Source organism: Apis mellifera, linkage group LG10 (genome assembly GCF_003254395.2).
Source record: "Apis mellifera strain DH4 linkage group LG10, Amel_HAv3.1, whole genome shotgun sequence".
NCBI classification, from domain to species: Eukaryota; Metazoa; Arthropoda; class Insecta; order Hymenoptera; family Apidae; genus Apis; species Apis mellifera.
Genome location: NC_037647.1, coordinates 11229060 through 11289540, shown reverse-complemented (window position 1 = coordinate 11289540; position 60481 = coordinate 11229060). Strand labels below are relative to the sequence as shown.

Here is a 60481-nt window from a genome sequence, read left to right as displayed (position 1 = left end):
TTTATTTTATATTTAATAATTTATAAACTTAGTTTTGATTGAATTTTATTTAAATTATTTTATTTTTATATTTGTTTCATTATAAAAATTTTAAGAAAATAGTACATAGTAAAAATTAATCAACTTTTATACTTTTTATACAACTTTTATTAAAACATTAATTTTTTATTATTTGTTTTCAATTTGTATTTTATGATATATTTCATAAATTTTATAATTATTGATATAATTAGAATATTATTTGCGAGAAGAAATAGTATAATAAATAATAATATTTAATTATCATTAATAAAAATCAGTTAAAATAATATATATATATATTTATAGTATATACTTATATTTTATAGTGCTTTATTTTTTTACAGTATTTATTAAACTCTAAATAATTCTAATTTTTAAAAAGTAATAATATAAAAAAAAATATATAAATTTTTAAAAAAATTATCGAATTTCATAATTATTATTAAATTTATTTATTATTAAATTATTTTACTTATTTTGAATAAATTGAAATTTAATATTTTTATAATAAAATTTTTTATTTTTATAATAAAATTTTTATAATAAATATTAATGCTATAAAAAATTTTGAAAAATAAAAAGAATAAAATAATGCTAAATTCATGTTGGAAATAAAACATACTAGCTTTGGATTAATTGATTTTTATTGATTAATCAGATCATTCATATACATTTGAACACATTTGCATTTAAACAAAAGTTTGTTATCGAAACAAAAGAAACATTATTCCATTCTGATAAACAAAATATTAACAACTTTTCTTTTTTATATTAATTATAATATAATATAATTCAATGTAAATATATATATATTCTCTTTGCATATAATATAAATATTAAACTAAATAACATTAATATGTAAAATATTTTTTTATTTTGTTTTCAAAAATTTTTACTTTGGAATAAAAAATAAAACATCTTGGATCAATTTATATATTATAATTAAAGGAATGATTTCCTCATAGTTAGTTAACTTTTTCAGAAATTTCAAATTCACAAAAATTTTTTAGATAATTTACATAATTACATACATTTTATATGATATACTTTTCTACTGAATATTATAAGTGCTATTATAAGAAAATATTTTTTATTTTGCGAAAAAGATTGAAAAATTAAAATAAATGAATACTTAAAAAATAAAAAGACTCCTATTTTTCATAGCAACAAAAATATTTTAGGTAGTAAATATAAAAGAATTATTTTATATTTGAAATTAAAATCACAGTTATTAGAAACGATCCTATTAACTTCAACTTTTATAGACTCTTATCATATATATATATATATATATCATTGTACTTTGTTACAAAATATAGAACAATTTTCATATGGCTGTTTTACAATATTTATAGTACATATATATTGCGATTTGATAATGAATATTATTTTTAACACTTACAATTAGTGTAATAAATTTTGTACCTGAATAAATTACTTGTATCTATTTACCATGAAGAAAAAAATAATCAAATAGAACAATTTTTAATCCTGAAAGTGTAGTATATTTTTTGTTTTATGTAGTTTCTTTTTTTTTTTAATATTTTATTTTTTAGCAATTTTTAGATATTTTAAACAATACCTGTAAACATAATGTACATAGATTTATTTTGAATCTTCGTAATGGAATTTTTTAATAAATCAATTATAATATTTTCAATTATATCTTCAATTATAATCTAAACAAAATTATCAATATATAAGTTATATGTAACAACATACTTCTTCGCAAAGTTAACATATTAAGCAGTCTAATATTCTCTTTTTATCTACATAAAACGCAAATGCGTTTTAAATATTTATTTTTTTAATATTTTTATTTCTTCTAGAATTTTCAATTGAAATATAGATTTTTGATTCATTTCTATCACATTTGATGCTTCTAATTAAAAATCTAAATATTAAAATTATACATTATACGAAATAACTTGTATATTCATGTGGCATTACACCTCTTCTTGGATAAAAAGTATGACTTGTTGAATATTCTAACAGATTCGTAATTGAACTCATATAAATATCGGCAAATCTGAAAAGTCTTCTTGAAAAATATGTAGGATTATGATATGTTCTGAACACAGATCCAAATTGTTTATTAAATACTCGTTTTATCTCGTTTCTTAATTCATCTCTTTCCTGGATCCATTCGTTGAGTATCGTTTGTACATCTGGCCCTTCATAATCTTGATGTTCTTCAATTAATCCAGTTAGCATTTGTAACCAATTTGCGTTTTCTTTAAATTTTGGATTATTTAACGTTGCAATTTCATGCTGTAATATATAAAAATATACTGTATATCTATATATAATATATATAAATAATATCCAATAATAATCAATTTTTAAAAATAACAATTTTTAGAAACGATAACAAATTTAAATAAAAATTCCATACAAATAATTGTTTTGATTTATACATATACATGTAATAAATTATAAATGCATTACAAATTTACCGTTAATTCTTTAATTATGGCTCCAGTTCGCCAACCATGTTCCAAAGTTACATCCGCAAGATCGCTATAAGGATGATCTCCAAAATATAATACTTGATGTCCTTGCCATCCGGTCATATCTTGTAATTGTTTAACCGTACCCTGATTTTAAACCCTAATATCAATCCTAGATATTATAAAAAAAAATGTAAAACGTTTTATACGTACTTCAAGATAGATAACCCCTTTTTCAAGTTTAGTAACTCGATCCCATAGCTGTGTTTTATTGATTTCATCATATATTCTGAGAGGTCGAGATTCTTCTGTAAAGAATTTTGGCTTCCTTGCTTGTACTATTACTACATCAAAATAATCTTTCCAATTATCACCAACTAAGAATTTCATTCCAGTATCACTAAAAAATAACATTAATTGTATGTAGCATTTTGTGGATTGTTATTATTATTATTATCATTATCATTCATCACAATACTTACACAAAATGGAAAGGACTGTTAGTTACCAGAAACATTTTTTTACTAGCCCTTTTAAGTCGATCAAAGAATCTTTTCAAATCTCTATTTTGTTCCAAATATTCAGAAACATTTTTTACTACCAATCCATGCATTATAGGATGACAACTTTGTACAGAGTTCTAAACAAGAAATATCTATCTTTATCAAAAACAATTGTAATTAATTTTTTAACTTTTGTATAGATAATTTTCTTTTCTTTTTTTTTACCTTTACATCTCTAAAAAGTATTTCAGGATGATAATCGATATGATTTCTAAGGAAATATTCCGTGACGTTACATAGAAGGCCCATCTCTGGCACCGAAAATAAGTCGGCCAATTGAACCATTTTTGTCCGGTGCAACGTTTCCTGAAAGAAATTTAATTCTCATTATACATATAAAATCTGTATAGAAATATATGTAGAAGTATAACTTATAATACTTACTTTCTATATTTTATGTTGAAAAAATCCGTCATGAAAAACATACAGTTGATGCGTGCAACAAAAACAAACAAATAGTTACATCAATTATTGTAAGTAAATAAATTCTTATATTCTCAATTTTTGTTCAGAATAAAATTGAAAAAAAAAAAATATACATATACAGATAATAAAAATTTTAAAAGAAAATTAAAATACATTCATGCATCTTTTCATATTGTTGAACATTATTGGATTTTTTATGTTATCCTTTTAAAATATTTTACATATTTATTGTTTCAGATACAGTCACAAATGCAAAATAAAAAGACTGAAAAATATCAAATTTCTGTATGGACAAACAAAGATAGGATAAAATTATAAATTTCAGGAAAATAACAATAACAAATAATAAAAAGAACGTATCAAGAAATTGCAATGGTAAACAATAACTTCTTTCATAAAAAAAGGGTAATTATAAATTAATTAATTATCAAGTTTCATTCAAGTATGCTTACATGAGAATGTTTGTGCGGTGCCTCTACATAAGCGATTGGTATTATCCGGTTTTTATAGAGTCTAAGGACCTCGTCGTCGGGTACTGGATGTAAACCGCGATAAACGGTGCCAAATTGAATTTGCAAGAAGCTGTCGAGTTTTAGCAGCAGACCCTTTTCGATGTCATAATGGAGGCCACGAACAGCGAAATCCTTCTTGTACTCGAGGTTGCAGATTCCCTCGGGGTACTGTACAGCCGATTAAACGAGTTTGCGTCAAGTTTCAATTGAAATTCTCGTCCGGCCGTAATTGTCGTTTGATTTTCGAGAAAATACTCCTGATGAACTAAATTTCGCGGGCAGAAATGAGTTAGAAACTTTCGTTCCCTAGTTTGAATTAGTAATCTTGCCGAGTTTCAAACTTTGTCGCGAAACGTTTTCAACGATTGATATTATTTATATATCAGAGAATTTTTTCCGTTCAATCAAAAAAAAAAAATAATTAGAAAATAAATGTATATGTGTATACCTTGTATTTTTGAATAAGCATATCACGTCCAAGATTGTACAATAAATAATCCATGGATGGCTTGTAACAAGCCAAGGTATAATCATAATCAAATCCATACACTTGGACTTCTTTCAAGTCAAGCTCATTGCAAGAAAATACTCCTTTCGGATTCACGTCTTGGGGAAGTTTCTTGGCTGAAAAAAGTTTATCGATATTTTAATTAAATGGAATAAATATTTTGAGATTGAATAAATTTTATTTGGAAAATATTATCCGATATGAAAAATAAGTCTTAATTTTATATGTCAATAATAAAATCAGTTATAACAGTAAATAATTATTGTGATATTTAATGTTACATCTTTTATCATTTCTTATAATTTGAAATCGGAATAATTATTTTTTTCTGTTTAATGTTTCCAGATATGATCAAATAAGTAATTCAAGATGAATACGAAAACAGAATATGATGTATGATGTTAGAGATATGTGCGTGATTTTACTTATGGCCTTGTGTACGAAATGTTTTTAACTAAATGGCAAGGTAACAAACGAGATTATTATTCTATTTCAATTTATGATAAGTCTGCAAATGCTCGAAACGAAATATTTCTTACGATCGTAGATTTTTCTATTTAATTTATTTTGCATTTTTTTTTACCAATTCTAAATATAAATTCTGATATACAAATTTTTTTTTCTAATAATTTTACTAAATTCACATAAATAAGCGATGATATTTAATTAATGCAATTTCCGTAATTTAATTCAATATTGTACAAATATGTTTTACAACAGTTATCTTAAAGTCTATAAATCATGGTTATTAGTACTCGTAATAATGAGAACTCTTAATGGATTCAATGCATCGTATTGAAGATTTTGGAAATTTGCCAAAAGCAATTGATAATAATGTTCTTTCATGCAACAGATATGTGAATATATGCACATTTTCAAGGAACAATCGATACAAGTATTTAATTTCAATAATTTCATTAAAAGTATAATCGAACACTTCCTGAAAAGGGGGATTTATTAATGTTAATCAATTATAATTTCCGCGTGTATAAATGACTATCAAGGTCTCGCGCCATTATCATCGATTTAAAATATCAAAGTATTTATAAATGCGCATGCTCGGACTCAAATGGCGCGGCAGAACACGTACAAGAGTGATCGAGACAGAATATTAGCGGGACTAGCGAAGCTGAGAAGGACATCGAAGTAAAATGGCTGCAGCAAGTGCCAACATATACTTACACTTGTACTTTTCACGTATCTTCTGGTAATTTTCGAGCATGATCTCGCGTGATATTTGACCACGATTAAGGGCACGGTCACCAATGGAACGCATGGACACAACATGGCTGCTAGACGCGCGAAGCAACCAAGACGGTAAGATATTTTCAACGAGAACAGGCGATGCTGCAGCTATGGCGAGGGTCCTCGTGTGCAGCATCACGAACGATTGGCGGGTATGCACCTATGATCACGGTGCTCAACGATTGGCGCTCTGCACGGCGGGAATTTCGAATTAGTAGAAGCGTGTTCGAGGCTTCAACGTTACTGATCGACTGAGGCCGCGTGTTGTTTTTGACGTTATTACTTAATTATAATTGAGCATACCGACTTGCACGCACTCTAACAATAAAATTGCAGCCCTCTCTTTTATCTCTCTGTTCTTCTCATGTAATATACATCTCTTTACTCGCTATTTATATTCTCGCCTCGTGTGTACTAATAAATGTCGAATTGTGCAGACTTCGCTTCGATACTGAAGCACGATAAGTGCTACGCACGCCACGTATGACCGACTGTCACTGTCTGCTGTGCTCGCTCGAGGGGATGAAGGGACTGTGTATGGTTCTGGTTCAATCATGTTTCACGCAATGTCGCCGATACATACGATCAACTGTCAAGTGGGGAAAGCGGTAATACCTAAAAGACGGAAATAGATATAAATGTAAGAATATAATACGTAATATGTTGCCAAGTGTATTTTCTTAAGTTTTGAAATTCTATTGATTTGTAGTGTGTTAATGCATTGACAATCTATAATCATTAGCGAATTTTCAATTTGCATGAATAAATATTGATTATCTTAATATCATGAAAAGAAAGGTGAATGTATTATTGAATAAATTTCGAAATGATGAATACATAATTATTTTAATTGAAAAATCTTATATTTCAGAGAAACATGATTTTGTATCTTCGTTTTATCGTCGAAACGAAATTATAATTACATATAATTACATAATATAATATAATAACTTAAATCAATGATTTTAATAAAAACAGATTAATTAATATTTGAATTCAACGAAGCAAACAAGAACTTGTTTGAGTCGGATGTATTTCATTTACAAAGGATCGATTAGAATGTTAGATAAAATATTCTAATTATTTGTCTGACATACGCTATGTTTTTTGATGCGTAATACGTCATCTTGTAAATCGCAGAAAAACATTGTGTGCGCACGCATCTACAACTGGCATGTGTCGCTTCGATCTCCTACCTGCTGATATTTGAGCTTTCTGTAATTGTTATTATCTTCCTAGCACTGTGTCAATATTATGATTAATGATCGGTCGCGTTCTTCCAACGGCCATTCTCGCATTTCCACTTCCGTATGTTATTCGCAATTATTCCTGACACAATTTTCACGATTAATTATAAGCAATGTGCGTATTATAATACCAGTAGTTGCGAGAACTTTTTGCCTCTGCATATTTTAACATAAATATCCTTTCATTTTTATTAGAAATTATGTAGGCAATTTGTAGGCGTTGAGAATTGAATATATATTCATTTTTTTTTTTTTCGATAAAATTCTTCTGTTTAATTTTTTTATTTTTTAATATAAATTCTTATCTTTAAGAATTTTTAAAAATCTTTACTATATTTTTAAAATTAGAATTCGCAATGATTGTTAGAGTAAATAAGATAATAGGATAATAATGAGTTGTCATTATAAATAAAATAATGGATTTATATTAATAGATTATTTTTTTGTCTATACATGGATGAAGGAAATGATTTAATCTGATAAATCCATATCTAATCTGATATATCTAATATATAAATATCTGATTTTTTAATTTATTTTCAATAATCTATAAGTTTCTTACATAATATTCTAAATTATAATATTTCATAAAGAATATTAGAAAGTCAATTGAAATCATATTTTTCTTATATTTATCTATGGATTAACAATTATTGTAAATCTATGTAAATATATACATGAAATAATTATTTTTATAATTGTCTATCAATAAAATTAGAATTATCATTGATAAAGATGAAATAAATGATGCAGAAAATTTCTGAAAATTTCTAGATAAATAAATTATAAGATGTTTGCAATATTTGATTTTTTATGATATAATATATGTAAGTAAGTAAATAACTTTAATTAAATAATTTGATAATATTCATGGTGACGTGATTTTTCAGAGTAACGAAAAAAGTAAAAAAAAAAAAGAAAAAAAATTGAATAATCATCATATTCCCCTGGAATGGCTCATACGTAACGCTACTACTGGCACGTGACCTCGTTGTCTTAATCTAGCCCAGCCGTCGGTCGTCGTACTCTTCGTAATCTTTCTGATCGGTTGTACGCAGAAGCGCCTCTAGCGAAAAAAGTCTGATCAGAAATCGTTCCAGTATTTCACAAAGTAATTCGTTTCACGTTCGCGCATTCCATCTGTCGGTTGAAGAAAAAAAGAAAGAAAGAAAGAGAGAGAGAGAGAAAGAAAAAAAAATAATAAAAAAGAAAAGAAGAATAACGAAAAGGATTATGCACCGACTTTCCATTCTTTATGGAATGCAATTTCATGATACAGACTTTCTATGCTCTTCTGCACCTCTCACTCGACTCCACCCATCCGGCTGATTATCATTTTCGATAAATTCTTCTTTCTTTATGGTCTATTTATATATATATATATATATATATATATATATATATATATATATCCAGGGGAATTCTCGAGTGATTGATTTCTTTCAATTTTTCCACGAATCACGAATCTACCGCTTAATTTATTATTTATTTTGTTTACCTTATTTCCTTCGTTACACCACTTTTACGGTAGCAGTTCCCAGGATCGCGTGTGCCTTTCTTACAAACGAATATATATATATATATATAGTAAGTTTAATTGTAAAGCGATAAAACACGTTCCTGCGTGAAATTGGTCATCTTTCTATGGAAAAATTACTACCTTTCCTTAATCCAATAAAACAGTAGGATTCACGAAATTTATAGCTTTTATTAAAAGTATAACGTTGAAATAACAATAGAATTTAAATAACACAGGAGTTTCCATAGAAGTTTTACGTTTTTAAAAGTTATTAATCGTGGTATTATATTATATATAGTGAGATTATATTATCTCTCTAAGGGAATAAATTTTGAATGAAAATATTTATCACATACAGTACATACGGATATTAGATACCTCAATATATATCTAGAATATTTCATATTTCAGTGTCCATCTGCCGGGACGTTTTGAAAAGAAAGAAATGATCCGCACGGGAGCGAGGCGAAGCCTTATCTCGAACCGAAGTGTCACGTTACAAAACAGAAACATTGGGGATTCGACGATGTTTACCATGGAACGGCAACACACCACGAATCGGCGTGGAATCGAATGAGATAAAAGTCGAATGGGTGTTTCGTCCGGACGACATGGACGCCTCGTCTTCGACTCGTTTCTTGTTGTCACACACGGTCCCGAGCCGTGTACGCTCACGGATACACACACACACGCACACACGGTCCCGAGCCGTGTACGCTCACGGATACACACACACACACGCACACACGGTCCCGAGCCGTGTACGCTCACGGATACACACACACGGTTGGGCCGGTATACGTGGCAGGCAACACACGTATAGGAAGGCGAGGAACGCAGATTGCTAGAGGCGCTGTTCCGCTGACCTACTCTACGATTATCACTCACTATAGGCCGATCGCCGGTGCAGGTGCGTGTGCGTTAACTAGCGTTGCCAACTATACCTCCTCGAGGAAAGGAGGACGCGGTGCGGGGACGTAATCAAATAAACATTTTCGGTCCTTTTACCGATTTCTTCTCCTCCAACCCGATCTCTTTTCATCCAAATGTAATTTCACATCCCAACGAATATTTATCTCACGCTTTTTTACTCCTCAGAATTGCGATTATTGGACGATAATATTAATCTTTCTCTTGACGAGTTATATTGAAAGATTTTTCTTTGAAAAATTCATTATCTCGTGAAATTTCTACCGTGATACGCGTGTAATACGTCCATATTTCATCCCGTCAATATTTTCGATCGTTACATCGATCGATTGCAACGAGTTTATCCATTTATCAGCGTAAATGGACGTACCTCGATGCTTCGAACAACGTCTAATTTTCATCTTTCGATTGGACGGACGCAACGAGGACAGTGTAGCCATTGATTGAATCTAATCAATGATCGTTAGTAGTCTCAATGGTCTTACATTATTTACAGGCGGTATATAAAGTGTATTCACGAATAACTATTCTCGATATTATTCATAGATTTTCTTGGGCAATAATTTGTAACTAATAATAATCTAAATATCGATATAATATATATCGATTTTATCTCTTTTAAATTTTTTAAATTTCAAAGTAATTAAATTATTTCGTAAAACAATCAGGAATATTTATTTTGAATAATATGAATCTTTTTAAATTATAAAAAAAAATAAATGCATACATATATATATATATGTTTCAGTATTCCTTGGAAAGATTAACCCAAATTGCCAGAAGAGAAATGATTAATCGAGCGAAATTTTATATATATACGGAAGAGAACGAATACGGGAAAGAATATAGAAAAATAACGAATCAATAAGGAATCGATTATATTTTACTTTATGCACGTATCCGAGCGTTCTAAAATTCTATTCCAACTCGAAGCGCATAGAGGAGAAGCGAGGAGAGCAGAGACATCTATCTCAACATCCGTATTCTTTCTATCCGCGCTCATTTTTATCGTCGATCTCCTTCACGGCTCATCATCGGATTAACAGTTAATAATAAGAGTGTGCGCGAAGGTCGATGATTTCTGGCAAGTATCCGCGGCGAAAGTATGGCAGATCAATTTCGCGATGCGTGACCGACTCGAAAGCGAGCATGTTTTCTTCCCCCGATCTTTGCGCTTCTTTAATCTGGTCTATCCTCCTTTTTTCCCCCCACTTTTTCTCTCTTCCTTTTTTTGCCCATGCGCGCCAACGTCTACCAATGTTTTTCTCCAGCCTCGCCTCTGGACATACTATTCCGGCTTACTATACTACTCCGTTTCCATCTCTGAACAGAGCTGACAGAGGCGGTTCTGAAAACTTTCTAGCTGGCAAAAAGCGTTCGTCCCATTCGAATGCTCGTTGAAAATTCGGCAGTGAGTTTTTTTGCACCAAGTTGCGGTGTAACGAACAGCTCGGTTGCACGCGGTAGACGGTGTAAAAGGTTTGCTTCTCTTTTTTTTTTTTTTTTGGAGAAGAGAATTTATCGAATCAAGGTGACCTCCTTTTCGTTATGACACACCGTTCTGTTGTCGTCTATTTTCAGCGTTCTTTCGTTTCATTTAGATACGTAAGAGAGTTTTTAAATTTATTACGAACAACTAGGAGTATAAATATTCGTGTTATTTCTAAAAACGTTATCGAAAACGTTAGCTATTCCTAAGCTCGAGCAAACTCTAATTATAGTTCATAGTTCATGATACATTTAGCTTGTTATTAACGTTATAATTCCGCAATCGTGTTTATAAATAAGGGAGGGGGGAGGGGGAAAAAAGAAAAAGAAGAAGCGTAAACTTCTGAAAGATAAAACTCTTCCAATATTATTTTATGACGTCTCCGCGAACGAAACGGAGAACGATAAAATTTAATACACACAAGTTATACAAGTTCTACATTACGTTAGATAATAGATATTGTTATACATGTAGATAAAATTACGCCATTAAGGAAACCTGGTTGTGCGACGTGAACGTGTTACACACGTAGAGTAGTGTATTTTCAAACGTGCGCCTATATAAACGTGTTTTCGAGCATATTTTCAAACATATGTTTCATAATGCATCACGACTTTTTTATGTCGCGTCATCATATTTTCTCCCAACCCAGTGTTCTCTACTGCTAGAATTACCTCTCTGCAATATCTCACCGCGTGTAAAATAAAATATTACGATGACCAACATTGTGTGTGCGGCCAACGCAATATCGAATACTTGCCGTCTAAATCGTTTTCGCGAAAAAATACGAGAGAGAGAGAGAAGTGGACAATGATTCGATAAATAATTCCAAGTAACTTCATCGGTTTGGAAAGAGCGCGCGTTGTTATTTAATCCGCTGGCGTTGGTCGCGCAGAAAATAGACCGTGTCGACGAGCGCGCTATTAATAGACCGTTTTTTTGGACAAGCGTCGTAAAGATAACGCCGAGCCGTTGCCAAATTACAAGCAGCGCGGTTTCTCGCGAAACAAAATTGTTCGATTCCAGGGCACGAAGGCCGGCTAAAATGCTTGGCACGCGGATCCTCACCGCGGGTATGAATGATAAAATATTAAAATAGAAACGTGTCGAGCGGGGAACGCTAGTTGCTGTGACGGTGTTTTCCAGATTGAAAAGCAACCTTGACCCACTACTGGGAGGAGGCCACGTGGAGTTGTGCTATCGGGAAACCCGTACTTCGCGGTGTATACCTTTTCGGAATTATCGATTTCCTTTTTTTATTATTCGATTTGAGCGAGCGACAATAAGGGACCGGCATTCTTGCGCTCTGCATAACGACCAACGGAATGATGTAATCCGATCCTCTTATTATGAATTCCGCTCATCGCTACGCTTTTTTCTTTCCCCCCGTAAAGCGATGTTTATAAAATATCGACCCAAAATTTTCTTATTCGAATTTTGCAAAATAATCGACGTCTCATTTTATCCTCTTTTTTTGCATATCTAAAAAACCTCGTTGAATAAATCATAGAATAATCCTGGCTCGCTAATGGAATTGGACGGAGAGTTTGGAGTGGAAAGGAAGGAGAAAGAAGAGGCGTGAATTCCAACGTGTGTCCAAGAACGACGGTGACCCCGGTATAATAGGGGAAAGGGAAAGAGATACCTGTATATATAGAAATAGCAGGATCATCAATAGGTCACGTAAGTTCCGTACGTTTATCTCGATACTTTTTTCAGAATTGAAATTTTCTTTCCTCGTTTTCACAGTTGTTCTCGAGTCATCGGACGATCGATCGCCGTTTGGCAAGATCGCCGGCTGTTACCTAGATTTTTCGCCCGTGATTCCAAGAAACGATTCCCTCCCCCCCCCCCTCCTCGCCCGTTGTGCCGGTAAACGGATCACTAAGGCGACAGCCGTCGTTTTATCTCCCGTCCCGGGAGGAGGTAGCCAGTGTCAATCGAAACGGAGTCGAATCGGGCGATATACCTCTGGCTGAAGGATGGAGAGGCGCGCAACCGGCGCGCAGCAGCGTGGCTCGGGAGTATGGACCTTGCGAGCGGTCAAAGTCGTGGCCTACTTCACTTCCTGCCTTCGAAACTTTCTCCTCGTGGCGTCGTTCGTGCGTTCACGTTCGAGTGCCAAGGCCTAGCGATGGGATCAAGTTCAGCGCTCGGTGTATAAATATAATTCCCTATCGATCCCTATCTCTTCCCAAATTAAGCAACGGAACGGAATCCGTCTCTCTCCATAAATTTTACTCGATACTTTTTACTCGATATTTTTGGAGAATCGGATTTTCGGAAAAGCGGCAAATTCGAAATGCACTCGCTCGATCCCATCGCTATTGCCAACCTTCCATCTCCTTCCATCTCTTCCTTCCTCGCAATATGGATGATTGCGCCAATTATGAGAGAGACCCGTCGGATCTCGAGAAATCATTTGGATGTCCGGTTCCAGTCGATCGATTTATTTTGTTTCGAAGAGTATTCGGAAAAATTCATTGGAACGATTTTAATATATTTTTTTCCCAAAGGATATAAATAATTCAAAATTTTTTTTTATTATTATAATTTTTATCGTTACGTTTAAAGTAAATTTTTTTTTAGAGATTCGAGAGAGATCGTTTGATTTTGAAAGCGATAAATTTCATTTACCGATAAACGTTGCTCGAAGCAAAATCGAACGATTCTTCTCAATTCTTCTTCGTATGCGCGTAGGATGCGCGGCTAAAAAGTATTATTTGGGACGTTCCATTGGCCGAGTATCCGTCGCATCCGAGTATGGGCCACGATCCATAAACCGTGTATACGAACCGTGCACTGAACGCGTTATATTTACGTTTCGTTTAAAAAAATTCTGAACCGCGTCTAAAACTCGCCCCCTCTTTGTCAATCCCACTATCTATCTCCACAATTAAGCGTACGTTCATCGAGGTAAGGAAAAAAGGAGAAGAGAAGTAATCGAAATGAAATTCGGCCTAAAAATATTTTAAAAAAATATATTTTCCAATTGACAATTTGGTTTTTGAATGGTTTCGTTATCGAAAAACCGAGAGAGGAGAAAATAATAGATTAATAATAAAAGGTAATAATAATATTTCCTTCATCTCGAGTCTACTTTCGTTTATACGCTCCTTTTACATTTGCTCGACTTTCTCTCGCTCGATAAACGGTGGTATTCATTTCCAAAATTATTCCTTTTCCAGAGAAGAAAGAAGATTTTCCGTATTCCCTTCTCGCCTGTTTTGCTCGCCCAGCTATCTATATCGAAATTCATTTTCGTATCCCGCTCGCCGCGATCGCCATGTTCTGATTACTCGAGGAATCAGAGCGTCCTCTATAGACGGCCGCAGTAGATTAAATTTTAGCAAGTCACCAGTACACGATTCATCGCCGTGTTTCTCGTAATTAGCCACCGGTGAATGGATCCACGGTATCCGGAATATTTTTCCTCGAACAGAAGAAGAAGAAGAATAAGCGCAAGCGGTGGTTCGAATAACGTGTATTAAAAAAAAATTCATTTTCAAACAGGTGTGTAACAGGTATACGTTAAAATTTCAAATCCTCTTTTTTGAACGTTTACGGATTAAACGTTAAATATATGGGCAGCCGAGTGGATCGATAATTGGTCGGTAACGTTTCCAATGGTAATGTCGAGAAATGTAAATTTCTGTAAATTTTTTTAAAAAGCGTTTTAATTCCAATTTTATACAACATTTATCTTAATTTAAATCGTTATGAATTCGATCGATAAGTTTCTTTTTGTTTTAAATTAAAAAAAAAAAAATTAAGTAATTAATAATAATAGGAAATTCGCGCGAATTTTCAACACGTCCCACATGCGTTCCACGCGATAAGAGTCGAAGAGTATGAAAAGTGGAAACTTTCTACTCTTTTTTTTTTTTTCTTTTTCCTTTTTTAAACTTTTATATTAATTTTAACGTTCACGCGCGTGATATATACTCGCCAATCATTGATATTTATGGATTAATTTTAACCTATCTTTAATTTTAATCTATTGTTAATAATAATAAGTCTTAACTTTAGTTGCCAATTTATTTATTCCTTTCAATGTTTGAACGGTCGGTTATGCAGTATATCTTCTCACATTTTACAATTTCCAATTTGTTTAAGCTTGTATCCAAGCCTACAACGTATCTATCGGATAATTTATAGGTTAGAATCGTCGAGGACATCCCGCGTAGCGAATAGCCATAAATACTTTTTTTTCTTTTCTTTTAACAAGTTTTTTTTCCTTTTTCCCTTAACATCTGTCTCTGTCATAATTTTGCCCAGTTTTAGCTTCTATTATTCGAAGCCAGTGTCCAGTAAAATTATTATTCCACTCTCTCGAATAATACGATATTGCAACTAATAAATAATATATATTTAATAACGTGTAAAAATCTAATCTCCACGGTGTAATCTCTCGAACGATTCCGTAAAGAAGTTAATCGCAGCCTTGGTTAATGCACCTGCTAGGAAACGTGTACGAGGCCTCTCGTTAATCGTGCATAAATTCTCGCCGTAAAATTACACACGTACATGGCCGGAGAGCCATACAGTTCTTCTGCCTGTAAACGGGTCTAATGGCCGGTGAGTCAGTGATCGTATCCTGTTTCTACGTGTCTTCCAGCACAATCGATTCCGGATGCGGCCTCGCGAAAGCGAGCCTTCGAAAGAAGCCGATACTATTCTCCTCCCGTGTAACACGTAACTCGAATTCCACGCGGAGAAAAGCTGCGCCACTCCGTCTATTGTGGCCAATGTTGCCAACATTACAATCCGTCTGCCTCTCGGGTGAAATCACTCCGCTGTTTTCCCCCTAGCGCGAGTACAAAACTGGACTAATAACCGATTAAGAGGATCTTAACGTGGTCGTAAAAATCGAGGGAGACAGACGGTGTCTGACGATGCTTCGCAACCGTGCGAAAGGGAGCAGCACCGTATAACAATAACTATTCTTTCGTTCTAAAAAGAAGTTTGTACGTTTGTATATATATATATATCTTTTTGTACATATCTCTTCTTGTCTCGACTCTAATTCTGACGTGTTACGGCCAATGCGATAATTCGAGTTTCTTTTTTCTTTTTTAACATTATTTATTGTTATTACAAATCGCTTCGGTTCGTTCGACAACGATTGTCTCGCGTTTCGCTGTAATAACACGTCGGTAATTTTTTTTCGAAATCAATTTTCAATAACGATCCCGTCAAGATTTATATTTATATCGATCGCAACGGAAAATTATCAATTATTAAACGGGAAAAAAATATATGCGGGCTCGTCGATTAACGATATAATTAATAGGATATAAAGACAGGTATTATAAGAGCTTAAAATTGAAATATATACGCGTAAAGTCGGATGAAAGCATTTAACAGCGAGTATCTCGTACGGATCTCATACGCTTTCTCTTTTTCATTTGTTACTTCTTAATATTAATTCTTCCGACAACAACGCGCGCGGTACAGTAAGGTAGTACTACCTACTGTTTTGCCTACAAACACCAAACGCCAGCGAAACTATAATTAACATTCTTCCAAGCCCATTTTTTAACCATTACTTTCTCGACAATCTTTCTTAAATACCGTGTAACTATTATTTGTACTAATAATAGAAGAACATAAAGTAAAGAGTAATAAATTTCACTTGCTTTCTATCGTAAATTTATATTTCAATAACTAAAACACATTTTAGTCCGGATGACTTTCTTGCCGTTATTTTATTCCATTCCGATATCGATACCGAAATTATTATTATTACGTTACACGGATTATATACCCGTGATAATGGATAATTTTGGATTATCGAGTTTTAGAAAATAGGATAAAAAGAAAACTGCACGGTGGAAACAGTTAAGTCTTCACCCATACCGGAGAAATGTTTCGAACGGGCGTGAATAATTACCAACAGTATGTCCGGTCTACCTCCTTAAGAGCGTCCAGTGAATAAATAATTAAACTTTAACGCAAAACTCGGCGACCGTGGCATTCTTATATCCGTTATTTAAAAGCGGATGTCGGGACAAGAAACCGGATAACGCGTGCTCTCTAAACAATTCGACGATCATTGTATTATCGAGATTGTTATAATTGCGTAATTCGACGCGCTTCAGTGTCTACTTCGAAATAATAAAGAAAGATTATACGTTGAGAAATTAAGAATTCGTGTTCTCGATATATTTATTCTTCACAGCTGTATTTTGTATTTGCCACTTCCTCTCCATTTATACTTTTCCGATATAGTAATCGAAATTTCTTACGAAACAATATAATCGTAAAAGTACGTGGCACGATAAATGTGTATATTTTGTACGATGTATAAAAATTGAAAAAAATATAAATGCAATGCGATAAAATAATAAAAAGATTTATTAGAAAAAAGAATATATACACGAAAATAAAGAATATATAATAGAATATTTACACGTACAAAAATTTAAAAGTGTATATAAAGGTATATGGGAAAAGTAAGTACATTTTGTTTAATTGCGCAAAGAAATTCAAATCGATAATATTAATAAAATTTGGATATTAGCGCCATCTCGCGTTTGGATCGCGGAAGCTTCGATTTGTTATTAGCGTAGCAGAATGTGCAAGGAGGTATGCGAAGTCGTAGACAGAGAAATCAATATTGTGCGAGAAGGATAGAAAATATTTTCCGCCATTTTTCAAGGAAAATTCATTAATTATCAGTTTTTTACGCAAAATTTCGATACTTTTAAGCTCGAATCTTAAAGCTGGAAGTTTAAGCATGTTTCTTGAATCAATTTTAATGTGAAATTCTATTCAATTAATTATTTATTAACGATTATCGACGAAGAGTTAGTGAACTCGTACTCCGAAATCGAATAATCGATTTATTTTTCCGAAGAACGAAGAAATTACGAATAAAAATTCTACTAGAAAATATAGGAGAAAATAATAATTTCAGATATATATTCCTATTTATAAATAAAACTATATTAATAATAAATTAATGAAAAACATATTATTTATCGATAATCCATATGACGCACGAATTAACAAATAATTAATTGAAAAGAATCTGTGGTTGAAATTAAAACGAGAATATTGCCAAAGGCGTTAGCTTTAACATGCTAGCTTAAAAGTGCATAGATTTTCATTAAAAAACCATTAATTAATTAATTTTCAACGTGGTCGAAATGGTGGAAGGTATCAGGAGCTACATAACCAAAACTAGTGGCACGTCTTCTCTTCGTGACGTCACGAATACCTCCTTGCGCATTCTGCTACGCTAGTAACAAATTGGAGCTTCGCGGATTCAAACGCGAGATGGCGTTAATTGTCCTAAATTCGTCGATTTCGAGTTTGTTTTATCTACGAACAGAATGAATATACGATTAAAGAAAGCAACAATTTTATAACGTAGTAACAATTTTATAACGTTCTTTACGATATAAATATATATATATATACATTCATTTCTGTTCGACTTTATACTTACTTAAATACTTACTTAGATATCTGAATAAATACAGAAATAAAATTATCAGATAAATATAAATATAAATCACGTTTTTCGAGGTCATTGAATTCGTATTCACCATGAATTTTTTATCTTCGATTTACATAGACGGAACATTTTTATTCATTTTCTTCAAGTATCGTAGAAATTATAATATCGTAGGCACGGATCAGCATACCTCGTATGAAAGTCGACTGTCTCGTACTGTGTCCGTTATTCTATTTACGCTCGGAGGAAACCCGAGGATTCCGGATGCACGGGGTGCAGCCCGGGTGAAAGTGAGTTCAGAGGCGTATTCGTGCGTCAAGAGGTTAAAGGATAGATGGCGCGAGGACATCGTTTTCGATTACAATTTTTCTAATTTCAAGTGGAAAAGAAGAGAAAGAAAAATTAAAACGATAAATAATACAATTTCACTTTCTCGGAACGGAAAAGACAACTTTTCAAACGTAACAATACAATTCGCGTATCTGAAAGACGAGATCGAGAAAGAGAACGAAATTGAGATCTGAAACGAATATCAATTTCAGATTAAGGAAGGAAGGAAGGAAACGTGGCTGGAGGACTAAAATAGACACTGTGGGTGTGATGCAAAAGGAGGAAAGCGAGCGTGGTGAGAGTGACTTGTCCCATTCGATCGATATTAATCTCCTCCCCCCTCCCTTCCCGTATTAGGAGTAACCGGAACTAACCGGCATCGGTATGCGAGGAGGTGTATAGCGTAGTGCGGTTAATAAAAGTGAAAAACGAGAGTGGGGGGAGGGGGGATTCCCTATCCGTGTCGTCGGAGAGAACAATTTGAAAATTACACGGGCGCGAGAAAGCGAGTGACCCGCCATCCTGCGATGACTCATTGTCACGCGATTCGTTCGGGAAGCGGGCGGTGAAAATTTACGCGTAGGTGGTGAAAGTGAGCGAGCCTCGGCCCGCACGATGACTTAAACGAGACCGGTGCAATAGACGTCAAATGTCGCGGATTCGTATTCTCGCGACAGGAGAAGTGTTCATCGAGCTTTATCGGAAATTTAATCGAAATTTTCCATTCGAAAAGAAATTTTTTTTCCCAAAATTTTCAAAACACCGTTCCATCGAATTTCTTTTCCCCTTCATCTATCGAAGGAGATCGTTCGAAATTATCGCGGAAAGCGCATTATTCTTCTTCTCCCTCCCCGGTCGATCGGTTAAAATGGCTGCTCGATTTTTCTCTTTCTTTCTTTCATTTTTTTTTTCTCTCGCCACACAATGACGATGATAAACGATCGTCTGCCTCTTACCTAAGAGAAATCCTCGATCTATCATTCCGCCTCCTTCCTCCTTTGATCTCCTATTCTCTCGCGCGTTGGGAAAGGTCGATTCTCGATGCTTTCGCGCGCGTGCGGCGGGGATCACAAAGTGAAACGGGTTCGATCCTTATCTCCAACTTAACCGCGTATGCGGAATGTTGGAGAATAGATGCAGCCTCGGAACTGTAACAACTTTCAATTTTACGTTTAAGCGTCTCGGAGGTTGGAAAGGGGGGGGATTTTTCCAATTTCGTTTCTTTTCTTTTTTCTTTTTCTTTTTTCTTTCTCTTCCACCGCGTCGAACGTGCGCCATTGTTATCGTTGTATACATTGTCGGATCGACGTTGCTTACTAAAAATCGAAAAGTGGCCGAGGATAATTTTCTCATTTATAGCATAAAACGGCATTGTAACGAGAAAAGTGAAACTTTTCGTACTTGTGCCGTTCTAACGATCATCACGGGACGTCCAACATCTATCGAGACTGAAAACAATGGAAGAAAGCGTTTTACTTAATATAATAAAAATTTATTAGCCATTGAACCATTCGTAATTATACGCGCGTCCCGTTTATCAATTAAGTAATTCTTCATTCTCCACTCCTGTCGCTAATTTTCTAATGAATTTTTCAAAAAAAAAAAATCCACAACTCGAACGCGAATCCCATATCTTTCCATACGATATATTCCAATATGATAATAAATCGAGTTTCAATTCGATATTTAAATGAAAAAAAAAATAATAATAATGGAGTAGAAAAACTTTACTCGAACTACTTTCCATCAGGAACAAAACTCATTTTTCGAAAAAATTTTTCTTCTTTCGAGCAATCGAAACCGAGGAAAGAATTTTCAGAAGAAAAGAATCGCTTCTGAAAGTTTCATCCTCTCTCGTCATATTGCGATTCTGTCAATTCGAGAATATGTCGATGAGTATCCATTATCGTACGGTTAATCAAGGAGAGAGAGAGAAAGAGAGAGAGAGAGAGAGAGAGAGAGAGAGAGAGAGAGAGAAGTAGAACCACACACACACACACACACACACACACACAACACACACACACACACACACACACACACACACACACACACACACACACACACACACACACACACACACGCATATACACACACACACACACACACACACACACACACACACAGAGAGAGAGAGAGAGAGAGAGAGAGAGAGAGAGAGAGAGAGAGAGAGAGAGAGAGAGAGAGAGAGAGAGAGAGAGAGACGTTCAGGAAGTATCGATACATCTTCCTCAGGGCGACAAGAGGATCAAAAGCGGGCGAAGTGATAAAGATGAACGGGTCTGGAATATCCCTCTATTCCCGGACAAGGGAATTACAAATTAGCTATCGTCATTTGTCACGAGTCATCGAACGGCTCTCCTCTTTTTATCCATCTCTATATTCTGCCATCATTAATTTCCATAGTGAACCGTCACCATGACCGTTTCAATCTTGTTATTATTTCTTTTTTCTACACGTAGACGAGAAACGTAAAATGGAACGATCGTAAATAATAATAATAATAAGAAGAAGAAGGAGAAAAAAAAAAGAAATTTGTTCTTCGAACGGACACAGCATAGAGTCGTGTGGTGTTCGTCGAAGGTTTGAGTAAAGGTAATTTATTTGTAATCATCGACAGCATTTCCCGTGTAATAATTTGTCAAATTCTTGGAACGATTGTACGTCAAATTCTTTATTGGAGCGCTAAACGCGTTAAAAGCGCAGCTTCTTGGAGGTATGGAGCGGCGCCAATGGCGCTGATACCGTCCAGCCGTTGAAAACCGTTTCTTCGGGCGATTAGCATACTACATACAGGCACAGTGACACACTAAGATCCTGTTTATCTATCGTGCTTTCCTTTTTTTCTTCTTCTTCTTTCCCTTTTCTTTTTCAAGAATTTTTCGATCACGACTATATATTTCTTTCCTTTTTCTCAGAACAGAGAGACACTTTTTTCCCTTCATGCGCCCCTGATCCCCGATCTTTCTCGCGAGTAGAAAAAAAATGTTTCAAATTAACCGAGGAGTGGACAAGAGAGGGGATAAATTAATTGTACATACAGCGATGAAACCGATACTTTACTCGGGTTTTGATCGAAACGAAGGCGCTCCAGATACGTATCATCACGGCAAAAAACGAAGAAGCAGCGAGCGAAATTTATGGCCGGGGAGAAAAGTTTATGGCGGTAATGGATTATTACAGGATGGATATCGAAGCTCCGACTACACGGGGAGCAAGAAGCGCGGAATGGAATTTCGAGAAAGGTTCGTCAATTGCGACAAACGGGTACGACTTTCACTCCATTTGAACCGTAGGTGGGGAGGGGGCACGGTACGTTTCTTCTCAAATTTCTTCTCTCTCTCTCTCCCATTACTTAATTCAACGAATTCGCTGTTATTCTTATTTGTTCGTCTTAATTAAGAACGAAAGAGAACGATGGAGCACGTTATTTTCAATTTTTCATCGCGCGAAATGTTTATCATTCAACGTGCTGTCGACGCGAAACGATACATCACACGCACGTATATATACACAGATCGTAAACACGACGGGTAATGAAATTCAGACAGACAGCCGCGCACAAACGTAAACATTTTCGCGACCGCGATTAATCCAGTCGGCCGTCTCGCATCGGAGAAGCGACAACTCCGACTAAAAGGAGTTTCGATCACGAGGGTGGCTTGACGAAGATTTATATCCAATCGCGGTAATTAATCCGATCCATCGACGTGCATTTACACTCGCGCGCGTTACGTCCACGTCGAGGGACGAGACCACGACGAGAGCGAGAGAGAGAGAGAGAGAGAAGAAAGCGAGTGACCCAAAACCGCGAAAGATATCGAAACAACACGACGAGATGTTTTCGCCGCCCACGAGCCATTGTCTTCGAACGAAAGATCGAGTCAGATGTACGTCCCCACTCTCTTGTTTGCTGCTTTTTCTTCGTCGCGCCTGTGTGCGATCACAATTTCGAACCAGAGTCGATAAAGAAAGGAGGAGCACGAATTTTTCTTCGTTTGCATCGCGCGATTAGCGGCCGGCCGGTCTACGGGCTGGGAGAAAGTTGGTTCAAGGTGAGCCGTGGTGGCGCTACTTGTAGCTCGCCGAGACGAGAAGTCGCAACACGGTCTTCCTCCCCTCTTCCCCTCTTCCCTCTTTTCGGCGGAGACGGGTCGCTCGCGCGTGGTCGCATCGCTTTGGGGGAATTTACACGCGTAAAATCGTGGAAGCGATGTAACGAGGCCGATGGACGCTATCGTTCCGCCCATCTTTTTCGCAGTCGTAAACCGTAATTTACAATCTATTAACGCGTAGCGAGAAGATAGCAGCTAATCCGAAAGATGTTTTCTCATTTGTTTAATTATTCCGAATGGCGTTGTTAAGTAAGTTTACCATAGCATAATTGGATTTTATATTTATTGAACTTGGTATTTTCCAATTCTATTAACGCGTATCCCATCCGAACGTTTATTTCCTCAATACGAATAGCGTTATTGATTACAATGTTGGCGTACCACTTTTCTCAACGTTTCTTCAAAGTGATATACGGCTCCGTATGTGGGTTAATCCCCGTTTTTTTCTCCTTCTTCTCTTTTTTCCTTCTCCTTTGCATAACATCATCCTCACCTTCTTATTACAAATCCTCGTTAAATCCTCGTTGATCTTTGACGCGTCTAATGATCCGTATACAGAGACAGAGAGAAAGAGAGAGAAAGAAAGAAGAAGAAAAGGAAAGAAAAGGATCGCTCGGGAAGCAACTCAGTGAAAGCTTCCAAGTTCAACTAATTAACGGCTGACGGTGTTGCCGTTTATTTGACTGGGAATCGATGTAACGTAACTATGCGTGTGACGTAACTATCGTAAAAGAGCGACGATGACAAATTATTATTATGCAGTTATATTATGCACAAGGATTACATTATGTCGTCGCGTGACGTAATTAAAAATTTTCAAGGAAGAGGAGCAGGAAGAGGAGGAGGGGGGGAAAAAAAGAAAGAGGAAAAAAACCACCGTGACGAAATATCTTATTCTTCCACAACTTAACAACAGTCGCTTCAGAAAAAAAAAAAAAAAAGGAAAGAAAGAAAGGAAAAAAAAAACAAAAATATCCTCGTTCGAATGCGAAACACGCGTGAATCATATCTTAACGTTATGCATATTTCAGTTCCATACAGGCTGACATACTTTCGTTTTCCATTCATTTATCGCCTCTCCCGATAATCGTTTCCTTTGTGCCATTCCATTTTTTTTTCTTTTTCGCTCACCAACACCTTCGCTCACATATTTCATTTCAATCGTTATCCACGATATTTAACGATTAAAAGAATCGATCGATCCACCTGTTCCTTTTTCCTTTTTTCTCCTTTTTTCGGTCTCGAAAGTGTGCCAGGACCAAATCATCCATCCAGGCCGGTTTAACGAAACGTTCGCGTGAAATCGGGCGTGAATCGGCGCGCTTCTCGACATTCCTGCGCAATTCGGTGGCGCTCGAAGCCGCCGAGAAAATCGGTCAAACGGCGCTGCCCCCTCCCCTCCCCGCTCCTCGCTCGCCGACCAGGATTCTTCCACGCGCGAGCAGTTTCGTGCGCGGAAATTTCAAGCGTTCGAAAATGTTGAGGGAGGGAAAAAGGGAAAAAGAGGAAAACGATCTCGTGGATTATTTATTATTCGCTTCGATTTCAACTTTTAGAATTTTCTCCTCCTCAATATGGATGCTTTCTTCCTCGGTCGGAGAAATTTTTCCACCCGCCTCTATCCAAGGGAGAGGGGAGGCTTTCCTCGCGAGGAGGAAAGTAAAGGAGCCGGAACTGTTATTCCTCTTCGGTTTCTTCTTTCTTGAAGCACGTTCGTGCTAGCTCTTATCGAAGAAAAAAAGAGGGAGAGGAAGGGAAAGAGAGAGAGAGGAAGAGGAATTATCGAGCTGTCCGTCTGTCAGCAGGTGGCGAGGCATCGAGACACCGTTGTTTTTAAAAGCGGGAAGACCTTTTTCCCGCCAGATTGAAAGCATTCGAAAAAGGAAAAAAAAAAAAGAAAAATCGACGTGTCAATTTCCCGCGTTACTTTATCCGCCGTACAATGTCAAAGCCTGCCGTTGACCCTCTCGGTCGGGGAAAAAAGGGGATGAAAGGGAAAAACCAGGGAGAGAGGAATTGTTTAAAACAATCGTGGACCATTGTTACCTTCCTCTCTCTCTCTCTCTCTCTCTCTCCCCTTTTTCGCCTAGTCAGTGATACAATATCGTCCACAAGTAACGATTTTATTCAAATAAAAATCTTTGCCACTTTTTTTTTAATAAATTGTAATAAATCGATAATTCATAGAAATTATTGAATAATGTAAATAGATAATGTTATATCGTATGAATTGGCGGGAAATTGATTATAAAATTATAGGATCGTGGAGAGGGAAGGATTTTCATGAAATTCATTGTTTGTGAATGAATTTTTGGTTTGTATAATTTTATCCGGATGGATAAAAATAATAATTGAAAATAATAATCGAGGCAATGATAATTAGTTCAATAAGGAAAATTATTTATCGCGAATTATGGCAACTTTTTTTGTTTTTATATGAACGGAATAATTGTTTTTAGTAAAAGAAAGTGGCACGTATGGGTTTTTTGGTGTAAAGAGAGAAAAAGAGAAACTAGTTCGTCGATAAGAAAAATAATGGATAAGAACATGAATGTGTTTTTTAAAAAAATAAATAATATATATATATATATATATTATTTTCTAATAATATTATTTTATTTTCTAATAATATATATATATATATATATATATATATATATATATATATATTATTAGAAAACAATAATCGATAATGTAATGATAATGTAAAAATAAATAATATATATTGGAATAGAAAACAATAATCGATAATGTAATGATAATGTAAAAATAAATAATATATATTGGAATAGAAAACAATAATCGATAATGTAATGATAATGTAAAAATAAATAATATATATTGGAATAGAAAACAATAATCGATAATGTAATGATAATGTAAAAATAAATAATATATATTGGAATAGAAAACAATAATCGATAATGAGACGATAACAGAAGAATAATTGATTTTTAAAAAAATAAATAATATATATTGGGATGGAAAACAATAATCGATAGTGTGAAGAAGAACAGAAGAATAACAGAAGAATAATTGATTTTTAAAAAAATAAATAATATAATCGATATTGATAATTGGATATTGAAATATCGAATAATTGATTTTTAAAAAAATAAATAGCACGTTGGCTAAAGGAAAAATATAGGAGAACAATTTACCAGAATGTCAGTTTCTTTAATATTTACGCTTTACACGAGTGGAATAATTGATTTTTAAAAAAATAAACAATATATATATATATATATTGTTATTGGGATAGTGCAACGATAAGAGAAGAATAATTCACAGAATGGCAACTTTTTGAATATTTATACGAGTGGAATAATTGATTTTTAAAAAAATAAATAATATATATATATATATGTTATTGGGATAGAAAACAATGATCGATAGTGCAACGATAAGAGAAGAATAATTCACGAATGCCATGCTTTTTGAATATTTACACGAGTGGAATAATTGATTTTTAAAAAAATAAATAACACGTTGGCTGAAAGAAAAATATAGGAGAACAATTTACGAATGCCAAAATACGATTTTTAAAAAAATAAATAATATATATATATATTATTAGGATAGAGAAAACAATAATCGATAATTCTAAATTGAAATATCGAATAATTGATTTTTTAAAAAATAAATAAAATTATGTTATTAGGATAGAGAAAACAATAATCGATAATTTTAAATTGAAATACCGAATAATTGATTTTTAAAAAAATAAATAAAATATAATAAATAAACAATAATTCGATTTTGAAATCGAATAATTGATTTTTAAAAAAATAAATAAAATTATGTTATTGGGATAGAAAACAATAATTCAATATTGAAATCGAATAATTGATTTTTAAAAAATTAAATAAAATTATGTATATTATTGGAATAGAAAACAATAATTCAATATTGAAATACCGAATAATTGATTTTTAAAAAAATAAATAATATATATATATATATATATATGTTATTAGGATATTGAAATATCGAATAATTGATTTTTAAAAAAATAAATAAAATATATATGTTATTAGGATATTGAAATATCGAATAATTGATTTTTAAAAAAATAAATAACATATATATGTTATTGAGATAGAAAGCAATAATCGATAATTCGATATTCGATATTCGAAATCGAATAATTGATTTTTAAAAAAATGAATAAAATATATATGTTATTAGGATATTGAAATATCGAATAATTGATTTTTAAAAAAATATATATATGTTATTGCGATAGAAAATAATAATTCGATATTGAAATCGAATAATTGATTTTTAAAAAAATAAACAATATATATATGTTTTTAAGATAGAAAACAATAATTCGATATTGAAATACTGAATAATTGATTTTTAAAAAAATAAATAAAATATACATGCTATTGGGATAGAAAACAATAATCGATAATTCGATATTTCAATATCGAACAATTGATTTTTAAAAAAATAAATAACATATATATGTTATTGAGATAGAAAGCAATAATCGATAATTCGATATTTCAATATAAAAAATAAATTTTAGCACATTGGTTAAAAGAAAAATACATGAGAACGATAATCGATAATCGATAATCGAACCAGCTGGTCGATAAGAATAACAATAATTCTTTTTTTTCCTCAGCCTTTTTCCGCGACGCCGACCGAGTCGAAACGCGGAGCGTGCCGCTGCCTGCCACCACTTTTGAGAGGCGGTGTAGCGCGAATACGGGGACGACAAAGCAAGATCCGTGTGAAAGCCGAACACGGGGTCTCCCGTGAATGGGCCGGTGACGTCAACCGGCCGCATGGAAAAATTGCGCAATTTCACCGCTCCGCGCCTGGGCGAAATTCGTCCGGCCTCGGCTTTCTTCCGGAATCGGAACCAACGCGGGAAAAAGTATATATATAATATATATACTTTTTATAATATACTTTATATACTTTATAATATTTATAATACTTTTATAATATATATAATATATCCTTAGCGTTAATTAGAATCTGATCTCCCTCGAATCGTAATCGTAATTTCCCTCGAGAATGGAACGTAATATCTCGAAATTTACCGCCCGGTCTCGAACGACTTGCGTTATCGAATTGTCTCATTAAGATAACTCTTCCCCCTCCCTTCTCTTTTTCTGCGTGGAAAATATATCGAGGCTCGTCGCATTCTCGACATTCGCCACGCTCCACGGAAATAATCTACGAATCTGGGTCGACGATCCGGATTTAGATTTTGTTAAATGTTATCAAATATGTATATTAAATATCGATTTTTTTACAATTGCTCCTCGACGTGTTACTCTTTCGATCGATCGATTTCTCGAAAGGGAAAATTATATAGTAAATGGAAAATGAATAAATATATATATATTTTGTATTGTTCTCCATACAGGCAGCTTTCTTTCGCAATATCCGATTTCTCTGTAATTAAGATGTCCGTCACTCGGTCCCCACGTTTTCACGTACGTTTTTTAATCGTAGATCAGCTGATGTCCCGAGCACAATAATTTCGTCAAGGATTTAAAAAGTTACGGTGACCGTGAACCGCCGCTGGTTGCCAACTTTCGCTGCTATCTTGACCGTGCTCTACTTCCGGTATCCCGCAGAAGAGAAAGGGGAGAGGCGGCCAACCCGATATTTCTACGTATACACGTAAATTGCGTACGCGTCTTGGAGCACGATAGTTTCTTACGATAGAAGAAAATTTTTCCTTTTTTTAAAAAAGATAAATATTTTTTTAAAAAAAGGAAAAAGAGATAATTTTGACTTTTCTATGATCCAATATTTTATTTTATAAAAGCTACGAGGATCGAGGGAAAACAATTTTTATTTATTTAAAAGGAAAATAAATTGAATATACATTTCGAGGACGAGTTTCTTACGATAAAACAAAATTTTTCCTTTTTTTATAAAAGAGATAACCTAATTTTGATCTCTCATGATCCAATATTTTATTTTATAAAAGCTACGAGGATCAAGGAAAATTTTTATTATCTATTTTATTTATATATTATTTATTTATATATTATTTAATTTTTATTTATTTAAAAAGAAAGAAAGAAAAATAAATTGCATATATATCTTCGAGTTTCTTACGATAGAACAAAATTTTTCCTTTTTTAAAAAAACGAGAAAAAGAGATAATTTTGACCCTTCTACGATCCAATATTTTATTTCGTTAGATTGCATATACATCTTCGAGGACGAGTTTCTTAATATTCTACGATTTCGTAAAAGTTACGAGGATCAAACTCAAGAAAAACAATTTTTATTTATTTAAAAAGAAAGAAAAAAATAAAATAAATTGCATATATATTTCGAGTTTCTTACGATAGAACAAAATTTTTCCTTTTTTAAAAAAACGAGGAAAAGAGATAATTTTGATATAATTAATTTGAGATAATTAATCTTCTATGATAATATTTTATTTTGTAAAAGCTATGAGGATCAAGCCCAGGGAAAACAATTTTTATTTATTTAAAAAGAAAGAAAGAAATAAAATAAATTGCATACACATCTTCGAGCACGAGTTTCTCTATAATATTCTCTAACCTCGCAAAACTTACGAAAATCAATCAACCCAAAGAAACCAATTTCTACTCGCCCAATCTTTCTTTAAACCTGCAAGAATCGGAAAGACTTTCGTTAATATCAGTTCCGGGTATCCAGGTCGGGTAGTCAAACTTGGAAACACCTTGACGGTGATTCACCGCGACTCTCCTTCGTTTCCACGATCAACAGGGAGAAAAAAAGGAAAAAAAAGAAAGTCGAGCCCGCAGCCTCCATTCAAACCATCTCCTCCTCCCTCACCTCCTCCTCCCCCTCCTCCTCTCTTTTCAAATCCAATCCCCCTTTAAAAACCATCCAAAATTTCTCTTTCTTCAAAATTTTCCCCCAAACATATCCAAAAAAACCCTTCCTCCTAACCCTTCTCCTCTATTAACGAAGAAAGAAAGAAAGAGAAGAAAGAGAAGAAAGAGAAGAAAGAGAAGAAAGAAAGAAAGAGAAGAAAGAAAGAAAGAGAAGAAAGAAAGAAAGAGAAGAAAGAAAGAAAGAGAAGAAAGAAAGAAAGAGAAGAAAGAAAGAAAGAAAGAAAGAGAAGAAAGAAAGAAAGAAAGAGAAGAAAGAAAGAAAGAAAGAGAAGAAAGAGAAGAAAGAAGAAAAGAGAAGAAAGAAAGAAAGAGAAGAAACAGAAAAAAGAAAGAAAGAGAAGAAAGAAAGAGAAGAAAGAGAAGAAAGAAAGAAAGAGGAGGAGGAGGAGGAGGGAGGCGAGGAATTGGAATTTTCGGGCGAGGGGCCCGGCGAAGGGGGTTTTCGGTGAAAGCCGACGAAAGACGGCGACGACCCGTCGAGAGGGGAGAGTATATAGACTGCGTTTCGTTTCTGCTCACCTCACAACGAACACTCGCTCGCCGCCGCCGTCGTTGCCGTCGTTGCCGTCGTTGCCCGCCTCAGTGTTTTTCGTTCGTCCACTCGAATCGGCGGCGTTCATCTCCACCGAATATCTGCATCGGAAGGAATTCGAGGATTTTCGAGCCCGAAACTCGTCTGTGCGTCTGTGCGTCCTCTCAGAGAGAGGAGGAGGAGGAGGAGGAGGTGGAGGTGGAGGAGGAGGTGGAGGAGGAGGAGGGTGGAGGAGGAGGAATAGACGCATAAGTGCTAAGTGTGTGTGCCAAATAGGATTATAAGAGAGAAGAAAGGCGGAGAGGAAGAGAGAGAGGAAAAAAGGATAGAGAAGGAAGGAAAAAGGTTTGTGAGAGACTTTGGTGGATCAGTCTGGTGACTAACATATATTTGTATATATATATATGTATGTGGTGCGTAAGATGTAACAACGGTGACAATTTTTCGAAAAATTTGTCTCGCACATGTGTGTGAATTATTTGTGTTTTTCTGTCTTTTTTTTCTTTTTTTTTTTTATTGGTATTTGGTTCTATTTGGTGACTCGTGCATATTTTTCCGTAGCATCATTCCGTCCGTGGAAAAGAGACGAAGGGAAGGAGAGGAGGAAAGATTGGCACAGATGGATCGAATTGATCGCTCTTCCTATTCCGCTTTGTCATTCGCGAAAATTTTCAAATTCTTCTTATACGTATTTAACAAGAAAGTTTTAAAGTTTAAGTTTTTCGAGGGGAAATCGAGGATTTTTTTTTTGTATTTTTCTCTCTTTACTTCTCGTGAGAAAATTTATTTCGATCGATTCTTTCGATCTGTTTCGTGGAAAAATTTCGGTCGATTTTTTCGATTTTTCTGCAGAAAAAATTTCGATCGATTTTTTCGATTTCTCTGCAGAAAAAATTTCGATCGATTATTTCTTTTTTTTTTTCGTGGAAAAATTTCGATCGATTATTTCTTTCTTTCTCGTGGAAAAATTTATTTCGATCGATTCTTTTTTTCTTTCTCGTAGAAAAATTTCGATCGATTCTTTCGATCTCTTTCGTGGAAAAATTTCGAACGATTCTTTCCATCTCTCTCGTGGAAAAATTTTGATCGATTTTTTTCTTTTTTTCTCGTGGGAAAAATTTCATGGTCGATTTTTTCGATCTTTCTGATGGAAAAATTTCGATCGATTATTTTTTTCTTTTTCATAAAAAAATTTCGATCAATTATTTTTTTCTTTTTCATGGAAAAATTTCATGATGAATTTTTTCTTTTTTTTTCGTGGAAAAATTTCGTGGTTGATTCTTTCGATCTCTCTCATAGAAAAATTTCGATCGATTATTTTTTTCTTTCTCGTGGAAATATTTCGTGGTCGATTTTTTCGATCTTTCTGATGGAAAAATTTCGATCGATTATTTCTTTCTTTCTCGTGGAAATATTTCGTGGTCGATTTTTTCGATTTTTATGATGGAAAAATTTCGATCGATTCTTTCGATCTTTTTCGTGGAAAAATTTCGATTGATTCTTTTGATTTCTCTCGTAAAAAAATTTCGTGATCGATTTTTTTTTTCTCTCTCATAGAAAAATTTCCATCAATTTTCTCTTTCTTTCTTATGAAAAAATTTCGGTCGATTCTTTCGATCTTTTTCGTAAAAAAATTTCGTGATCGATTTTTTCTTTCTCTCTCATAGAAAAATTTCGGTCGATTTTTTCTTTCTCTCTCGTAAAAAAATTTCGATCTCTCTGATGGAAAAATTTCGTGATCGATCTCGTGGGGGATCTTTTCGAGAAGACGAAAGAGAGAGAGAAAGAGAGAGAGAGAGAGAGAGAGAGAGAGAGAGGCTCAGCGGAAGCTGTAACGTTTTCTTCCTCGCGGATCGGCCCCCCACTCCCTCGTGATGATCTCGTGAACACGAACACGAACACGTTGAAAAGGCAAAAGGGTATGTGGGGTAGCGAGTCAGTGTGTCAGCGTTCTCACGTCTCTCTTCGAGGCGTCCTTCCTTCTCCGGTTCTATGCCGAGAATAAGGCCGCGTGTAGGCAGAGAAAGATGTTGGCGCGCTCGTACGCGCGAAGTGGGAGGGGAGGAGTGAGAGAGAGAGAGGCGAGGGGACGGGATTTCGCCGTCACGAGAATCTCACGAGTGTCGTTCAACATTTCGTATCGATCGATCCAATCCTGCCGCATGTTTTCGTACGAGCCTTTCGTACGATGACGATTTAGAGGCCAATCCAATAATCGAGTCTTCTCGAGGATGAAAATCTCTTTCTTCTCCTCTCCAGATTTCGAAAAACAATTTTCGATTCGCCATTCTTCCCAAATATGATGATAAATGTACTCGTATAATTCAATCATTCGAAAAATAAATCGAGTTTATCGAGAGGAGAGGTTGGAAACTCGCGCGCGATTTCCACGAGAAACGAAAAGCATTTTCGTCGAGGCCGGATTTCGAAGCGCTGTTTCAACGAGCGGGACGAATATTCGTGAAAGTTGGAAGACTCGTGTCCACACGTGAGATCAATTTTCCGCCACGCCGTTTGCCTTAATTTCCCGCTTTCTGCTTTCCTTCCTACGGGAAAGAAAAAAGAAAAAATGCGACGAGATAAAAATATATCCCGAATATCTCGTTTCCCGATCTTTCTCTCCCCCCCCCCCTTCCGACTCTTTCCACCTGTTAACCAGATCGTATAAAATTATCCCTTTTCTCTTTTCTCCACGCTCGTTTGGCGCATTTTTTAAATCGTTTCTTCTTTTGAATTTTGTAATTTTGCAGAAAGACAGAGAGAGAGAGAAGTTTTGACTAAATTATAATTTTTTTATCAATTTTTATACTTCAATATTTTTCTAATACAATTTTTATTTATTTTTTAAATTATATTATTTCAAGTGTTCGAAAACTTTCAAATAAATACTTCTACGTTGCGAGATCAGCAACGTTATAATAATTCACGTTCAAAATTTCTTCGATGTAATAAAACATTCTCAAACTTCTCTAAATTCTTACAAATGCGCATACAATGCATAATAATCCAATAATTTCATCACATTCCAAAACACGTTCAAACTTCTCCAAAATATAACGAATTACAAACGCGTAATGAGTAACGTGGCCAAGTTGATTGTTGGACCGGGGAACGATTCGGGGAAACGAATTGGCTCCAACTCTGCGATTTTTCCTACGAAAAATAATCCGCCCCGCAAGAGCGTGCCTCGACTCGTAACTTTCCATATAAGTGGAACGGCGTAACCATTAGCCCGGGTCTTTTCCACCTTTTTCTTTTCTTTTCCCTTCCTTTCTTTCCTTCCTTCTCTCTTACCTTTGCACATATCCTTTCGTCCATATCACTTTCACAAACGCTCGGGGAGGACAGAATTTCGCGGCGACCGTTCCTCGTTCCGTTCCGTTCCGTTCTGTCCCGTTCCGTTCCGTTCCATTCCGTTCCGTTCCGTTCCGCGCCGCCTCGCTCGCCTCGCATTCTTCAAACCCGGGGTTTCTCGCTCGATGCGTGCGTGTGCATCGTGCTCTTATAACGGTACCTCGTTACGTCACACGTAGCGCTCGCACCTGTCACGCCTCGACAAAAGGGTTGCACCACACGCGCACCGGTATTATAATAATAATAATAGTAATAAGGGGGAAGGGGGACAAGGAGGAAGCCGCGTCGTCATCCGATATCTGATTTCCGTGACGAGGGAACCGGGACTTCGTCCCTTCTCCTTCTCCTTCTCCTTCTTCTTCCCTTAGTATTCGCTTTGCACGGCTGGCGGCGCATCGATCGATTCTTTTTTACACGAAACCTAATCGCCCATACGCGCAACGTATCTATGAAGAAAAACACATGTCGGAATATCGCGTTCGAATCGAGACGTTTCGAGTAACCATTTCGAGAATAAAATTTTCGAAAATGCTTCAGATATTCAGTGAAGAAAATACATATACGTTATATCGTTTCCGTGCTTATCTTATTACCGAGAATCTTGTTTATTATTATTTCACCGGTTATCCCAAGTTTGGAGGGAATTTCTCGGGATTCTTGACCAAAGAAACGTAATTATTCTTCGGTATTTTTGAATGTGGGTCAGGTTAGCGATGGCCGTTGATGGAAAGAAAAAAAAACGGTACAAAGATTTAACGACCAATGATGATAAATTCATGAGGATATCTCCCCCTCTCCCTCTCTCTCTCTCTCTCTCTCAAGTTCAACCGACGAAAACGAGGGTAGAGGAAGCGCATGACGGAACCTGTGCACACCTATATACACATATATACACACGCGCCTACGAAATAATTGTGCAACAACGTTTCTCCGGCTAACGATCGCTCCTTCCGCCCACTCGTCATCGTCATCCCACCCGAGTTTTCCAACGCACAATTATCTCCTTATGCTCGTTATGGGGGAAAACCATGCTCGACGAGAATTTCGAAATTATCGAGCACCCGGCCCCGTTCGGATGCACGATTTTTCCTCGCTCTCCATTACGCATTCGTGATTTGGAACGTGAGACGCGGACGGGAGACACATTCTCGAGACACGCGTGCGCGTCGCCACGGTTGTTGGATGCAGGAGAAAAAAAAAAGGAGACGAAGAAGAAAATTCTATTCTCTCTTTCTCGCGGAAGAGAAATTCGATTCGATTGTGAGGAGCTGTCCTTTTTTTTTTTTTTTTTTTTTTTTCTTTTACAACAAAATAACAATTTTCGCACGGACGAAATTCTCTTATCGTTAAATCTCTCTTTCTCCAAGCGGAAAATTATTATTCTGAGGATAATTGGATGAGTCTCGTTTCTATAATTTTATCAAAGTTAAATATTTCGATTGTCGAATAGTAGCCAACCTAAACTCTGGATTAAAATGTTGGTCGGTTGGAAAGGAGGTCGTTATCTCATTCCAAATCGTATTTAACAGTAGCTTTCATCAACTTACATGGAGCTCATTAAAATAACACAAGGAGCGGTAAACGCTTCTTCAAATTAGAAAAGATTTCGATAAACGTAAATTTATCGAAAGAAAAAGAAGAAGAACTCTTTCTCCAAAAATTTCTCCAAAAATATCGACAAAAATTCAAACTTGACTCGTCGATATATATAATAAAGAATAGAGACAGTTTGAAGAGGGTCGAAAAAGCAGGAGGCGCGCCGCTCACTTTCCTTTTCCGCGGCTCGTCGAAATCCCGCCTCGAATCGATCGATAATTCGACCCGCGCGAAGAGCAACCCGCCCGACCCAGATTATCTTCGGGCCGCGCGGCGGCCGGCGCTCGCCGCTAATCCGCCGGATCCGTCCGCCTGGACTCGATAACCGAGTCTTCGAAAACCGAGCGGATAAAACCGTGGCCGGTGAAAGTGAATCGGGGTCGTTTTGTAACGAGGGAGAGAGGAGATTTAACGGATAATTAAACGAGGTAAATAGGAGAGGGGAGGGGGGGAGGGAAGGGAACCGGTTTAGCTACATTCGATAAATCGTTGTTATCGTCGAAAAAAGAAGAAGGAGGGAATTCCTCAATTTTGCATTCAAATGGGACGTAAAAGTGGATCGGGAAGCCGATCACGGCCGAAAAATTGAATCGAAACGGTGTAATTTCTTCACTCGTGTGTCGATATTTCTCCTCACGAAAAGAGAGAGAGAGAAAAAAAACTCACGAGTTGTCTAAAGAGAGAGAGAGAGAGAGAGATAGTCGAACTTGGAAGTTGTTTCTTTTTGAAAAAGAAGAAAGAAAAAAAGTATCATCGTACAAGTTGGTCTATTATCGACTCTGCCAATCTCTCGTAAAAGTGGGCCGCGTTTTATTTTCGCGCGTGTCCACTCGACACGTTGCAATCAACGGACGCGATAATTGCGTCCGTTTCTACTTGTCCGCTTTTCTATTTATTAATTCCATATCCTGTATCGAAAAATTCAATCCCCATAATTCTTCTCCCTTTTTGTTTTGTCGAAATCGAGTCCTAACCCACAATCGAGACGCTGCAATTCATTCCCGCGCTTTTAACGCCTATTCGCTAGCCACCATCGGCTCGTCTCTTTCTCTCTTTCTCCGTCTTTCTCACCGATCGATATCCGTCCATCCGCGTAACGTGCCACGAGACACGAATCTTCGTCGTTTTCTCGCGCGAATGAATTTCAACGAATGCGAAACGAGTTCGAATGCCCGAACACGAGCGAATTTTTCTCAAAATCTTCCCCATGTAAGAAAGGGATTCCAACCAGAAATTATTCGTCCAAAATTCTCGAAACTCTCTCTCTCTCTCGAGACAGGTAAGAAAGTTGAAGAAAGACACGGGACGGAGGCAGGAGTGGGGGGAAGGAAAGGAGGCAGGAGTGGAGGGGGTAGGCGAGCGCGGTTGCGGGCCCTGTTACGCAGAAGGCGGAAGTGGGAGGGGGCGAGGGTAGAGGACGAGCGGCACGATCGAGATCGTGAGTAGGTCAGTAGGACGTGGCTCGTGGCCGAGGCGAGCGTGGCTCGCGCGTTCAGTCGGTCCCCGTCGGCCAACCTCGAGCCAACTCTCTCAGCGGGCCCCGCGCGCGCAACACGTACACGTAACGCGACGCACAACACGCACCTTCCCGCCCGTTCCTCTTCTCTCCTCGCCAGCGCCTGGAAACGAGGGAGAGAGAGAGACAGAGAAGAACAGGAAGAAGAAGGAGAGGGGAGAAAGAGAGAATCGCGCGGGCCCCGATGACAAACCCCGTAGTTTCTTCGCTCGAATTTCAATTGTTTCGCGCGTGAAAAATAGGATTCTGCTGCCTTCTCCGCGCGGGATAAGGATACAGAGGTGCGATTCCTCTTTTCTCTCCCTGTGAATCCCTATTTTCAAAGTGGTACCCTATTTCTCCAAAATTTTCACTTCAAATCATCATCCTCTTCAATTATTGCTCGAATATAGAAGATTTCCATTTTCAGTCCATTATTTTTATAGAAAGATTTTTTATTTTTTTTTATGTTATAATTGATTTATTTCATTTCCACGGACGAGGAAGAAATAAAGGGAAGGAAAATTTTAAATTTTCGAGGGATTTTTTCTATCTCTTTCTTCGAAGAGCTTATTTCTTTCCTTCGATTTAGCGGCGGAAAAACCGGTAAACGTGCCACTTGCGCATTCGACTGGCTACAAAGCGCCACGGATCCCCTTTTCTTTTCCTTCGATGCTCGCGCTTCCCCTCCTCCCTCGCGAAAGAATCGTCGAGAGAAAGAGAAAGGAAGAGAGAGAGAGAAGAATCGATCGAAAGAAAAAAAAGGAACGAGCGTTTGCGAATAAATCGTCACGTGACCCAGATACGAATGGAAAAATAAATTTGAGAAAAAAAAAATACGGTGGCCAGCATATTCATATCAGGATTTGTTTTTCATTGCAGGGAGGAGACGCTCGCACGATGGAGAGAACGTTGCGGAAGTCAAGCCTGTTGATCTTATTGCTGAGTCTGCTGTTAGCCGTGAGTACAATTTACGATTCACTCGTAATTAATTCGTCCCTCTCTCTCTGTTAAGCGTACCATTACGCTAGCAGACGCGTAACACTTTTCTTTGGACGCCGCGTGCGCTATCCGTGCTATAAACCCGGTTCGATCGATGAACCGATCGTTTCATTCGGTGACAATTCGTAATATTCGAGTTTGAATGTCAATTTCCTCATTCGAGTTTCCTTTACTCGAAGAAAGAAATATAATTAATTTCTGAGGTGAGAGAAAGAGAGAGAGAGAGGGAGGGAGAGAGATCCATCCCCTCCTCCACTTTCGCTTTCTCTCACCGGTCTAATTAAATCGGATGGAGATGCAACGGGTTGGCGCGGTTTTCGATCGGGCGATATCGGGTATCGTCGTTTAAGGACGTCGATTTACCACCGCGGCTGCTCCCCTCGTTTAAACTGGCGGCGACCGTTATTCCCGAGCCGAGTGAAACAGGTGAATCTATTTATGCACCTGTCCGTCTTCTTTCCAATGCCATTGTCGCGCGCTCAACTTGCAATCGAACGATCCGAGTCATCCTCTTCGAGCCACATTGTTCGTATACATATATATATATATATATATATATATATATATATATATATATATATATATACATATGCACGTCTTTATGTCTGGAATCCGCGAAGACAGTTTGCAAGCGCCTTTATTACGTCACGCATGATAACGATTGGACGAAACGTTGGATTCCGTTCGATACGAGATATCGTTTATTCCACATTTTCTCGAACGAACGAGTTTGAAATTGAACTTGTTCCGCGCACTTTTTCCGTCCAACGCCTAAACGCGCGCAACACCGCTATTCGCACGTGCCGGCCGGGAAACAACGTTACAGGGGCGGTCCCGCTTGCGCCACATATATATATATATATATATATATATATATATATATATATATATATATATATATATATGCCGTTGTGTGGCGCTGATCGTTTCGAAGTAAAGCTCGAAGTCTCCACCGTGAACGAGGAGCAGCACCTATTCTTTTTACGTATACGCGCCACTGTTTTCTGGTAATACACGCGTCTTTTTTTAAAACTTCTCTTCTTACACGATTTTATCGACCGAGATGTATTGTATCGCTATCTTTTTCATCCGTCGGGGCTGAAAAAGGTGGAAAGTAAAGCAACACGAATAACAATAGCAATAATAATACGAAACGTTCCCGCGCCGTGTAATAATTTTTCCGCGATTACGGGAGAATAGACTTTTTAACCTCCTCTCCTTACACGATCGATTTTATCCACCGAGATCGTTCGAGCCAACTCGTATCTCTCGCTTTTTTATCCGTCGAGACGGAAAAAGGCGGAAAGTAAAGCGACGTTGCCAAACGAATAACAATAATACGAAACGTTCTCGCGCCGTGTAGTAATTTTTCCTCGATTATGGGAGAATAAAGTGTACGCAATTAATTCGTATTTCGATCGAAAAACAGTTGAAATCTCGGGGTCAGGCTTTTTTTTAACGAGAATTAAGATTTATTAATTCCACGTTTCACAATATCCTATTATTTGCTTCCCGAATTATATCTCGATAATTCGAACGAATTCGATCCGATTCTCGTCGGTTTAAGGGAATAAAAATCTTTCTACCGAGCAACACAACAGTAATAACAACAAGAACATACACATATATATATATATACGTAACTTTATTCGGGATCATTAACCGGTTTATTCTTCTTTTGTCAATTCACCGCTCCATTCTCGAGAATCGGGAGAGGGGAGGGGGGGAGAATGAGCGAGTGAATGAAGCCGGGCACAGGCTTGCACGGGTTGCACAGGTGGCAGGTAGCAGGCTACAACGAGCCACGTTGTAGCACCGGTGTGTGTTAACTATACGGTTGAGCAGGCGAAGCGAAGATAGTGGGTCATCGCGCCGGACGCGATGCCCTCTTTCGACTATACGCTCTCTAGACGATCCCCCCCCCCTCTCGCCCCTGTTTCTCCCCCCTCGTTCAAGGGGGACGGGGGACGAGATATATAGCGGGTCAGACTCTAGTCGAGTTCCAACCGGAGGATCCACTTCTTTTCCATAGCCAGCTTTCTTTCCTGAGAAACAGTGTCTCGTCTCTTTCTTTCTTTCTTTCGAGCCAAGGCCTTTTTAACGCGAAACGATCGCACTCGGCTCCGACTTCTGTTTGATGACCGGTGTCTTCTTCTTCTTCTTCTCTTTCGCAGTTTTTCTTTCTGGAGGAAAATTTGAGGCGGTTATCTGAGAAGGAAAGAGAGAAGGAAGGTTTGGATGGATTCTTTATTTATTTGATCGAGATCTCGAGGTTATTCGAGGGATATGTATATATATCTTGGAAAAAGGAGATCTTGGATAGGAGAGTGTAATTTTAAAGGGTACGTCGGTTTGTTTATGTATCTAGATGTTTTTTTGTGTTATTCGTATATAGTTTTCTGGAAATAATAAATTGTAAGGGGAAGTAGTATTTTTTGAAAATTGGAAAGAAATAATTTAGGTGAAGTTAGGTATCGTTCGAGTCACTGTCAGTCGTGTAAAGAACGATTAAACTGTTGCACAGAAGTATGTAAGTCGAGTTTGGGGAAAAATTTTATGAACAAATTTTATATCGATCTTTGGAACGTTTTTTACGAATTTTTCGTATCGATCTTTCGAATATTCTTCAATGAACATTTCGTATCGATCTTTTGAGTATATTTCAACGAATATTTCATATCGATCCTTCGAACATCCTTCGATAAATTTTTTAACGAATATTTTATATCGATTTTTTGAATATTTTTCAACGAACATTTCATCGATCTTTTGAATATATTTCAACGAATATTTCATCGATCTTCTATATATCGATTCTTCGAACATTTTTTAATGAATTTTTAACGAAAATTTCATATCGATCTAGCGAATATCCTTTAACGAATATTTTATATCGATCTTTCGAATATCTTTTAACGAATATTTTATATCGATCTTTCGAACATTCAATGAATTTTTAATGAACATTTCATATCGATCTCTCGAACATTTCTTGAATTTTTAACGAAAATTAATGAATTTTTAACGAAAATTTCATATCGATCTTTCAAATATACTTCAATGAACATTTCATATTGTTCCTTCGAATATTTTTTAATGATAATATTTCATATCGATCTTTCGAATATTCTTTAACGAAAATTTCATATCGATGCTTTGAATATTCTTTGACAAATTTTTAACGAATATTTCATATCAATCTTTCAAATATACTTCAATGAACATTTCATATCGATCCTTCGAATATTTTTTAATGACTATTTCATATCGATCCTTCGAATATCCTTCAACGAAAATTTCACATCGATCCCTTGAATATTTTTTAACGAATTTTTAACAAAAATTACGTTTCCCTTTTCATCTCAGAGGTGGAGCAAAAGTTTCAAAACCATTATTATCCTCGCCCCCGGTTGAAATATCGTGTTCCTAAGCGAGCCGGGATGCGACGCAATAAAAAAATTCTGACTCGTCGCGGCTGAAATTACATTAGGGCTGAAATATGGGCGGGAATTAATGTAAACAGAGGGAGACAGGTGGCGCGTCGAGCGCGAAAAGACGCTGCATTCTCGTTACACGCTGCGTTCCACGCGCTTATTATCATTCCTCCTTTCTTTTCTCTTTCTTGAAAAATTGCAAAAGTCAATCATCATTCGAGAAATTCGCTCCAAACATTTCTAAAATAATTTCCAAAATAATCTCCTCCTAATACGATAATTGACGATGATTCATTTCGAATGACAAAATGACGAAATTTTCGATCGATCAGAAACAATTTCTAATTTCGTTGTAATTCTCGTCGCGTGCAAAAATGGAAAATTTTTTTATTTTATTTTATATATAGAACCGAGTTATTCAAAAGGATAATCTTTATTTATAGAATCATCTGGATCAGTGAAAACTCGTAATTCGATGCTATGAAATAAACGGTAAGCGGTTAAGATAAAAAGGGAAAGAAGGAGGTAATCGGTTTGCGATGTTGCGGGTTACCGCCAACTTTCCACTCTCTGCCGCGCTAATCTCTGCAATTCGTAATTCGAGATTCTCTAAAGCGAGCAGATTGACGTTTCCCTCTTTCCGTCACGCCGCTCTTTCCGTTTCTCTCGTAATCGAATTGAACGGAAAATAAATGAGATAAAAATCCAAAAACTTTTGAACTTTTAAACGAGGACGAAGAAAGGAAGGAAGGAAGGAAGGAAGGTGCAGGAAAAGGCGTTTACGCGCTTAATGCACGGTCGTTCGTTTCGCACGGCGCGGTGTTCTTCTTTAATTAAAATCCCCTTCCTCCCCGCCGACGAAAGAGCGCGCACGACTCGCCGCCGGCTTCTCAACCCGATTCTCACGGCTTTTTAGGGCCGCGCGTTTTAATTGGATCGCCCCGACTTTCCCGCCATTTCTCCATTTTCGAAGAATGGAAAGAAAAATGGGCGAGAAGAATATGGCGGAGAAGATCCCATCCTTCTTTCCTTCCATTCTTATTTGTTTCAATTTATCGTTGATTATTATTAATCGAAATCCTAATTTTGAATTAAAATATACAACTTCTGGGTGATGAAAAAATATCGGAATAATAAAATTGGACGAGAAAAGAAATAAAGTATCGAAATTTCGATCGAAACACAGTGATAGGTTCTTAAAATTATGCAATGTTAGAAATGATAGTAAATAACGAAGGCTTAAAAATTTCTTCATCGTTTTGTAAAAAGCAACCGTGTAAAAAGTCGCATACATTTAACTCGCTTTTAACAAAACGCCTACAGCTTTCCCCGACATCCGTTATCGCGCGATCCACTTTAATCCGCGAAACGAGTTCATCCAATAGAGAGATCTAATATCACGTCTGGAACCGTAAATGTCAATATTAATATATTTTCAATCGGGACCGAAAAGAAACGAATTTCTCGAGCGACACTACCCGTGACCCGACCTACATTTCCGCCACCATATATATATATATATATATATATACATATACACGAAGACTTTGCGATTTCTCTTCGCAAAAATCGCGTTATCTCGCTTTTCGTTTGCCAACCACCCGCACGATTCTCTCGTCGCTTTCGAAACGAGAGAAACTCCCTTCTCTCTCTCTCTCTCTCTTTCCTCTTTCGAAATTGACTTACCGCGCTCGAAATTTCGACCGAAACTCTCCTCTCTCTCTCTCTCTCTCTCTCTCTCTCTCTCTCTCTCTCTCTCTCTCTCTCTCTCTCTCTCTCTCTCTCTGTGTGTGTGTGTGTGTGTGTGTGTGTGTGTGTGTGTGTGTGTGTGTGTGTGTGTGTGTGTGTGTGTGTGTGTGTGTGTGTGTGTGTGTGTGTGTGTGTGTGGTTCTACTTCTCTCTCTCTCTCTCTCTCTCTCTCTCTCTCTCTCTCTCTCTCTCTCTCTCTCTCTCTCTCTCTCTCTCTCTCTCTCTCTCTCTCTCTCTCTCTGTGTGTGTGTGTGTGTGTGTGTGTGTGTGTGTGTGTGTGTGTGTGTGTGTGTGTGTGTGTGTGTGTGTGTGTGTGTGTGTGTGTGTGTGTGTGTGTGTGTGTGTGTGTGTGTGTGGTGTGTGTGTGTGTGTGTGTGTGTGTGTGTGTGTGTGTGTGTGTGTGGTTCTACTTCTCTCTCTCTCTCTCTCTCTCTCTCTCTCTCTCTCTCTCTCTCTCTCTCTCTCTCTCTCTCTCTCTCTCTCTCTCTCTCTCTCTCTCTCTCTCTCTAAAATATCTCTCTCTAAGATATATCTCTCTTCTCTCTCCTCTCCTCTCTCTCTCTCTCTCTCGATCTTTCGAAATTGGTTCACCGCGCTGGAAATTTCGATCATTAGAAGGATCCTGGTCGACGAAGGAAATATGGAAGGCGAAACGATCGGCTTTCGGGTTGGTCCTGCCTCGTTCGGTGAAAGTCGATGACGGGCTTCTTCCCCGACGGGCGAATGACAATGGAAAAGTGAAACCGAGCCGATCCTGGCTTCGATCGAAGCCGGAAGCCGGCCTCCGTTTCGTGAAAGTGATTCACGTTTTAATTAACGTGAAAAGGCGAGGAATTCGAATTGAAGGAAAATTTTTCGAAATTTTCGAGAGCTCGGTCACGGGTTTTAATTCCGGCCTCCTCCAAGTCTGGAAAGCCTTTGGAGCAGATCGGGAGCGCAACAGTCAAAGTCTTCTACTTCTTCTACGCGTATAATTTTCCTTTCTCTCTTTCTTTCGACTTTTCGAAAAGATTGAATCTTGGAACGAAACGTTTACGCGGGGAGGGGAAGGGAAGGGGAGGAAGACGATTCAATTTCGTAACTCGGAACTCGTGTCCGTTTAGAGAGACTTGTCCATAACCGCTTTTTACAGTTATTTATTTTTATTTTTAGAACGATCGGCACCGTTCCTTTCTTTCTTTCTTTCTTTCTTTCTTCCTTCCCTCGTCGAATTCGACGATCGACAAACGCTTGCCAACGCTCGAAGAAGAAGGAGAAGAAGCGTGTCAATGATCCGGCCGGGCGGGACGTGAGAAAAATTTCGAGCTAGGGATTTTATTTTATCCGGGTGGGGAAAGCGCGTAATTCGTATTCGATCGTATTCAACCTGGAATTTGTAGAATCCGTGGGCGTTGGTTCGGATCGCTCGACGACACGATTGCATTTCAACAACCGATCAAACCGTTGCTCTCTTTCGATTCCTAATCCTTGACCCGAATCCACGACTCGTCACGATTTTAAATCTCTCTCTCTCTATATATATATGTGTGTGTGTTTTTATTACGTTAATTTTACGGGGAGCGTGGTCCAATTCCGCGTGAAACGACGATCCAGTCGAATCTCGAGCGTCCAAATAATCCGGCTTCGATCGACGTTGCAACGTCGCAACGACGTTCGTGGAATTCGTGATGCGACTCTCGCTCGAGCTCATTCAGCTCGTTGTCATTCATCGTCAATTCGGGAAGAACCGGCTTACTGGGCACCGTTCGTGGAACAAAAACGAGGAAAGAAGAAGCCGCACGCGATTTCGAAACGTTGTTGCCGGTTATTAACCGCTCGTGCTCGGCCGAGCCACACGATTTTCCCGAGAGATGGGTTTTCTTAGCTAACTTGAAACCGTTTTACGAATCAACGTGTAAAATGTGTATATTTTGATGTTTCGTGTATCTCTACGCGCAAGGAAAAGAGAATTTGTCGTCGAATGTGAAAGTCTACGTATTTATTTTCGATTATTCGAGATTCTTTCCTTCTCTCTATCGTCGATTTCTTTAATAAAAATAGTTTCACTTTACTAGTCCAATCATTATCACGTTCTACGAAAAACTAGAAAAAACTTTGAAAATAATATTTCTATTCCCAAAATGCAATTCGAGACGATCTAAAACCTAACCATTAGACGGTATATTATTCCACGCTTTAGAACATAAAGCGCAAAGAGGTTAGGAATCGTTCGAAATGGTACTCGAGAGAGAGTCGTCTCCCTCGAGTTATCCGAAGCGTGGAATAGTATACTACCGAATGGTTAGATTCCTTTTATCTTGCATTAGTGGTGACAATAGAAATATTATTTTCAAAGTTTTAACCGAGCACGGAAGCACGAAATGAACGAAATTCGAGGATGCGTCTGATTTTTAACTTTCCACGAAAACTAAATAACAACAAGTCTTCTTATTCACTTTTAAAAGCGACGAAATTATTTCTATTCGCCTACCTTTTCCGTTTTCTTCTGCTCGAACGGATAAACAATTGATCGAGAGTCGGCGTTCAACGTTGTTTCGTGTTTTCTTCACAGAGGGCGAGGTGCGAGGCCCCGCTGGTGGACAGCAGCGCCCTCCCGCTGGAGCACAGGTCGGTGTACGGGGCGGGCGGGCCGCAGTACGGGGCGGCGGGGGGCGCGCACGGCGCGGAGGAGAACTGGCCGCTCGCCTCCCCCGACACCCCGCAGATCAAGCATCTTCAGGTGCAGTGCGAGAAGACGCACATGCGGGTGAACATCGAGTTCGACAGGCCGTTCTACGGGATGATCTTCAGCAAGGGCTTCTACTCGGATCCCCACTGCGTCCATTTGAAGCCTGGCACCGGCCACCTGAGCGCCACCTTCGAGATATTCCTCAACTCGTGCGGGATGAGCTCCTCGGCGAATCACAATGTGGCCGCTTACGGCGCCCCCACCCCGTCCGGCAGTTACGTCGAGAACACAATCATCGTCCAGTACGATCCGTACGTGCAAGAAGTGTGGGACCAGGCGAGGAAACTGAGATGCACATGGTACGACTTCTACGAGAAGGCGGTCACGTTCAGGCCGTTCCAGGTCGACATGCTGCACGCGGTCACCGCCAACTTCCTCGGCGACAACTTGCAATGCTGGATGCAGATACAGGTGGGCAAGGGGCCGTGGGCGAGCGAGGTGTCGGGCATTGTGAAGATAGGCCAGACCATGACCATGGTGTTGGCCATCAAAGACGACGAGAACAAGTTCGACATGCTGGTCAGGAATTGCGTCGCCCACGACGGGAAGAGGGCGCCCATCCAACTTGTCGACCAGTACGGCTGCGTTGTCAGGCCTAAGATCATGTCCAGGTAAAATACACGATCCATATATATATATACGATTATATATAATATCGTTAATTATATTATATAATATCATATATCGTATATATGATTATATATAATATCGTATATTTTATATATGTACGATTCGAGACGTGGATCGAGATGTAAAGTCCGCCATTGTTCCCAGGTTCCAGAAGATAAAGAACTTCGGCCCTAGCGCCTCTGTCGTCAGCTTCGCCTACTTCCAAGCCTTCAAATTCCCCGACAGCATGAACGTCCACTTCCAGTGCGTGATACAGGTGTGCCGTTACAACTGTCCCGAGCCCAAGTGCGGCCACCCGGGCCTCGAGTACGGGGCGCCCGCGGCGGCGGGCCTCGCCCACGAGTACGGGGCCCCGCCCGTCCACCAGGGCCTGGGCCCGGAATACGGGGCCCCGCCCGTCCCCGAATACGGCGTGCCACCCGCGTTCGCCGATCCCCGCCATCCCAGCGGCCCGGCAGGAGCGTACAGGTAAGTGGAGGGGGGGGGGGAGATTGGGAAAATTTGAAAAATTTCTGACCCGAATTTGGGGGGGAGCAGCGAGCAGAACGCGGACGTGGTGCCGGCGCCGCAGGCGCAGACGTCGTCCTCGTCGCCGAGCTCGACGCCGGGCGACGCGACAGCGAGCAGCCCCCCCCGCGACAGCCCGCAGCAGGACAGCATCCATCTTCCGCCGCCGCCCCTCCCCGGCCACCCGGCGGCCGCCTACCAGACCGTGAAGAGGAAGGGGAGCGCGGGGTCCGAGGAGCTGGAGGGTAACCTGGCCACGCTGGGCGGTCGGCCCAGGTCGGTCGAGGGTTTCCCAGCCGAGCTGAGGGGAGCCAGAAGGCGAAGATACGTGGACGACGATCCCGTGAGTATATTTTCGAGAGATAAGGAGGAACGAGCGAGGAAAAGAAAAGATGGATTATTATGTTCTCGTTAGATGGATCGGACGATCGTGAGCCTGGTGAAGGTTGGCCGAGTGTACAAGAGGGCCGCCCAAGAGATGACCGACGTGAACACGTCGAGGACGATCCAAGTGGTGGCGCCGGGCGACGTCAACTTCGCCCTGGGGACGACCAACTCGAGCAACGACACCACGGTCGTCATACAGAACGCGGCCGCGTCCACCGATCCGGAGACGATCTGCATGAGCTTACCGGGCTTCGTAGGTGGCCTGGTCATGCTGCTACTCGTCGTTGTGGTCGCCTCCCTGGTGGCGGCCTTCCTCTTCGTCAGGGTGCGGGCCGTCGATCGGAAGAACATGGTGGCGGGGGGAGGTTTCGTCCACCCGGCGTACGCGGCCGAGAACTGCCCCGTCTCCAACCCCGAGTTCGTCAAGGCGGCCAACTGAGAGATCGTCGCCGTCGGGATACGTTACATGGACATTTCGATAGGATCTCGGGACACCTATGCTGTATATGTATATATATATATGTATATATACACATATATACATATATATATACATATATATACGTACGATGGAAATAATTACAGAGCCGAGTTACCCGACACGAAAACGTTCTCTCCGTTTCTTCTTCCCTTCCTCCTCTTTCTTCTCGAATTTCCCACTTTCCTTCTTTCTCCCCTCCACTCACTTCCTCTTCTTGAAAAACGGATGGAACGAAACGGGTAAAAAGAAACGTGTAAATAAGCGTTACACTTAGGAAGGAATCCGTTGTGAAATTAGAAAAAAGAAAAAAAAAAGAAAAGATAAGAATAAAATTGTCGGCGTGCTCGTAGGCGCGGGGGGATAAGATTGATCGCCTCGGAACAGTCTCGAAGGGCATTGTAAATAAGTCGGAAGTGGTAGGACGGCCCTACGCGACCCACAGGATACGACATTTGAATTTCGCGTCCTCGATTATTTATATACATATCTACACACATACACATACAGACACACACAAACGTTCGTGTACTTATTATACGAGAAGGGTATTTATCCTTGTATTTTCTTCTCAAAACTTCGTCTCGTACCTCATTTCGTCTAGCGAGCCACGGATTCTCCTCTCTCGTCGACTATGTGTGTTGGAACCCGTGACGATTATTATTATTACTATTATTACTATTATTATTATTATTATTATTACTACTACTATTATTATTATTATTATTATTTATTTGTTTGTTTCTCTAACTAAGCGCGGCCCATTCCCCCTCCCTTCCCACTTTCTCACGATCGAATCCGACTAACCTAATTTATTCGAAATCGAAATTGTTTTGTCTCTATCCCCATTCTCTCCCTCCCTCTTACTTAGTTATTTAAGATATTCGAATTTTAATAAATATTTCCCTTCGGGATAACACACGGAGGATAGTATGTTTCGAGTATGTGCTTGAGCGCATGCGCGCCACACACACACACACACACACACTACACAACTACCACACACGTACACGCATACATGCGATGATGCACGACACGCGGATGAACACTGGCAACGTGCGTCGATCCACGACACGAATGGATGTAATTGGACGATGCGACCGCGATACGCGCATGCGCGTAAACGTATCGCCGACGTATCGTTGGCGATAAGGCGCGAGGAAAAGAAAAAGTTTTGTACACCGAGGCAACGATTTTGATTTTTACTTCATGATTCATATTTCAATTACATACTCGTTTTTATTTATATAAATCGTAATGTGTGTAATGTAATGATCCTCTTCCCCTCTTATATTATTCCTTCTTTTTCCGTTCCATTCGAGGATTTATTTTTATCGAAGAAAGAGGGAAACGGACGTGGAATTATCGGGGACGACACCTAGTCCCCATCATTTTCCAATTTTGCAAGAATGGCCTGTACTTCTCCATCATAAGCTCCCGACGCTTGGCCATTTTCTTGATCTTCTCCAATTCCTTGAATATGTTGTACACGCTGCTATCAGGCCTTATGTGGATCGGATCGTCGAACTTGCATCTATACAGCGAGCAAAAGATTTTATTATTTCGACGCATTATCAGAACGTTACGTCACAATTTTCATACTCACTTCAGCAAACTAAATTTCACCCTCATGTCTACGAAATAGAATCCCACCTCCTTGGTCAAATTTAATATAGTGCCGAGCTCTATTCTAATAAAATAATTCAACCTCAGTTACGGACGAGTTTTGTTAAAATTTACAGAGATAGACACGTTACCTGACATTTTTCGTGTTGGCGAGGAATCGAAGGGTGACGGTGCGCCTATTCAAGATTTTCAGACTGATGTGATCGTTCATTCGCACGAAGATCGGTTTCAAGTAGCACGCATCGCTCGAGTAAATTTGCCTGTCGAATCGCATTTCTCGTTATTATTTCTCTCAATTCCTTCGTTATTATTACGGAACGGAAATTTGGGAAATCGGATCGCGATTAAATAAGACAACAAAAGAACCCCTCCACGTACTCGGACTCGGCCTCCCGCACCCTCCTCGCCTCCTCTTCCTTCTCGTATTCCACGTCGAATCTCACGTCCTCGGAAGACTTCTTCTCCTTGATTCGCGAAACGACCAAAGGCGTGTCCACTTTGTTGCTGCGCGCAAACGAGAAGAATCAACGTGGCTCCCTCGATCAAATCTCATCCTTACCTCCTGAACACCTTCATCGTCGGCGGGTAAAAGTATTTCTCCAAATGGACCGAGGATTTTTCCTGCGAAAAGAGAAGGGATGAAGAGAGGGTCGAAGAGATATCGATTAATTTAATCGATAAAAGAATAACCCACCACGTACACGTTCTCCAGTATCGGCGTCTTTTCGTATATGTCCCACCTCCACGTGAGGGGGATGCCGGTCGGATTATCCTTCCAAACACCTCCGATCTGATTGAACGAAATCCTTGAACGAGAAAAACGAAATGTTTTATCATTTATCATCGGATTATTTTAAGTTTAAAAGAAAAATATAGAGAAATATGAATTTTTTTTTTGAAATCTTGGGAGTTTGGATTACATTGAAATCGAGGAAAGGGGATTAATGAGAATATTGAGAAAAAATCGTTATTTCACGAACAGATTATCGTTAAAAACTAACGATCGGAATTAATTATCGAAAAAGGGAGATTGGGAGAAGGATAGCTCGTAAAGATTAGTTTCTAATTTCTAAAAAAAGATTGGTAATCGAAAAGGAATATTTAAGAAATAAACAAAATTGAATTTAGAAAGCAACAATTTCATTTACGATTTGAAAGAAAAAATTGACGAATATTTAATCGAAAAGAAAGAGATAAAATTGCGGAGAAGCAATTGTTTTTTCTTTCATTAGGGAATAGAAAAGTGGCGAAGAGAAGGAACGGTGAGTCGATTAAAAATTGCAGGGGAGGGGATGGATTCTTTTCACACGGACCTCGTCCCACCTTCCTCGTCGAACACGGCTCCGTTCCCCATCGTGTCGAATACGGCGATGATCTGGGGCCTCCTCTTCACGCCCATGAAATCTTTGCCCCCTGGGCTGAATACAGTATACATATCGTCTTGAAACCGATTTTTCCGATCATTCCTTTTTTCCCCCTCCTCTGTTCCTCTCGTCGATCAGGGTTGCCGAAAAAAAAAAAAATAATTCATCGATTTTCCTTTCTCTCTCTTTTTTTTTGGCAGCCCTTTGGCACGATCGATCATCCCAGCTGAAGGTTCATCGAAATGGAAATTTTTCAAAAGAATTTTCCAAAAAATGGACTCGTGTCTTCGTTCAATCTTCAACGAGATTATCGATTTGTCTCAAACAGGTATAATATGGTAAGTTTTGATAATTACAGTCTCGCTCCGGCGGCCCGCTGAATTTAATGGCAAGGCTCCCGTTCGGATAATATATCTCCGCCGATCTTGAGCCGGAGAAATTCATGAAGACCCGCTTGTCGTTGTAGTACAGCCTTCTCTCGAGCCTGTATTTCTTGAACCTGTTGGTGTTAATTACAATTGTGAGAATCGTGGAACGAGTGAAAGTTATAATAATTCGCAAGTTCGAAAGAGAGAAGAGATGGACATTTTTTCGAAGAAGAAAAAAAATGATAATTCGTTCGACGAGGGTTTCAAATTCGCTTTCTTTTCTTTTTTTTCTTTTTTCAATGCTACGTTGCTCTCGTCCTCCCGCGAGATATCACTCGTTAATGGGGACGAGGCGTTGAGGAATCGTCGATACGGCCATCGGCAACACGGTAATCCTCGAGCTGGCGAAATCAAATTCGCCGATGCATAAAATTTAACGAGCTGTTTCACGTGATCGAATTCCACGGATGACGAGTTTGCTCGATCGAAACCATATATATATATTTAATCTTGGATATATCTCGAATCTTAAGGTTACATTTCGAAATTGTGATAGATGAAAAAAGGAAATGGAAGAGATTGCAAAGAGTTTGTTTTAAATTTAGTTTTAATCAGGAAGGAACGTGCAAAGTCGGCCGTCGTAATAAATCATCGGGGACCCGTTTTAATATTCATTAAAACGTTAATTAATTCCGTTTAAAACCGTATAAGAGGAGGAAGGAGGAGGAGGTGGAGGAGGGAATCAACGATTCGATTTCAAACTTGCCAAGTACAATGTTGTACAACGTACCAATCGAGATGAGGTTTGGCAGGATTCGTTTGATACTCGATAACTTTCCTCATGATTTTGGAAACGGGGAGCATGGTCCAGCCGAGCTTCACGTACAGCGGGTTTGATAATTGGTACTTGATCGTGGTGTCCTCTGTAACGTAGAAATTTCAACGCGAGGGCTCGCGGATAACCTCGAGCAGCTCTCGAAACCGCGTTACATTCGCGATACACGACGAACGTGGTTCCCTCCCCATTCAATCGATTCGATCGATCGATCGATCGATCGAATCGGAAATTTCGAAAGCAAAAAAAAAAGGAATAATTGTTCCATTCATCCTTAACCGATTTACCAATCGGCTTCTCGTACACTTTCACCACTTTCTTGTAAGGGAACAGGATCGGCTTCACGATCGGCTTCTTCACCCTGATCAATTCGATTTCTTTCTCCCGCTCCTTCTTCACCAATTCTATTATCTCTTTCTCGTCATCCACTTTCTCGGCCGATTTCTTGATCTCAACTGAAAAACAATTCGACATCATCGTCCACAAAAATTTTTCCAGGAAAAAAATATATTTACTCAAAAAAGAAAAAGCTTACCCTTTTTCTTCTTCTTATCCTCCTCCACCTCCTCCTTGTTAAACTTGTAAGTCACCTTCTTCCCCTCGCTGTCGAAATCTATCTTCTTCTTCTTCCTCGTCTCCCCCTCCTCCCCCACCTCCCCCCTCTTCTTCCTCGGACTCTTGCCCCCCTTTCGACTCCTCCCGCTCGCCATCCCTCCTCCTTCCTCCTCCTCCACCACCTCCACCTCCTCCTCCTCCCCCTCCTCCTCCTCGCGTTCCTCTCGCGCCCTCCACCCTCCCCCTCCCTCCTCCTCGAGCTCCTCCCTCCCCTCACCTCCTCCTCCTCCTCCACCTCCCCCACCTCCCTCCTCCTCCTCGCGTTCCTCCCTCGCCCTTCACCCTCCACCTCCCTCCTCCTCGAGCCCCTCCCTCCCCTCACCTCCTCCTCTTCCACCTCCCCCACCTCCCTCCTCCTCCTCGCGTTCCTCCCTCGCCCTTCACCCTCCACCTCCCTCCTCCTCGAGCTCCTCCCTCCCCTCCCCTCCTCCTCCACCTCTCCCACCTCCCTCCTCCTCGCGTTCCTCCCTCCCCTCTCCTCCTCCACCTCTTCGCCCTGCCCTCTCCTCCCCCTCCTCGCCTTGGTCCTCCTCCCCTCCTCCACCTCCTCCACCTCCTCCTCCCTTCCCCTCCTCCTCCTCGGGTATCCTCTCCTCCCATCCTCCACCTCCTCCACCTCGCCCTTCCTCCCCCTCCTCGCATTGGCCCTCCTCCCCTCCACCTCCTCCTCCTCCTCCCTTCCCCTTCTCCTCGGGTATCCTCTCCTCCCCTCCTCCACCTCCTCCACCTCCCCCCTCCTCCCTCTCCTCGTGATGGCCCTCCTCCCATCCTCCATCTCCTCCTCCTCCTCCCTACCCCTTCCCTTCCTCGGGTATCCTCTCCTCTCCTCCTCCACCTCCTCCACCTCCCTTCTCCTCCTGGGACTCCTTCCTCCCCTCCAATCCTCCTCCGCCTCGACCCGCGGCCCCCCGGCGTCCCTGTACAACCCCCTCCTCCCGGTCGCCTTCTCGGCGAACGCCCCCCTCCTGTCGGTGTCGGGTCCCTCCCCGTCCCGCGGCCTGCGTCTTGCTCCCTCCCCATCGAGGTCGCGGCCCAACCCCCTCGAAGTCGAAGAATCCGGGAGGTATTCCTCCGGGGAACGGGGGATCCCGTCCCTCCCCGAAATCCCCTCGAGGGGGACGCGGAGCCCGTCGCACGTGTCGGCCCCCCTCCTAGGGACCGAGTCCCTGCCCTCCTCGTGTCGATGATCCCCTCCCGCCCTCCTGCACACGGGCGGGTGAAGATTCGACGGCCTGTACGCCCCCCTCCTGCCCCCTCCGGTCGCCTCCTCCTCGGTCTCGGCCGAGGACCGGGTCCCCTCCTCGGTGTCCAAGAATTGCTCCTCCCTCAGGGATCTGGGATCCTTGCGCGGGCCCGGGTCCCGCGCCTCTTTGCTCGCGTCCTGTTTCGTTTTTCGAAGGAAGGGGGGGCGGGTTCGTGAGGATCGATTTGATTCGAGAAAGCGCACCTTTCGTCACGACAGTATTGGAGAATTTGTTCGATCGTGATCGAGCGGTGAGATTCGTTGGTTTGGTTTCGAGGAACGAATGGGTTAATGAGGGTACACGCTTTTTGGTGGGGAATGGAAAATGTTAGTCGAAGATATATTGTGCGTATTAAATATGGATATGTTTTTCGATTGATTCTTAAAGTGAGAGAACTTTGTACATTTATACACGAGTAAGTTTTAATCGATCGATAAATAAGTATCTATTGCGCGAAAGAAATTTTGAAGTTTAACTAAACTGTATTTTTATCTATGTTAATTCGGTAAAATGACTAAATGAATAAAATATACTTGTTTGAAAAAGTGTACGTACAAGGAACTACCTAAAGACCGAGTATATATTTGCCTTGATTTGGTATGATTTTTTTCTCCATATTTATTAACATAGTTACAAGATTTTAAATAATCAATCTCTAAATTGCTCTTTAATTTTTAGGCTAAGTGTAAATTTCATCTCGATATTATCGATATTCTTGGAATTATTCCAATCTTAATTTTTTAAAAAGAAGCTTCTCGTTGTAAATGAAAAAAAAAAAATATATTACTTACTTTCCTGTTCCTTTGTTACAGATGAAACAGTTGTAACGATCGTTAAAAAAGCGTGTACGTATGCGAGAGAATGCCAAGATGGCGTCGAAAAAGCGCGCGAATTTCAAAACTGTTGTAACGAAAGGGCAAAAGTGAAATCGTGAGACTGACCGATATCGATTGACGGAGGACCCACTCGATCCGGATGTTGTTGAACTTGAACGCCTCCTCGCAGCAAAACGTGCCCTGAGAGGTGCGCGAAATCAGAGAAGCGGAGAAACAATCGATTCGAATTAAGAGAGGATTGAAAATGAATTTTTTCGATCGAGATACGATTCGTATATACGTACCCATTGTCGACTGGTTTCGACGATAGCGCCGTTGCAGAATCTGCATATCCTGAGAGAAGGGCAGGATTTCGACCTTTTCTCGCTCCAGTCCCGAATAAAGTTGTTTACGAGGTTCAGTGTCATCTTGATTTGCGAGGTGTCGAACGATTCTGAGGAAACGACGCGAACGAAATGAAGGAAAAAAAAAAAAAAATCCCAACTTTATCCAGTTTATAAATTTTTTCGTGAAAGAAAAAAAGAAAAAAAACATTCGATTACCTTCCAAAGTTTGGGAAGGGCAAACGAGCTTCCTCACTATTTCCTTGAGCAGAAGCGACAAAATTTGAATTTTCTCCGACATCCTGCACGGCGTCAACCTTTCCAAAATGTACAACACGTCCTTTATCCGGCATATAATGTTCTCGATGTCGTTAGGGTTTTGTAGACACAACAGAATCACGTCCATCTGTAAGAGAAGGGGAGGGGAGGAATGGGCGGAGTCTTTTTAGGAAGAAGAAAACGTTCGAAAACGTTTCCTTTCCTTCCTTCTTTCCGCTCACTTTGCGAACCACCTCGTCCGGCAGAACGTCAAAGTCTTGACACCGAACGCATGGGGACATGTCTTGGTAGAGATCCGATTGCTGGCATTTCTTTTTCAACACGCTCACGCAGATTATCGATGCGGTCGAGGCGGTAACAACGTCCAGAGCACCGTGCAAAGGGATCGACTCGTAATTAATCGCGAAACACTTCTTCGAATGGAACCTGTATTGTAGATTTTTATTTTTCAACGAACGCGTATATTTATATTTTCAAGGGGGGACGAACTTGTAGAAATCGACGAAATTTTTCAACAAACGATGAGCCCTCGTGAAAACTTCCAATGCCAAGCTCAGCCATTCCGAGTCTTCGCACAATTGCGACTTTCGATACAGGCAAAACATCGTTGCGAACGATATTTCTTTCCTTCTTTCTCTCTTCTCTCTGTCTCTTTTTTTTTAGATCTTTTCGCTTTAAAAATAAAGCTCTGCTGCTCGAAAATGAGAATTGTTCGATACTTGTCGTTGAATTAACCGATGGATCGACGGGTATGAACGGTTTCGTTGCAGTCGAAATATATGGGATACGCGAAATCGTTTTTACCGACGAGCAACCAAGCTTGGCCCCTCGATAAATGTTTTTTCGAGAATCGCGCGTCGAAACAACCGAAGCCGGAATCAAACCCAGTTTATTTCTCTCGATCTGCGACCGGCAATCAATCAATCGCCGCGATAAATCGTCATCATCGTTCCTCTCGACTTCGCTTTCATCGCACCACGTTTTTGACGCGTGACAAGTGACGACGTCCGCCGTGTCGCGTGAAGTAAGCAGCGCGTGGCAGCACCGCGTATCGATATTTCACGTCCGTCTCGACCAGTCTCGTTCCCTTTATCGCGCGCCAAATTCGAAACGATGCAAGATTGATTCGCGATTCGGAAGAGCTCGAGAGAAGAGTTTTATCGTTATAAAGGATCTTGAAGGAAAGGAGGATGCTTTTTCGAGGATTTCTCTTTTGGAATATTATAATTAGGGATGGCCCGTGAATTTCATTGCGCCTTGTGACGAAATTGAAAATTTTAAAAATTTCGAAATTATTTTCTTCTTACGATAAGTAAAATATTTATTCGGATTCCACGTTTATCTTTAAAATTAACAAATTTATATTACGGTTTGTAAATAGACAAACGAATTTTTATTTTTTTAAAAATTGATTGCTCCCTACACGCAAATAGTTAAAACGGTTAATTAGATTCTATCTTTTAGATGTCGTTTAGATGTAAATTTCCTTGTCCAACGAATATTTATTTTTTTAAAAATAAAATTGATTGCTTTCTACATCCAATAATAAAATATATTAATTACATTCTACGTATCTATCCCTGTAATAAATTTCACAGGATCCGGTCCATATATAAATCAACGTTGGCCAACCAAAAACATTAATTTCCTTTTACAAAAAAAAAAAAGATAAAAAAATCGACGAGATCTCGTTCCTTCCTTAAATCTTCCCTTCGACGAGACGAAATAAATGTAAAATTGCGAGACAATTACAATTATTTTTCTGTACCTCGCCAAGGATACATAATAAAGGAAAATTGTGCTCGTTCGAAGGGATATGGAGGGGGAAGTCGAACGGGCCACGCTCAAAGGCTTGTTTAACCTTACATTTCCACACGTGTGACACGTCATGTGGAACTTGCGGCGAAATGCTCGTCTTGTTTTACCCTAAAATTCCGCGATAAAGAGTAAGAGTGGAGGGAGGGAGGGGGGGGAGAGAGATGCACTCGGGGAGGGGCTTTAAAAGGGATTGCTCGTGATTAAAACAAAGATGCACGCCTCCTAGACACAAGATTCATAATGGATTCTCGCGAAATGTAATTTTAGTTAACGTTGTTACGTTTCTTTCCTTCATCGTTCAATTCGTGCATTGAAATTATTAATCATCGAAATATATGGAATTGTGATATTTTTATATTTGAGACAATTTTTGAAATTCTCTTGTTGTTAAAATATTGTTTTTTATCATCGATGTGATATTGAAAATTAACATCTCTTTCTTTCTTGTAATTTTTTTTTCACAAAGTATTCACAAATTTCGAAATTTGAAATTCTCTTGTTGTTAAAATATTGTTTTTTATCATCGATGTGATATTGAAAATTAACACCTCTTCCTTTCTTGTAATTTTTTTTCACAAACTATAGAAATTTCGGTGTATTTTGGAATCATCGAAACACATGGAATTGTGATATTTTTATATTTGGCAAAATTTTTATCATATTCGAAATTTGAAATTCTCTCATCGATGATAAAAAAAAATATTTTAACAACGATATATTGAAAGTTAACACTCTTCCTTTTTCTCTCCTAAATTTTTTCCGCAAAGTATTCACAAATTTCGAAATTTGAAATTCTCTTGTTGTTAAAATATTTTTTTTTTATCATTGATATGATATTGAAAATTAACACTTCTTCCTTTCTTGTAATTTTTTTTCACAAACTATAGAATAGAAATTTATATAATAATATAGAAATTTCGGTGCATTTTGGAATCATCAAATTGTGATATTTTTATATTTGGAAGAATTTTTATCATATTCGAAATTTAAAATTCTCTCGTTGTTAAAACATTTCTTTTTATTATCCATGTGATATTGAAAATTAACACCTCTTTCTCTTTTATAAATTTTTTTCACAAAGTATTCACAAATTTCAATGCAAATTTTGTAATCATCGAAACTGGAATTGTAATATTTTTATGTTTGGCAGAATTTTTATCATATTCGAAATTTATAATAATAATTGAAAAGGAAACCACTCTTTCTTCTCTTGTTGATTGAATAAAAATATTTCTTTTTATCATCGATGTGATATTGAAAATTAACACCTCTTCCTTTCTTGTAATTTTTTTTCACAAACTATAGAAATTTCGGTGCATTTTGGAATCGTCGAATTGTGATATTTTTATATTTGGAAGAATTTTTATCATATTCAAAATTTAATTGAAAAAGAAACCACTCTGTCTTCTCTTGTTGTTAAAATATTTTTTTTTATCATCGATGTGATATTGGAAATTAACACCTCTTCCTTTCTTAATTTTTTTTTCCAAACTATATAAATTTCGGTGCATTTTGGAATTGTGATATTTTTATATTTGGAAGAATTTTTATCATACTCAAAATTTGAAATTTTCTTGTTGATGAATAAAAATATTTCTTTTTATCATCGATGTGATATTGAAAATTAACACCTCTTCCTTTCTTTAATTATTTTTTTCCCAAACTATATAAATTTCGGTGCATTTTGAAAATTATTTTGCGCATTTAATCTTCTCACACTGCATTCGCATCCAGTCGACGAATATCATTCAAATGACAAATGTAAAATCTCTACACAATTATTTAAACAAAAATATCCCTTCCCTTTCTCCCTTTCTCCTTTACTTAAATTTCAACATCGATCCCAATTTCCACATTTTCAACATTTTACATTTTTTTTTCAAATTTCACTTCCATCCATCCCCCCCCCCCCCCCTCCTTTTATTTCACATTTCTTACACGTTCAATGTTACACGTTCACGCGTGGATAAATTAAGAAAAAAGAGAGAAAATACCAAGTCGTTTTGTCTACTTTCGAGACGAATAACAAATCGCGCCGCTAAGTGGAAAACTCCGAGTGTTGCTCTTTCCTTTTCCTTTTCCTTTCCTTTTTTTCTCTCTTCTTCTTTTTCGTCACTCACGCTGATTACAAGGAAAAGCGAGGAGCAGTTGGAGAGAGAGTAGTTTGTATTTATAAAAAGTTTTCGCGGATATAATTTATATCCGGAATTTTCGTCCGCGCTCACACAATTCCGCTTAATTCGGGGGAAAGTTTCGAGGAGGAGTCCATGTTTCGCGTAAAGTTTCGCGAGAGAAGAGATTGCAGGTGATCGAATGATTTGTGAAAGAATATTTTGATTATTCAAAGAAATTTGTTTTCGAAATTATTAATTGGACATTCGTTCGAAAATTTGGAAAAGTAAAGGAATAAGTGTTTTATTTAAACACTGTGAATTGAGGATTATTTGTGGGAACGAAAACTCGACGAGACGTAGAAATTTAAAATTATTAATTCGGTTAATCATTGTTATCATTGTGATCCTAATATTAGAGAAATTAATCAATTTCTTCAAATCCTTCAATTAAGAATGGTATAACTATAAAAAAAATTATTAAAAATGCATGTCTAGTTACAATCTAGTTACATCTAGTTACAATTGTATTGTAGATTTGATCATTGTTAATGTTCATGATCCTGGTGATCTTAATTCTATACGAATGATTAGTCTTATTGAGGAACCAAGTATATTCCAGACCATAAGAATAATATATAAGATTCCAATGTTTTTATGATTGGTTGATATAAATCACTTTATAATAATCAAGATTTAAAAAATTATTTTTTATTTTTAATTTTGAAGATTAATAGTTTTATTTAACTTAAAATCTTCTAAAATTTAAAAAATTGGAATAAAAATTAAGATTTAAGCTAAATAATTATTTAAATCTTAAAATGAATTTTTTTCCATCGAAATAGGATCCAATGAAATAAATTTTGATTCGTTCGAAAGAAGAGAAAATTTGGAAAACGAAAAAAGAGAAGAGAAGGAATCGACGTTTTATTTCAATCTTCGTGAAACAGTGTGAATATAACCATTTATGGAAATTCGAGACGTAGAGGATTATTAATTCGGTTAATCATTGTTGAGAATTCTTTTCCAGGATAATAGGAGATATAATAATATTAAATATAAAATATAATATAAATAGGATTAATAGGAAAAATATTTTCTGAAATAGGATCCAACGGTTTCGGTTCATTTGAAAGAAGAGAAAATTTGGAAAACGAAAAAGGGAGGAGGAGGAATCGATTTACTTGAACTTTCGTGAAACAATGTGAATATAACATTATTTATTTAACATTTATAGAAACGAAAATTCTATGCCATCGAAATAGTTTTCATTCGAAAATGTGAAAATTTTTCGGAAAATTTTAGGAAAACGAAAAAGGGAAGAGAAGGAATCGATGTTTTACTTGAACTTTCGTAAAACAGTGTGAATATAATCATTTATGGAAACAAAAATTTCAAATGTCATCGAAATAGTTTCGAACAAAGAAAAATTGGAAAACGAATGCGAGCGAAAAAGATAGGAGAAATTGTGTTTTACTTAAATTTTC

The 60481-nt window shown here is 38.2% G+C and overlaps 4 protein-coding genes and 2 long non-coding RNA genes across 13 annotated transcripts; 2 read left to right on the top strand and 4 right to left on the bottom strand.

Annotated features, from left to right (window-relative positions):
• Nucleotides 1–1549: 1549 nt before the first annotated feature.
• On the bottom strand, nt 1550–6194 carry LOC410189 (5'-nucleotidase domain-containing protein 3). Of its 3 annotated transcripts, XM_006569182.3 has the most exons (10): nt 6029–6194; nt 5663–5915; nt 4421–4596; nt 3913–4140; nt 3419–3421; nt 3200–3340; nt 2954–3111; nt 2685–2871; nt 2478–2618; nt 1550–2292 (listed from the first exon to the last, which is right to left on the bottom strand). In XM_006569182.3, exons 2-10 carry the CDS (start codon nt 5859–5861, stop codon nt 1936–1938), a joined length of 1590 nt encoding a protein of 529 aa, XP_006569245.1. In that variant the 5' UTR covers nt 5862–5915; nt 6029–6194; the 3' UTR covers nt 1550–1935. The 3 variants fall into 3 exon arrangements, with proteins under 3 accessions (XP_006569245.1, XP_016769867.1, XP_016769868.1); XM_016914378.2 differs by having other exon boundaries at nt 5663–6154; XM_016914379.2 differs by lacking the exon at nt 3419–3421 and having other exon boundaries at nt 5663–6154.
• On the top strand, nt 5189–13425 carry LOC102654569. 3 transcript variants are annotated; one of them, XR_003305466.1, is made up of 6 exons: nt 5656–5797; nt 6163–6365; nt 8903–9401; nt 10170–10900; nt 12421–12593; nt 12660–13425. It is a non-coding gene; the product is annotated as an uncharacterized LOC102654569 (long non-coding RNA). The 3 variants fall into 3 exon arrangements; XR_001704439.2 differs by lacking the exon at nt 10170–10900; XR_001704438.2 differs by lacking the exons at nt 10170–10900; nt 12421–12593; nt 12660–13425 and having other exon boundaries at nt 5189–5797; nt 8903–9636.
• A 15789-nt stretch (nt 13426–29214) lies between these two features.
• LOC102654741 lies at nt 29215–30337 on the bottom strand. The gene is made up of 2 exons (XR_411426.3): nt 30203–30337; nt 29215–29432 (listed from the first exon to the last, which is right to left on the bottom strand). It is a non-coding gene; the product is annotated as an uncharacterized LOC102654741 (long non-coding RNA).
• Nucleotides 30213–48076, top strand: LOC408277. Its single transcript, XM_026443212.1, has 6 exons — nt 30213–30560; nt 37543–37620; nt 45397–46184; nt 46348–46671; nt 46741–47053; nt 47126–48076. Exons 2-6 carry the CDS (start codon nt 37561–37563, stop codon nt 47534–47536), a joined length of 1896 nt encoding a protein of 631 aa, XP_026298997.1. The 5' UTR covers nt 30213–30560; nt 37543–37560; the 3' UTR covers nt 47537–48076.
• A 379-nt stretch (nt 48077–48455) lies between these two features.
• LOC100577165 lies at nt 48456–52437 on the bottom strand. Of its 4 annotated transcripts, none has more exons than XM_016914235.2 (11): nt 52304–52437; nt 52056–52223; nt 51724–51856; nt 50922–51064; nt 50515–50641; nt 49896–50007; nt 49761–49822; nt 49580–49705; nt 49333–49461; nt 49182–49265; nt 48456–49109 (listed from the first exon to the last, which is right to left on the bottom strand). In XM_016914235.2, the coding sequence occupies exons 3-11, from the start codon at nt 51795–51797 to the stop codon at nt 48938–48940; spliced, it is 1029 nt and encodes a 342-aa protein (XP_016769724.2). In that variant the 5' UTR covers nt 51798–51856; nt 52056–52223; nt 52304–52437; the 3' UTR covers nt 48456–48937. The 4 variants fall into 4 exon arrangements, with proteins under 4 accessions (XP_016769724.2, XP_026299000.1, XP_026298998.1 ...); XM_026443215.1 differs by having other exon boundaries at nt 52073–52223; XM_026443213.1 differs by lacking the exon at nt 52304–52437 and having other exon boundaries at nt 52056–52289.
• On the bottom strand, nt 52342–55894 carry LOC113219050. The gene is made up of 6 exons (XM_026443377.1): nt 55287–55894; nt 55006–55192; nt 54748–54896; nt 54569–54643; nt 53141–53764; nt 52342–52371 (listed from the first exon to the last, which is right to left on the bottom strand). Exons 1-6 carry the CDS (start codon nt 55344–55346, stop codon nt 52342–52344), a joined length of 1125 nt encoding a protein of 374 aa, XP_026299162.1. The 5' UTR covers nt 55347–55894.
• Between the last annotated feature and the right edge of the window lie 4587 nt (nt 55895–60481).

Coding starts and splice junctions, on each gene's coding strand:
- LOC410189 (XM_006569182.3), bottom strand. CDS start 5,861: ATGCTGCACACGAGGACCCTCGCCATAGCTGCAGCATCGCCTGTTCTC. Junction 4,597..5,662: donor GATACGTGAAAAGTACAAGT/GTAAGTATATGT, acceptor AACTTTTTTCAG/CCAAGAAACTTCCCCAAGAC. Junction 3,112..3,199: donor TACTTTTTAGAGATGTAAAG/GTAAAAAAAAAG, acceptor TTTCTTGTTTAG/AACTCTGTACAAAGTTGTCA.
- LOC113219050 (XM_026443377.1), bottom strand. CDS start 55,346: ATGTCCCCATGCGTTCGGTGTCAAGACTTTGACGTTCTGCCGGACGAG. Junction 55,193..55,286: donor CGGACGAGGTGGTTCGCAAA/GTGAGCGGAAAG, acceptor CTTCTCTTACAG/ATGGACGTGATTCTGTTGTG. Junction 54,897..55,005: donor CCCTTCCCAAACTTTGGAAG/GTAATCGAATGT, acceptor TCGTTTCCTCAG/AATCGTTCGACACCTCGCAA.
- LOC100577165 (XM_026443213.1), bottom strand. CDS start 52,245: ATGATGTCGAATTGTTTTTCAGTTGAGATCAAGAAATCGGCCGAGAAA. Junction 50,642..50,921: donor CGGGCCGCCGGAGCGAGACT/GTAATTATCAAA, acceptor ATCGGTTTCAAG/ACGATATGTATACTGTATTC. Junction 49,266..49,332: donor GCCAACACGAAAAATGTCAG/GTAACGTGTCTA, acceptor TTATTTTATTAG/AATAGAGCTCGGCACTATAT.
- LOC408277 (XM_026443212.1), top strand. CDS start 37,561: ATGGAGAGAACGTTGCGGAAGTCAAGCCTGTTGATCTTATTGCTGAGT. Junction 37,621..45,396: donor TGCTGAGTCTGCTGTTAGCC/GTGAGTACAATT, acceptor TTTTCTTCACAG/AGGGCGAGGTGCGAGGCCCC. Junction 47,054..47,125: donor GATACGTGGACGACGATCCC/GTGAGTATATTT, acceptor TGTTCTCGTTAG/ATGGATCGGACGATCGTGAG.